Genomic DNA, 72,089 nt, shown 5'->3' with positions numbered 1-72,089 from the left:
AAGTGGATAGGTAGGCTTGAATTAGAATGGGAAAAACTTTGTGTGAAGCAGTTGGCTGTTTGTCCTGGACGTACCTGGGAAACTTCAGTAAATATTATGTAGAACAACATAATTATATATATTATGTAATTATAACACAGAACTCTTTTATAACAGAACTCTTATTCTGAAAACTTGCACATCACTTCATGATTGAGGACTAGAAATAGAAGAAAACTTCCTCAGCCTTATAATGGGAACCTTAGAAAAATATCATACATAATGGCAAAAGATGCAGAGCTTTCCCCCTAAGATCAGAAACGGAACAGGACATGTTCATTCTCACCACTTTTACTCAACAGAGTACTGGAGTTTCTGGCCACGGCAATTAGGTAAGAAGAAAAAATAAGAGATATCCAGAATGGAAAGAAAGAAATAAAATTTCTTTTCTCATTGCAGAAAACATGATCTCCTATAAAGAATATACTAAGCATCATCAACAACAACAAGCTGTTAGACCTCATAAATGAGTTCAGCATGATTGCAGGATATAAGATCAATGTACAAAAATCAACTGTATTGTTATTATTAGCAATGATTAAACCAAAAGTGAAATTAAGGAAACAATTTCATTTATAATGGCACCAAAAATATTAAAATGCTTAGGAATCTATTTTACAAAATAATATATTTAATAAATGCCATATGTGTATGCTAAAACCTGTATAACATCATTAAAAGAAATAAAAGAAATCCTATATAGAAAGCTCTCTCATGTTTTTAGATTGGAAGACTTAATATTGTTAACACCGCAATAATCTACCATCTGATCAAACAATTCAATGTAACTCCTCTCAAAATCTCAGCTGCAATTTTTGCAGAAACTGATAAACTCTTCCTAAAAGTCATATGAAAGTGCAAAGGACTCAGAATAACCATCTCAGAATAAAAATCTGGAAAAAAAAAAACAAATTTATAGGACTCACACTTCCCAATTTCGAAACTTTCTACAAGGTTACAGTAATCAAGACTGTAGTACTAGCATAATGACAAAACTGAGATCAATGGAATAGAATTAGAACCAGAAATGAACCCACCATTTCTGGGGAATTGATTTTTGATAAGGCTGCCAAAATAATGAAAAGGGAAAAAGCATAGTGTTCAATAGATATTGTGGAAACAACTGGATCTATATGCAGAAGAATGAAACTGTACTCCTAACACTATATACAAAATAAACTCGAAATGGATCATAAAACCTAAATGTTCAGGCTACTATTATTAAAGCCTTAGAAGAAAACATGGCAGTAAACTTACATGACCTTGGACTTGGCCCTGGTTTCCTAGATAAGACATTTTAAATAAAATCAACAAAATAAAAATATTAACTGAACATCATTAAAGCTAAAAATTTTGTGCTTCAAACAATACTATTAAGAAAGCAAAAAGACTACTCACAGAATAGGAGGAAATGGTTGCAAATCGTATGTGTGGCAATGATCTATTATCTAAAATATATCATCAATGCTTACAACTCAACAGAAAGACAAATACTACAATTAAACAGATAAGTTGAATAGACATTGCTCAAAAGAAGACTTAAAAATAGTCTAAAAGCACAAGAAAAGATGTTCATCATCTTTTAAAAAAAAATTTTTTAATGTTTTTTATTTATTTTTGAGACAGAGGCAGAGTATGAGAGGGGTAGGGGCAGAGAGAGAGAGAGAGATGCGGAATCTGAAGCAGGCTCCAGGCTCTGAGAGCCTGATGCAGGGCTCAAACCCACAAACGTGAGATCATGACCTAAGCTGAAGTTGGAGGTTTAACTGACTGAGCCACCCAGCCGCCCCATCCATCTTTAGTCATTAGGCAAATGTAAATCAAAACCATAATGAGATATTACTTCACCCACTAGGATAACTATGATCAAAAAGATGGACAATACCAAGTGTTGGTGAGAATGAGAGAAATTGGAACCCTCATATTTGCTATTGGGAAAGTAAAATAGTACAGCTGCTTTTGAAAACAGTCAAGCAGTTCCTCAAATGGTTAAATATAGACTAACCATCTGTCTTTGCAATTCCACACCCAAATACATATCCAAGAGAATGAAAAACATATGTTTTCATAAAAATTTAAACATGAATGTTCATAGCAGTGTATTCACAGTAGGCAAAAAATGGGAACAAGTCAGATGTCCGTAAATGATAAATATATCAACAAAATGTGGCATATTGATATATAGGGATATTGTTCAGCCATAAAATGGAATGATTTACTGATATATGCTGCAACGTGAATGAACTTTGAAAACACTATGCTAAGTGAAAGAAGCCAGACATGAAAAGCTACATATTGTGTAACTGGATTTATATGAAATACCCAGAATAGGAAGAATCCATAAAAACATAAAAAAGATGTTGACTGCCAAGAACTCTGGGGCTAGGAGAATAAGGAGTGACTGCTAACAGGTTCGAGATTTCTTTTCACCATGACAGTGAAAAGAATTGTTAGTGGTAATGGTACAATCTCGTAAATATATCCAAAGCCGTTGAATTATATACTTTAAAAGGGTTAATCTTATGGTAATAGAATCATATCTTAAATAAAAATCACATGCTACATAAATACCACAGGACTAAGATTCATTGTAAATGAATGATTTAAAGTATGCTGATGTATAGTTAAGTGTGCAGTAAATATGTGGTGATAAATGAACACCGTAATGGATTAATAATAGAAGTTATTAGACATTTCTATTAGAAAATTATAATACACTATGTATAAGAATTTGATTTAACCATCAAAAATAAACTATAAGATTAGAAAGCAGATTTTTTTTGAGAATGACAACCATTAGAGAAGCTTTACCCTGTTTCCTTGTGAAAAAGAGGGGCGCCTGGGTGGCTCAGTCGGTTAAGTGTCCGACTTGGGCTGAGGTCATGATCTCACAGTTCGTGGGTCCGAGCCTCGCATCAGGCTCTGTGCTGACAGCTCAGAGCCTGGAGCCTGCTTCAGATTCTGTCTCCCTCTCCCTCTGACCCTATCCTGCTCACGCTGCCTCTCTCTCTCTCTCTCAGAAATAAAACTTAAAAAAAAAAGAAAATTTAAAAAAAGTACCAATTTTTTTTCAGTAACTCCATGTAGAATTACAAAGTAATATATAAATATAGTGTTGTCAGAATTACTTGATAAGGGTTATTCAGAAAGGACATTGAGAATGTTCATTAGGGTTCTGTTTAGGAATTATGAGTTTGCAAAGGTCTTAGGTTAACATGGCATCTTAAAAGACATTAATCAACTGACTTGTAATGAAAGGCTGTAATCATGCTAATCCCAGAATTGTTCCCCAGCACATTCTGTACCTAAAATTGATGAAAAGACTTTTTGTTTTTCACCTTTCACTTAGGAGATATATTTTAAAAGACGGTTATATTTCATCTGAATTTATTTGGCTAAAAATAGTAATCAATTTTGTCTTCATTTAAGATGAATATAACAGAAAATGGAAGTTTGGTAAAGCTGCTCTTTAAACATTTCATTCCTAACCTTTTTAGTTCCTTTAAAAATGATCTTATCTCAGTTGTGTGGAGATATATAGATAGATAGATAGATAGATAGATAGATCTCATACATATATGAGATCTATCTATCTCATACATATATGTGCACATATTTATGAATTATCAAATATACTATTGTTTATGTTCAGGCAATTAAAAAGTAAATCATACCAGCTATCACATATTTCAAAGAGGATAGAGAACAAAATTTTAACTATAAATTGCATGTGACGGCTAAAAACAAAAGACATATTTTTAGGCTGTAATGCTGTTAGCTTAGTCAGAGAGCACTGTTATGGTGAAACTGACAATTCAGTTTCAGCAGTAAATATATGTCCTAATTAAGCTTAATATTCTTAATGGTGAAAAATGCATTTTCTTGTATACATAAAACAGTAATGAGATGCTCTAATCCTACTACTTCATAATAAATAAATGTCTCTGCTTCATTAAAAAAAATGAGAACAAGTAAGTGCACCTACTCTAACCTGACTTTGTGCATTTGCAGAATGGTTTTATAATCCGTACACCACATGCACCGTATTTATCTGCCAGATTTACATACATCTCCAACTTATTTTGCAGCTTTTATTGACAACATTCACTCCTTCTGTTAGAATGCTGCTTTTGTTAGATGACGTCTTCAAGATTCTATAATCATAATCATCTGACTTGCATAATAGATATTTTTTCCTACGCACTGTGCTTCCCTAAAAAGACAGAGAATATAGCAGTGCTGCCAAAAAAGAGTTGTGGAGCCCTACACACAAACCTAATTGGAAAGAGAGAGTGGCCACTTAAATACACATAGATACCCCTTAGGGGAGCCTTGTCAGACTGTCTTATTTTTCAGATCTGTGAACTGAGGTACAGGGAGGCACGCTCAAGATCACAGATGGTGCTCAGGTTCCTGATATCTAGCCCTTGCCCATTCTACTGTCATTTCTGTAACAACTCCTAAACATGATGAAGAAGGTACTGCAAAGTTCCTCTTCTTTTTCCTTGACAGTATGTATGCTGTTTTAATTGACTTTGTAGCAACACGAACATAACTCTAATGACAGAGGTATTTTTCTTACAGCCATAGCAACTTACATAAGAAAACTGTTCTCATCTCTGCACAAATACTTCTGGGCTCTGGCATCAAGCAAGCTTTATAGTCACATAATTGCCATCTCAATGTGGTCACAGCCTTGACCTCTGCTTTTCTTACTTATAATAGCATACCGACATTCTCTACTGCTATACATATTTCATATTTCTCATTCTCAAAAGCTGCCTAATAGTTTATTCTTTTGATGCATCATAATTTGTATTCCTATAGATGGACATTTAAGTTGCTTATATTTTACTATCTTTTTTTTTTAGTGTCACAGTGAATACATTATTGATATTTTCCCTCCAAATCTTATATTATTGCCTTAGGTTCTACACCCAGATATGAGATTAACCTGATGAATAATATCTATCATTTTAATTGTTCCTGATTCCTATTATCATATTGCTCCTCAAGTGGCTCTACCATTTAAAATGCTGCTACACAATGCTTTCAACAATAGCCAAATTATGAAAAGAGCCTAAATGTCCATCAAGTGATGAATGGATAAAGAAGATGTGGTTTTATATACAATGGAATACTACTTGGCAATGAGAAAGAATGAAACCCTGCCATTTGCAGCAACATGGATGGAAGTGGAAGGTATTATGCTAAGTAAAATAAGTCAGTCAGAGAAAGACAGATATTATATGTTTTCCCTCATATGCGGAACTTGAGAAACTTAACAGAAGACCATGGGGGAAGGGAAGGAAAAGGAAAAAAATAGTTACAAACATAGAGGGAGGGAGGCAAAACATAAGAGACTCTTAAATACAGAGAATAAACTGAGGATTGATGGGGGGAGGGTGGAGAGGAGAAAATGGGTGATGGGCATTGAGGAGGGCACTTGTTGAGATGAGCACTGGGTGTTTTATGTAAGCAATGAATCCTGGGAATCTACCCCAAAAACTAAGAGCACACTGTACAACTGTATGTTAGCCAATTTGACAATAAATTATATTAAAATAAAATAAAATAATAAAATGCTGCTACAAATACATAATGATATCTTTCATTACACTCTCAGCAATGATGGGTATTACTGTTAAAACTTCTTTTGAACAGTCCAAACACTATACTTTTCACTAATACATAATACTAGTATTATGTATAATATAAACTACACAGCTACATGCAAAAGAATAAAACTTGATGAATTTTGTACACCATACACAAAACTAAACTCAAAATGGATTAAACACCTAAATGTAAGACCCCAAATCATGAAATTCCTAAAATAAAATGTAGACAATAATCTCTTGAACATTGGCCTTAGCAACATTTTTCTGGATATGTCTCCTCTGACAGGAGAAACAAAAGCAAAAATGAATTACTGGGACTATATTAAAATAAAAAGCTTTTGCACAGTGACTCATCAACAAAACGAAAAGACAACCTACCATATGGGAGAGGATATTTTCGATGATGAGGTAATATTCAAAATATATACAGAACTCATACAACCCAAGACCAAAAACGCCCAAATAATCCAAGTAAAAAATGGGCAGAGGACCTGAATAGACATTTTTCCAAAGAAGATATAATAGATGGCCAACAGACATATGAAAAGATTCTAAACATCACTAAACACAAGGGAAATGCAAATCAAAACCATAAGGGGATATCACCTATAGCAGTCAAATGGCTAACATCAAAAAGACAAGAAATAGATCATGTTGTCAGGGGATGCCTGGGTGGCTCAGTCAGTTAAGCACCTGACTCTTGATTTCAGCTCAGGTCATGCTCTGACAGTTTATGGGATCAAGCCCCAAGTCAAGCTGTACGCTAAGAATGTGGAACCTGCCTGGGATTCTCTCTCTCCATTTCCCTCTGCCCCTCCTCCCACTCTCTCTTTCTCTCTCTTTCAAGATAAATGAATGATCTTTTTGTTTTTTAAAGTGCTGTCATGGATGTAGAGAAAAAGTTAACATTGATGTACTGTTGGTAGGAATGTAAATTAGTGCAGCCTCTATGGAAACAGTATGGAGGTTCCTCAAAAAATTAAAAATAGACATACCATATGATTCAGTAATTCCACTGCTGGGTATTTACCCAAAGACAACAAAACTACTAATTTGAAAAGATATACATCCTCTATGTTTATTGTAGCATTATTTATAATTGTCAAAATATGGAAGCAACCTAAGTATCCATCAACAGATAAACGGATAAAAAAGATATGGTAGACACACACACACACACACACACACACACACACAGAGGAATATTACTCAGCCATAAAAAATGAGATTTTGCCATTTATGAAAACATGGATGGACCTAGAAGTTATTATGGTAAATAAAATGTCAGATAGAGAAAGACAGATATTCTATGATTTCACTTATATGTGAAATCCAAAAAATAAAAACCCAACAAAAATAGTAACAAACTCATAAACAGAGGACAAACTGAGGGTTATCAGAGGGGAGGAAGGTAAACGGATGAATGAAATAGAGGAAAGATGGTAATTATCCTTAATTGTGGTGAGCATTTCATAACATATACAATTGTCAAATTTATACAACTGAAGCTAATAGAACATTGTATGTCAACTATGTTTCAATAAAAAATAATGCTCTTCAGTTAAGCAAATGAAAACAAATGAATACACAAATAAGAATAAAACATTTTTTAAAGTTTGAAGACTGGTTTGAAGACTGAGAATGAAAAAAATCTAGTATTTTTATTTACATTTCATTTTAGTTACATGTTGAAATAAGATATATTACTACTTTTTTTNATGGAAATCATTTTTTAAATGTTGCCAAATTCCTTTTTATTATTTATTTATTTTTTTAAATTTTAGAGACAACATGCACAAGCAAGGGAGGGGCGAAGGGAAAGAGAGAGAGAGACAAAAAATCCCAAGAAGACTCCATGCTCAGTGTGGAGCCTGATGCAAGGCTCAATCCCACAATCCCAGGACCATGGGATCATGATCTGAGCCAAAATCAAGAGTTGGATGTTCAATGGACTGAGCCACCCAGACACCCCACCAAATTCCTTTTCATAGGGGAAAATAAAAGGAGATCAATAACAATTGAAATGAAAAAAGAAAACCTTTTTAAAGATAGTTCAAATACTATATTTGATATTATTTTGTTTTTCATGTTTGCTAAATTATTAAGTATAGAAAAGTATTATTAAATATTAAAATAAATATTAAATACAGAAAAAATATTTTGTAATATTACATGTGAATAATATATTTTGTAATTATTATTATTTATATTATTGAATATATGAAAATAGTCTTTTTTCTATTTCTTATGTATTTATGGATTCATTTTGTCTTCAATAGCAATTGCCTTTTTCCTTACCCATTTATGTTGATATTATATTTATTGTAATATTATGTTTACCTTTCTTTAAAATTTCATTCACTATTAACTCAAACAACTGGTAAATGATCAGTGTGTATAAATGGCCCTATGCTAAGCTTTGGCACTTTACAACCCCTCTGTAAAAGAGCGTACCGTCTGGAGGAACATTGGATATGACAAATGTAAATTACCAAAGGGCAAGGGTATGCAAAAGATCTCCTTTGCTCCTTTTTAATTTCCATGTTGGACGAGTGAAGTCACACATGTACTAGAGAGGAAAGCTTCGGTTTGGCAGCTCTTTGCTGCTCTTAGGGGTCTTACCTTCCTAATGTAGACTAAATCCATTGTGAGTCGGAAGAAACCTGAAGTCTGTGTTCAAGCTCAGCCAAGGGTAGGTGGAGAGGCTTTGATACACTGGATCACATTCACAGATCCCCATCTGACTCAACCTCTTCAATGAAATCCTCGGGGATAGTATGCAACCAACAACCTTTCTACTGCAATCAACACACCCATCCTCTTTTCTTACTGCATTCTTCCTGTTGCCAAGATGGCTATTCACAGGCAATTCCTTTTTTTTTTTTTTTTAAATGTTTATTTATCTTTGAGAGAGGGACAGAGACAGAGACAGAGCACCAGTGGGAGAGGGGGAGAGAGAGGGGCAGACACAGCAGGTTCCAGGCTCTGAACTGTTAGTACAGAGCCCAACAAAGCTTGAACTCACAGTCAGCGAGATCATGACATTAGCCCAAGTCAGACACGTAACTGACTGAGCCACCTAGGCACTCCCTTTCTGAGTTATTTCTATGCTAGGGTGGAGTCGTAATCAGCTACTTTCACATTCTCTTTTTTCACAGGCCAGGACAAGGCAAGCAGATGAATAGCAGCTTAGACTGTGGCTGTGGAAATAGAAATCAAGTGTCTCCTTCCTCCCCGGTAAGAGGTTAATTTGATGTGACAATGTGTCTGCTTCCATTCATTTTTTTTAACAAAGTAAAAACTGGAAACATGTTTACAATAAGATCAAGTGTTTGGAAGACTTGAATCATATCTGGTAGCGTGGTCATCTGTCACATGAGAGCAAAGAGTAGATACTGCCTGAGGGGCATGGTCTAAACTAAAATTTAATCTCCTAAATTTGGATAACGAGGGAAAGTTCTTGGAAAGCAGAATGGAACAAAGCTTAATTATTAGTGTCAATCTCAAAAAAAAAAAAGTCAAGAAATGCCGTAACTACTGTATTTGGTAAGTTTTAAGAAATAAAGAAAATGGTGTAAATAATTATTTAAAATCCATAATGCATATACTTCAAAATTGGAAATACATATGAGAAGTGTAATAAGGAGAATAAATTGTACCCTCTAACCTCATTATTTTATGGTCTTTAATATTTTAAATAGTCTCTGAAGTAGATACTCTCATAAGCAGATGGGTAAAAAAATCTTTAATATTAGACTTCTGATAACTTTTGTTTTAGGAAAAACTTACAACAGCATTAAAAAGCACTTTGCAGAGATAAAGCTATCTAGAAGACAGTGTGCACGGAGGCACTTGAATATTATTTTTGAACACATAGATTGTGATTAGTAATCAAGGCAAGGCAAAGTTATTACTTTTGCATGGGTAGCCCTATCCCCGGCACATGAGCTAGATTTACACTAGAAGTAGGGGTGCCTGGGTGGGTCAGTCAGGTAAGGGTCCGACTTCAGCTCAGATCATGACCTCGTAGTCCCATGAGTTCGAGCCGGTATCGTTAGGCTCTGTGCTGTTGGCTCTGAGCCTGGAGTCTGCTTCCCATTCTGGGCCCCTTTTCTCTCTGCCCCTCCCCCACTCTCAAAAAATAAACGTTTAAAAAAATGACAGTGGAAATAGACCACTCTACATATCTAGTCATCAAGCACCTATTCATCTATTTGTTCTTACTTTGCAAACAGAATATTCTCCTTTATGCAGGTCTACAAACGGAACTTGAGGTGTTGGGAATAACCTGCAATCTTAACTGCAGACTTCCTTTGAGCTCTGACTTCATGCGGACTTGGGCTGGCAAGTGTGTTGGGAGAATGGACCGGATCCCAGGAGCAGACATCACCAGTCCCATTATTCTCAGCCTTCCTTAAAGACTGGTTTATACAGTAACATGAGCCGCAAGCAATCTGTTCTTCTCCAGCTGGAACAGTCACGCTGGGCTGGTCTAGTTAATAATTACTGGCTAAATATTTACAACGAGTCGCTTTTGTTTTAAAGCACAGTCAAGATATTTAGAATCTACGACGGATTTATTGCCAGCAGTGAACAAACTGAAATTCTTGATTTTAGGGAAAGAGAACCATATTTGGTGTAACGCTTTTATTCATGTTGATATGATATTAGAGCAGAAGCCCTGATGGGTGTGAAATACTGGGTTCTTCTCAACCCAAAGCTAACCAGAANCGCGAGATCATGACCTAAGCAAAAGTCGGACGCTTAACCGACTAAGCCACCCAGGCGCCCCCAACTACTAGCAGTTCTAATATGTGCTGAAGATTATAAAACTCGAACTAATTAATCAGCATGGAAAAGCAGCCTTGCGGGATTACCACCTAGTTTTTTCATCAGATTTCATGAGAGTGAACTTTCGTTCTTTTCAATCCTGCAGGGAAAAAAAAAAAAAAAGGGAAAACCGTGTCGAATGATGACCAGCTTTCTGGAATGTGCTTTGCAGAAAGAAGCACATGGTGAAGAGAATGTAGAGTATAAAGCATTTGAGTTATTTCAAAATAACCTGCCACACATCAGCCGGAGAGCAGTGTGTCTTTTGGCACAGTTCCGGACCCTACAGAGACGGGGCCCAATCCGGGGGCGCCTCACTACCTTCTCTGCACAGCCACCGTGCCTGTCTCTACAGACCCCCGGCACGCCCTTCTCCCCTAGGCTTCAAGTAGCCTTATGAGTCGTGCACACGCTCTAACTTCCTTCTCGGTCCACCCCAAGCGGTTGATTAAGTCACTCCGAGTTCATAGCCTGCCTGTGTGCGTGAGTGTGTAAAAATAAAACCTATATAGCGAAGTGCACGCAGCTGGATAGCTAGCGATGTGCTGTTTTCACTCTCTTCATCCTGTCTTTTGAGGGAAACAAGTTCTTTATTTCCATGTGCTCCACTTTGTAATCTTTCCCTTTAGCGTTTTTCAGGTGTGTTCTATTTCATGCACTTACTCTTACCCAAGGTGATGAAGGTATTATCTTATATCGTTTTCTGGACTCGGGATTGTTTTTCCTTTTGCAAACTGTTTTGTTCTTTCACAATTCCCCTACAATTATTTTTGTACCTGTGTCTTCATATTTGGTGGGAGGTAGAATTCTACATTCCAGTCTGAGAGAATAGCCAGCACAAAGGCTGAGATTTCAGGAACCTGAGTGTGACAAGGAGGCGGAGCCAGTGACCGAGGCGGGAGGGGTGGGGAAGGTGGTTGCAGGGGTAGATGCTGGGCAGGTTCTGGGGAGCCTCCAGCCCTCTGTAAGCGAAAGCCTCACTTTCTTCTAAGTGTCTAGGAAGCTATCGGAGAGATGGGAACAGGACACTGATGTAATACTATCTCTGTGTCTGTGTGTGTGAACATGTATGTGTTTTAATATTTATGTTGGGAGAGCACAAGCGGGGGAGGGGCAGGAAGAGGAGAACAGAGAATCTGAAGCGGGCTCTGTGCTGACCGGCTGACAGCAAGCCCGATGTGGGGCTCGAACTCATGAACTGCGAGATCATGACCTGTGCCAAAGTCGGATGCTCAACCGACTGAGTCACCCAACTGTCCCAAGATTTGTGTTTTTAAGAATCACTAGCTATTGTGAGAATTAATTGAGATACAAAAGTATATGCTAGTGGATCAGTTGGGGAGCCCCTGCATGTTGCCAGGTGTGATATGATGGAAAGTTGGACCAAGATCTTAATGGTGGAGGTGGGGAACCATGGACAGACTTGAGGTTTGTTTTGAAAATAAAGCCAACAAGATTTTTTGATGGATCAGATATGGGTCTAAGAGAGAAGAGAATATAAAATATGATTCCAAGGTGGTATTTACTGAGACATGAAAAATATTAGTTAAAATTTCACTGGCTCCATGAAACTCTGGTCCAGGTTGTAAATGTTACCAGAAGTAGCTCATACCATTGAGTTTGCACTTGATGGTGAAAAGTTACCTTATATTTGATAATGCCTTCTAGATTAATGTACGAGCTCTTCAATTCCCATATCTCGAAATGATTCTAACAAATAATCTCTAGATATTTACCTAGCATCTGCTTGAGTTTTAGGATCATTCATCTCCTTAATTGTCAGCTGAAGAACATGAGATATGATATTTACTAGATAATGAAGCTAGACCTTCAGCTAAGTCTTATGAATTCAGAATTCCTGCCTTCTTTTGTGTTTCCTCTACAACATCAATACCAACAGCGGAGCACAAAAACATTCATAAAATATTTGCTAGTGTGTTTATTTAATGGACCACACCTGCTATATCTAGGCAAGAAAGAGATTTTATCTATCCACCGATTACACCAAAAGGCTCAGACCTGGAATTATATTTCTTCTATCTAACAATTGTATCTGTTTTTAATCCAGTTTATCTAGAAATATTTAACTTTTAAGGCCTAAAGCCGTTTTCTAAGGAAAGTATATGGACACACCCTAGAATTATGCCCTGGCTAATTTTTCTTTATCTGCTTGAATTCTCCCTAATGAGTCAGTGTGAACTGAAGCATGAATGATTAAGAACAAAATGCTGTTTCTACCTGAACTTAAAAATTCAACAGAAAGAGCAACTCATCAGCAGCAATTAGTGTGGAGACCCAGATGGTCAGATGCGACCAACCATCAGCTGATTTTATTAATTTCTTAAGGAAATGTTTAACGTTGAGACGGAGTCTTCAGAAATGCACCTGATATATCTTGTTTTTCCAATAGGCTAATTTAATTAATTCCAACTGGGTTAATTTGAACACATTACCATTGTTTATCTAAAGAGAAAAAACAAGTACAATAAGTTCTAATGTAATGGAGTGAACAGTACAAGACTGAATCTTTAAAACAACATGAATTCAAGTAGCAAGAACTTACCATTTGAATACACCGAATATTCCCTCTCAGAGTAAGAATAACAAACTTATTACAACTGGCATTTATAACTGTCACAAAGCACCTGCGTACATCATTCTGATTTGACCTTTACACCCCCCTTAATAATACCAGTTTACATTCATCAGATCCTTGTGCCAGGCACGATACTCAATGTTTTGCACATAAAATCTTATTTTTTTTCCCAATAATCCGCAAGTTAGGTGAATTGATTAGGGTTTGCTGATGAGCAAGACAATGGACTTTGCCTAACTTGAACAAGATAAAATTGCTAAATTTAAAAATCTAAATGCTAAAATGGAAGCCTAGAACTAAGACAGTTTAGAGCACTGTTTTTTTTTTTTAATATATTTATGTACTTATTTTGACAAAGAGAAATAGTGCCTGTGCAAGCAGGGGTGGGATAGATAGAGAATCCTAAGCAGGCTTTGCACTGTCAGCACAGAGCCCAACATGGGGCTTGAAATCATGAACCCTGAGATCATGACCCGAGCTGAAATCAAGAGTGGACACTTAACCGACTAAGCCACCCAGGTGCCCCTGGAGCACTATTTTTTGAAATCAACCGGTTCCAATGTGTTTTTTCAGACTTGATGAGATGCAACCCGGGGTTCACATACTTATCAAAGTCTATTTGGCATGACTTAGATACTTAGATACTGTACTCATCTCCTTGTCCGGATGCTTAGTCTGGTTAACACTAATTTCTGAGCTTTGAAAGTAGAACTAAAGTAAATTCTTTTTCCTCCAACCCGTTTGGCATTTGCACAGAAAATGCAGCATATCAGATATGTTAGGAGAGAAAAACACAAGAGTCCATGCTCTCTTTCAGCTTTCTAGAATCAGCAGAGAGAAAAAGGGAAGAATCTCAGTTTACATACAGATAACAAATGAGTGGTCATGGCTCCTGAAGCCTGCAGGTTCCTGTGAAGCTGGACCAGCCTCAGCTACTCAAAATGAAACTAACTTCTGACAGTGGGCCCAGCAGGTTTGATGGTAAGGAGACAGCTGGGTGCCCATGATGTACCCATCCCATCTGCCCTGGAGAGGTGGCCATAGAACCACCTACTCTTCTGTGCATTTCAGTAGACAAAGGAAATAAAGATTCCAAGACATAACAAATATGGGAGAAAGCACCGGAAGAAGGAAAGCTACTGGAACGGGTAGGTGTTGGTCAGGNCTGGGTGCCCATGATGTACCCATCCCATCTGCCCTGGAGAGGTGGTCATAGAACCACCTACTCTTCTGTGCATTTCAGTAGACAAAGGAAATAACGATTCCAAGACATAACAAATATGGGAGAAAAGCACCGGAAGAAGGAAAGCTACTGGAACGGGTATGTGTTGGTCAGTCAGGGAGATGGTGAGCCTGCAGTCAGGGGCTGGTGACAGCTAGCAGCAGGAGAGAACAGAAAGATCAAATTAAGTTCTGATCTTTCTTTGTCCACTCACTGTGTACCCTTAGGATGACCACTGACGGTCCCCTGGCCTCAGAATCTTGTGGCAACTGCCTCGAGGTTTGTGTTCTCAGGAGAACCATCAGAGCAGCACTGCAGCCTGGCTGGGCTTAGGAGCTGATGAAAACACATAATATCTGCCAGCCTTGGTGTTTTACCTCATCCTCTCCTAACCCCCGGGGTTGGTAGGTTAGTCTTCTGGGTAATGGCCTCCTACCAATTCTACTTTCTCCTGAGCATATATGGATTGGATGCAGCTGGTCACATGATGGAAAATAAAAATAATTTCTTCTTAGGAAGGCTAAGGTGTGTCTTAGATTTTCCTCTTACAGACAGAGTAGCTGATATCCTTAGGACAATCTAAACTTACAGGCTGAAATAACAAGAAATTTGATAACTACTGTGAGTAAGAACAAAAAAAACTTGGAAAACGTATGCCCTCAATGGCAAATGCTATTATTAGTAGCCAATTGTGTACTCTTCACATGGAGCTTTGTTTCTGAATTCAAACTACTGCATTAAATGTTTATTTTTAATGTTTTATTTATTTCTGAGAGAGAGAGGGACAGCGTGAGCAGGGGAGGGACAGAGAGAGAGGGAGACACAGAATTTGAAATAAACTCCAGGCTCTGAGCTGTCAGCACAGAGCCCAATGCGGGGCTCGAACCCACGAACCATGAGATCATGACCTGAGCCAAAGTCAGATGCTTAGCCGACTGAGCCACCCAGGTGCCCCCCAAACTACAGCATTAAGACTGAACAGAAGTGAGTAAAATGTCCACCAGCCTGGCACATTGAAGGTTAGTAGGTGTAAATTGCTCCCCTATGTTTTACAGGCATGTACTTAGTAGGTGAAGAGCCAGATTTGTGTCTTTTTTTCCTCTAAACTGCTACATTTGGCACTATATTAGTTTCCTGGGGCTGAGTTATAAATTACCACAAATATGAGGGCCTAAAACAACAGTTTCTATCTCACAGTTCTGAAGGCCAGAACCTAAAATCATTTTCACTGGACTGAAAGCAAGGTGTTGGCAGGCTTTGTCCCTTCTGGAAGCTCTAAGGGAGAATCTGGTTCTTGCCTCTTTGGTCTTCAAGGAAAGGCAGATGACAGTCCTTGGCTTGTGCCTGAAGTGGTCCAGTCTCTAAGACCAGCATTATCACATCTTCTGCTCTGTCTTCACACGTCACCTCTGCATCAAACCTCCCTTTGTCTCTTCTTATAAGGACCCTTGAGTTACACTGAGCCACCAAGATAATCCAAGATAAACTACATCTCAGTATCCTTCATTTAATCACATCTACAAAGACCCTCTTATTTTGTCATATAATGTAACGTTCATAGGTTCCAGGGATTAGGATGTGGGATCCTTTTTTCATCCTGCACCACAAGTACCTGTGCTTATGCTAAGTAAGCACTCAGTAAATATTTGTTGAGTAAAGTTCCTCTCCACAGTGTTTTTGATGTCTCTCTCAGCCCCTATAATCTATACTATTGATAGTACTTTGTCCTACCCTTATATACTCCATAGATACATAGTATCTCCCCTTTGCTCCTAGTGATCATCTAACAAAAAATGTTTTAAGCAACATGGTGGAGAAGGAAACATGGACATGTTAGACCGGAACCAGATGTTGGTCTTAAAATTTTGAGTTGGGATGAAATGTAGCCAGCAACAAGGGGATAGTTTGTTTTCAAATATGTTATTTTACAAATCTACACACTTTTCAAGTCATTTTTTGAATCAGCAATTTCAAGTATAGGATTTCCATAACTTGAAAACGTGTGTCTACCATCAGGAGTATAAACTATGAGATTGATATGTCATGGATAACACCAGAATGGCCTGTAAGACTGTAGTTTTCATACTTGAACAAAGACTATGGCTATCAAAAAGCAATGCCCTTAGCAATGGAATATCTTAAATACATGAAACAGTAGCAGAGATGACTGGGTTTTTGGACAGAGGATGTATCGTAAGCCATGGATTGATACAGTCTTAATGACTGGGGCTGTAGGTGAGAACAAGCTTCTTGTTTCCATACACTTTAAGGAACCTGATATAGTTAAGGAACATGTCATAGTCATTTCGCAATACTGAAGACAATTAGAGTTGGTATTTGTCTTTTCACATAGAATTTACAAAGATAATGAACTTGTGGACAGAACCATGAGCAGTCAGGTGAATGTTGTACCCATGGCTCTCACCAGGAATAAATAAACTAGAATGCTAATTCTTAATTTATCATTATATGGTGAACATTCTGAATCAATCCATCTTGATTAAGAAATACTTATCAAGCATCTATCACATATCTGATAGTAAGAGAGATGCTAGACATATAATGGGGCAGCCAGATGGACCTACACCCTTTCTGCATTCCTCCATACTGACATAAGCATATCCTATAAAGCTTCAACAAATCACAAAAAGACAGCTGAATAAATAGACGGATTAGCAAAAATACATCACCACAAATAACAGCAACAAAAGCATATCACATTCTCCGCAATCTTAATGCCAAGTTAACACTAGGCCTGGTATTAACACTCATTTACTTAATTACTGATGAACATATATAGAGCATCTCATCTATTCCAGACTTTCTACTAATCACTAATGATATAAAAATTATTAACAAGAAGACCATAATGGACACTTGTTTCATTAACTAGCTAATTAGGCTCTAAGGACACTGAAATAAATAGAAATATTGAATCAAAAATATGATATGCCCCAATGTGGGGCTCGAACTCATGAACTGTGAGATCATGACCTGAACCCAAGTCAGAGGCTTAACTAACTGAGCCACTGAGGCACCCCTATCAAAAGAAAATTTTAAAGGGGCTTCAAATTAGTAATTTCTGCAACAGACTACCTAGTATAAGTCAAATGTAATTAAAATAACAGGAAAGGAAAGGAAAAGCAGGTGAAGCCACTCTGGAGAATGGGTGTGACTCACAAGAGAAACAGATTATGCAACACACATGACTCGCTTTCATTCCAAGTGACAGAGCAGAATCGACAAGCATTTGCAGCCTCCCCACTAAATGACACATTCATCAATATCCCATCTGTATGTTCAAGTAACCCAAGACCTCTACATTTAATTGTAAACTGTCTCATTTAGCCTGTTGATAGAATTACTCCAAACTCTAACCTTCCGGCACAGAATCTGTATAGGGAGAAGAGCAGCTCTCCTGGGTCCACCTGGTTTACCACGGTATATAAACTTAGTCACATGTCCTACTTGCTTGGGCATTTTGTTTCCTTTGGCAATATGGTCTCTTTCCAAATTACTCTGTGGCAGATGAGACAGGGTCAGAATTGCTAAAGGCATACAAGAGACAGGTGACCATGAGGAAGGAGCCCTAGGAAAAACCAAACAGAAAATCACAGTTGTCCGGAGCAAACTTGCCAATGTAGTTCAAAAATCCCCAAGGGCAAGGCTGGATTGCAGCACTTTGTTTAAAGTTCATAAGGAGCAGTGTGAGTCATCAAGTAAATGTCATCCTATGTTCTAATATTCCTTTTTGACAAAGACATGGAAATGTTTAATAAATGACTTGAAACTTGAAAGCTTTGTCATTTTAAAGGAGGTGCCAAGATTTACTCTCAAAAACTAACTTGGTTGAAACCCCTTTTGGTTTTTCTTTTTTTTTTTTTTTGGAAACTGGTATTGACCTTTCACCAAAAGATGCCCCACTAAGTGCTCTGAGTAAAGTTTACATCTATTAGAAGCTAAAATACCACTTGATGAATGCTACCATTGCCCCAGTCTCAAACATTATACTCAAAATACAAAAAAAAAAATTTAACGAATTTCTCATTCTAATATGATCATAATGGTAATAGAAATGATAGGAGGGAACACTTACTAAGTGCGCATAATGTGGAGCACCACTGATTTCCTCACAGAGGTCATCTGATTGAATTCTCCAACAATCCTAAGAAGTAGACATTATTATAATCTCCAAAATACTCGTGAGGAAATGGAGAGTTTCACTGGTTAGCCTCAGTCCTCTGACAAATGGCAGAGCTGAATTTAAATTCTGACCATTTGATTCTAGACTCCAGAGTGTGGACTCTGCTTTCAGATCTCTTTGTCATTAGGTCAGATGTGAGAATGTTCCTGAAAAAAAATTTTTTTCTTTTTCTGATTCTTCTGATTCTTCAGAATCTGAAGCAGGCTCCACGCTCTGAACTAGCTGTCAGCACAGAGCCTGATGTGGGGTTCGAACCCACAAACCCTGAGATCATGACCTGAGCCACTCAGGTGCCCCAAAATTTTGTTTTCTAAAAACATGGTTTTGTGCTCTCTCTTAAACCTAAATCTATTTTTCAAATGTATTTCTGTGGTTTCAAAGTGAAGTTGAACTTCTTGATAAAAACTACATAGGGAATCAAAAAAGCTACAAGAGAGAAATTAAAATTTTAAGGTATGAATTATATAACAGCAATCGGTCAACAATGTGTGGTTTCATCAATTTCATGACTACTGTTGCCAAACCTGTAAAATTCTATATACCTTATTTAATTGCCTCATTGAATGTAGGGTGTATTAAACTTGCCAATGGGTGGAATAAAGAGTCAAAATTAGGAAATGTATGAACTATAAGAAAAAAACAAAAATTTTCATACCAATTACAGCAAAAAATACTGTATTTATTATTTCAAGTGAATACGTTTGTGTAGCTATCAATACACATAGTCTCTGTACTATTTTACTAAAATATTTCAAAGTGAAGAGCTTATGTTTTGAGGTTCTGGCTCAAAAAGAAAGGTTCAGTTGTTATTAGATATCTATCTGCTTACAAAAACAGGTTAAGGCCTTGAGGGGCAGTTTAACCTCTTAGCTGCCCTGCGATCCAAATTCTTCTGCAATTTTGCTTAGCAAATTCATATGCAGAGAGATGTCAAAGATGTGTCCAATCCAGAGGAAATGATCACATATTCCCTAATTAGTGGACCTGAGAATTTATGTGAGTTCTAATTCAGAAAATATTTTGACCTCTTGATATAATTGAGTGCTCTGTGTTTATTCTGAATGTCAAAGCCCAAGTAGGAGAGGTCAGAGAAAGGACCCCAAATGATCTAAGCATTACGTGTTTATTTGACTGCTAAGGAAAATTTCAACAAACATAATAGCAGCAAATTGCACACTGATGATTCAGGCTCCTGTTTAGTTTGGTATTTTCAGGAAAATACAGTTACCTTAGCAACTAACATATCACACAGCACATGCTGTGACATGTAGAACGTCTCGAAGTCAAAAGCATGTCCCTCTGGAAGATCTCATACCAGGAAACAGGAAAAGAAATAAGCCTGCCTCTTTAGGTAATTAACTATTTATCTCCTTGACAGGTAGAAGATAATTTATATTTAAATCATGTTTTCTTTGTTACAATCCTATCAAAATGACAATATGTATGTCACCAAGATGAAGAAAAATACGTAAAGAAACTTACGTGGGTGCACAAAGTAAATTTTCAACCCAATCAACTTTTGAACATTCCATTGACTGACTGACAAACCTATGCGTCTGAATAATCTCAAGGGGAAAGTGTTATAGTTACAGGGAAGGTACTCTTAAAGGTTTAAATAATTAGTTATTATCAGTAAACACCAAGAAGGAGAAGTGTTTTTATCCTGATGGCAGGAACTCCAAAGTTGACGTAATTACAGTGTGAGAATTTAAAACTATGCCTCTACAAGTCTAAAACAACCTGTTTGAATGTGAAATATGCAATTAAAGCGATTGCTATCTGCATTGTCATAGAGCCCCAAGTCGTACTAATTCAAAGAAAAGTAAGTGGCATGATTTCTTTCAATCCTGTATGCATGCACAGTAGGAGAAACAGATATTCACCTCTTGCCTTCCAAGAGCTCAAATGTTTTGGTAACCAGATAGAAAAGTTGCCTGCTTCTGCAGAGTTGATGTTCTAGTTGAGAGAGACATACAGCAAAGGAGAAAAGAAATAACTGGGTAAATTACATTGTGCTGACTGCCATGAAGAATCTAGAACAGGCCTCCTCTTCGTTCACTTCTTTCTCTTCCCTTCCTGGACATGTCAATACTAAAGCTATTAGATAGGACAGAAGAGGAGGCCCAGGGGGAGGGGGGGTAGAGGAGGGTGGTGTAGCCCACCTGGTACAGATTATTAGAGCCTGAGCAGGGTGAAGACATCCACAGCAGTGGGGCAGGGTGGCCGACACTGGAGATTGACTACTACAGGGGATTCATCGTTTGAGCACATAGACTAAAAATGATAGAAGCCAGATTTCTAGCTGTTGGAAAAGGGAGTTATAAATTCAGAAACTGGGAAAACTGGAATAAATCCTAATCAGTTAGACTGACTGAAAAGGTTATAACTTTTAGTATATGTGCGGAAAAATAAGATATATGTTTACAGATTTTATATGTTTATATGTTTACTTATATAATATACTATATTTTACTGTAATAATATAGTATTATATATTGTTTTTCATGTATTTTTCTGAGAGGGCTCAAGCACCAAATTCCAATAGGAACTAGCATACCTAGGACTGAGAAATACTATTTTCTACTGAAAGGAAACAGGGCTCTTTGAAAAAATGATTCCAGGGTTAGGACAGGGAAAGTACAAATGAGTCCAGAACATCTTATCATGCCAGAAAGTCAGGAAACACTGAAACAATGATTGAAGTATGTCAAAAGGAAAAAGTCAGCCTGGAGAGGCTCCCACTCACCAAATTTGGGACAATTTCAGCATCAAAATAAATAATGATAGCAGTGGGTTAAAACATATTGAAAAAAATAGGGAACCATCTGTTTATATAGATATAAATAAATAAACGGAAAAAAATTGGAAGTCTGACAAGGAAACGACATCTACAGTTTCAAAGTACCTCCTCACAAAACGCTTACAAACTACAAAGGGAAGTGAGTAACTTTATAGCAGAGAAGCCTGGAAGACACCACCTCAATCAAAGGATCAAAGTCAACATCACTTGTAAAGAGCAGAATCAAACACTTTTGCCACCTGGGAGGAAGCAGTGAGAGGGATACAGCATCATCTCTGTGATAGTTTTGTTAGTGATGCACAGTTGAATCTAATCATAGGGAAATATCAGACAAATCGAATTGTGGAGCATTTTACAAGATAACTGGTCTGTAATATGGCCGTGAAAGTCAAGGAAAGACTGAGGGCTTCCAGTTTGAAGCAACCAAGGACACCCAAACAAAACATGTGATTTTGAACTGGATCCTTCCATTATAAAAGGTATTATTGGGACAAGGTGAAGAAAGCAAAACAATTAAATAGCAGCAGTATATTTATGTTAATTTTCTGACTTTGTTGGTTATATTGCCACCATATAGGAGAATGCCCATGTTTGTAGGAAATACCCACTAAGAGTAGAGAGTGACTGGGGCATCATGTCAGCATCTTAGTCTCAAGTGGTTTAAGGAAAAATGTCTTTGGATCATTCATCCACCTCTTCTCTGTTTGTGATTATTTAAAAAAAAAAAGGAATATGTAAAGAGGTAATATGGCAGATGGTGACGGCATATGAGCAACTCCTTTCAAATGTGTGTTGTCTGAAAAATATTCTCTGAAGAGGTGGCATTTCAAGCTCAGAACTGAAAATTCAGAGTTGGTCATTCAAAGATCTGCTTGAAGAGCATTCCAGGCTAAGGCAACAGCTGGTGTTGAGGCCCCAGGCATGAAGGAATTTAGTGAGTTCCAAGAATAGAAAAATAAAAGCATCTAGTAGAGCTGGAGCCTGGTGAATACAGAGGAGATGGAAGGTACATGGACAGGCTCTCAGGAAGCGCCCCGTGGGTATCGAGAAGTCTGGAACTTTATTTGAGGTGCCAAGGAAAACCATTGAAGGATTTTAGTGAGAATTTAATATGAGCTCATTCATATTTTTAAAAACCACTCAGTAGAGAAAGGAGACCAATGTTAACGTGAAGAGATAAATTAAGGGGCTATTTGTACTCGGAGTAAAACATGAAGAAAGGTGGTATATACTTTGGAAGTATAAGTGACTGGGTTTATCGCCATGGTCACTGAATGAGGATGTTGAGAAAAAGAGAAAATCAAGAGTAAAAAGAGCAGCTATTCCTTATTTAGAGCTGACTCTGTACCAGGAAGTTTTTAATCACTTCATGTACATTTATTTACTCATTTAACTCTCACAGCAATACAAGTACCAGTGTTAGCCCCATCTGGAGATACAGAGGTATGAAGATGANTTAAATATAGAGTGTATATATATATATATATAGTATATATTATATATAGAGTATATATAATTATACCTCAACTTTTTGAGGTATAATTTACACGTAATATACCACCTGTAAATGTACAATCCAATGTTTGACAAATGTATATAATTGTGTATCACCACGGAATATTTCAGCTAAATATTATTTCCACCTCTTAAGAGTTTCCACCGTGACCTTTTAATGTAATTTAAATTTTTAATTTTAATTAACATTAATCTGGTCTCTGTTGCTATCATTTATCTATTCTAGGATTTTATTTGAATGGAACCACCCAAGTATGCACTCTAGCTTCTACCCTTAGTTTAAATGTGTTCAAGTCACCACCATATAGTTACGTGGATCTGGAGTTTACTTTTCATTGCAGAATACTATTCCATTATAGACAGAGAACATAATTTACAACCCGTTCACTAGCTGATGAACATTTTGGCTTTTTCCAGTGTTTGGCTATTTTAATCAAAGATTCCAGGAACATCTGTGTATGAGCCTTCTTTAGAAATTTTATTTTGAATAAATAATCTAGGAATGGAATTGCTAGGTCATAGGTTTTATTTCATGAGGAAGTGGCAAACAGTTTTCCAAAGTGATTGTACCATTTGATATCCCCATTCAACAAGGTTTGAGAATGCCACTTGCCCAATGTTGCTTTGTCCACCTTTGGTATTATCAGTCTTTTTAAACTTTAGCCATTCTACCATGTGTGTAATTTGCATTTTTGTGATAACTAATAATATTCTTTGCAGATATAAATACATGTATAGTGAATGTTTTCTTCCTACCTATGTCTTGCCTTTTCATTTTCTAATGATCTTTTTTGAAGTTTTTAATTTTGCTAAAGTTCAATTCATATTGTTTTCTTTTATATAACTAGTGTTTTTGTCCTAAAAATTTTGCTTACTTCAAGGTTTCAAGCATGTTCTCCCACGTTTCCTCTTTAGAAGTTCTACAGTTTTAGCTTTTATTTAGATCTATGATATCTTTCTAGTTAATTCTGTGTATGGTATAAAGTAACAACTGAGATTATTTTCTTTGATATGGATATCCAGTTTGTCTAGCATCATTTCTGAAAAGACTATCTCCTCCCTGCTACATTGACATTCTTGTAAAAAATGAATTGGTCCTATTTGTGTGGGTCTATTTATAGACTCCATATTCTGTTCCATTGATTTCCATGTCTATCCTTACACTAATCGTATGCTGTCTTGCTTATTGCAGTTACACAATGAACCATGGACTCAGGCAATGACAATCTTCCACTTTGTTCTTGTCCTTATTTTTTAAACAGATTTTACTGTGTACCACAGTTTTGGATTTACAGAAACACTGTAAAGGTAGTACACAGAGTTCCCATATACTCTGCACCTAGTTTTCTATATTATTAATGCATATTTATATGCTATATCTGCCACATTTATCAAACTAACATTGATACACTATTATTAACTATTGGCTATCCTTTATTCTTTACCTAATATTTCCTACTTAATGTTTCTTTTCCCTAATGCTTGTTTTCTTTTTCCTGTCCCAAGATGCCACATTACAATTACTTGTCATGTCTCTTATATACCACTTGATTGGAACAGTTTCTTAGACTTTTCATTTTTAATGACCTTAGCGATTTCATGGAGTATTAATTAAACTTTTTGTACGATGCCCTTCTATTGGAATTTATCTGGATTTTCATTTTCTCATGATTATACTGGGATTATGAGTTTGGGGGAGGAAGATCACAGAGGTAAAGTGACATTTTCATCATGTTAGATCGAGGGCATATGGTATCAACACAATTTATCACCATTGATAATGACCTTAATCATCTGGTTGAGGTAATTTTTCTTAGATCCCAGCAGAGATCTCAGAAAGTTATTCTTTTCTCCTGTTTCCATACTGTACTCTTTGGAAGGAAGTCATTATACCCAGCCCACAGTTAAGGACTGGGGAGTTATGCTCCACCTCCTTGAAGACAAAGCATCTTACATAAATTATTTGGAATTGTTTTCCAAGAAAGCTTTGTCTTTTATCCCTCATTATTTATTTATTCATTTACTTATTTATATTAGTATGAACTTATAAATATTTATTTTATACTTTAGGTTATGATCCAGTACTACACGATTTATCTTCTTGCTCAATTTCTTCCAGCTTTGGCTATTGGGAGCTCTTTCTGTTGGTTCCCATGTCATGTTGACAAACACCCTTTAATGTAGAGTTGGTTTGTTTTTACTTTTTTGTTTTTGAGATTTTCTTTTTTTTTTTTTTTTGGCACTTTTTGCCTTTTGTCTCTATAAGATGCTCCAGGCTCATCTAGTGTATACTCTGTCCTGGCTCAAGGAATGGTAAGGAACGCCATTAGAAACCAGTATGTATGTATTTATTTGTTTGTTTGTTTGCTTATAACTTTTTAAATGTTTTCTTTTGAGAGAGAGAGAGAGAGAGAGAGAAAGAGAACGCACAAGTAGGGGAGGGGAAGAGAAAGAGAACAACGAGACACAGAATCTGAAGCAGACTCCAGGCTCCAACCTGTCAGCAAAGAGCCAGACTCAGGGCTCAAACTCATGAGCCATGAGATCATGACCTGAGCTGAGGTTGGATGCTTAACTGACTGAGCCACCCAGGTACCCCTAGGAACCAATATTTAGATACAGGGTGTGCTCTGCTCTTTATCAAAATTAGTGTGTGTGTGTGTGTGTGTGTGTGTGTGTGTGTGTGTGTATGTGTTTAAGATTCTTCGTATCTCTATAGAAAAACTCACTTGTATTTTGATTGGGATCAGGCCAAATTCCTCCTAGGTTTAGTTTGAACAATGGATAAATGATTGTACCTTTTACTCAAACTGGAAACTCTACAAGATAATTAGATGGGGATGGGGAAATAAAAAATTCTATTCTGGACATTTTAAATTTAAGATCCAAATGTTCTCATCAAGCCTCCATACATCCTCCCAGTGCTCAGGACCAGAAGATCATTAATGCTAGTTGTGAGATAACAAGGGCAACATGAGCATTAATTACTTAATTAGTTAATTAATTAAGCAGTGCCTTAAAATCTTGGCTGGCAACATCCAAATACATTAATTTAATCATTAATCATTTATGTACTTCTTGACATCAGGGATTATAAATTTGTAACTGCAGCTATTTCCACATGGCTGGATAGAATCTTGGAAGAGGGGACAGATGCTAGCATTTCTTAAGTGCCTATCACATTTTAGATATCATTCAGCCCTTTTGCATACATGTCAAGACTAACAACAACCTAAAAAGTGGCTATAAGTCCTCCTGCTTGGCAAATGTGAGGATTGAATTTTGAGAGTTTAGGTAATTTCTCAAAGTCACACAGCAGGAAAAGTGGTGCTGGGACCCAATTCATTACGCATTGAATTGGATTAAAAAATTGTCCATTATTTATTTGAAATTCAGACATAACTAGGCACCCTGCATTCTTATGTGCTAAATCTGGCTACCCTAATCTAGGACCATCTGGCTTCAAAGCCTGTGTTTTTTCCAGACCACAGTGTAAACACCATACATCAGGAGACACATGAGAAATCTGGGAAAAAATCCTCCCCTATATTCTGTACTCTAATTTACTGTAGTTCCATATATACATGAAAGTGGCCTAGAGTTCACACTGAGAAGGGTGTAATATAGGTCTGGAGATCAAAAGGGCATTTTTGGTTTTGGTTTTTGGTGTTTTGTTTTGTTTTGTTTTGGTAGACAGCTACATAAGCCTTTAATAAAATTAACCTTTTGCTTCAATCAACTGTCATCAAATTGGAAGTTTCTCCAACCCAATAATTCTATTACATGTTTAAACTGTTTTCTGGCACTTAAAAATTCAATCTAAAATATCTGGGGGCGGAAAACCACAACGCCTTGTTATATATGATGTTCCCAATCTCATGACTTTTCTGTCTACCTAACATGTCCCTGTTCTTGATTTCAGTATCTAAATGTAATCTTATTTCCTATATTGATATATTTATGTGCCTCTAAATGTTTATAAATAGGGAAAACAATATAAGTTTTGGAAATTGACATATTTTTATAACCTTGGAGTATGAGTGAGACTTTCTAAACAAGATAGCAAAATTAAAAAAAAAAAACTATAAGGGAGAAGATTGATAGATTTACTATACAATAATGTAACATTTCAGGATAATTAAAAACAGTAACAAAATTAAATCAAAAGCCAAACTGGTTAAAAATATATTCATATGATAGCCAATAGTTCATTGGCTAATGTATTCAACTATTCATTGACTACTGTATTCTTCTGTTTTACATTTTTAAGAATGCACAGAATTGCATGGTTTTTGCCAACATATTCAAAATTTTCTGTTTTTATTATTACTGCATTCCAAACATCCTATCAGGATTTATTTTTGTTATTGATTTACATCCTTTACTAGCTATTTCAGTAAATGTCATGGATGGCAAATTCTCTTGGTCTTTCTACATCTGCATTTCACTCTAACTCTGAGCTAACTGTGTAAAGATTTCAAGGTTCAAGCTAATTATTTCTTCAGATGGATTCATCCTTTTCTGAGATTTACTGATTTTTTTTCCCTTTAGCTCTGATCTTATGCAGTTTCACTAGATGTGGCTATAGATATGTGCGTACTGATGAAAAGGTTTTATTTTCTTAAATTACAGAAAATAGTAATAGTATGGTAACTTACATCTATATATTTACATGCAACTATTGAAACCACAACATGTAGAGGTCGGAATGTATGCACGCCAAAATGGACCCAAATCCAGAAGTCATGTCATTTTGAGTTGAGGGTGAAGAGCAACCACGTACAGAAGCACATGTAGGGTAATGAAGCATGTGGAAGAGAGGTGGGGGCTCGGAAAGCATTTTTTTTCAGTCTCCTGGCTTGGACTCTGGACTTTTAAAGAACTCTTTTTATAGAGGAATGTCCATTTCAGTGGCAGCAGCTCAGTGGCCTGGGGCACACCTGGAGCCTGTTTCAGAGAAGGCAAGTGTAGCTGAGCCAGAAAGAGAAGCCACAGCGAGTTGCATGGAATTACCACGTGCTGGAAAGATCACAGGAGACAAAGGCGCCGTCTTTGCTCTCCTGTACCTCTGTCCTTGTTTCACGTGTCCGAGGGCCAGAGATTGCACAATGACTTGGGTGAGGCTGGGGCACGGTGGGAGCTCTGGGCCGGGATGGTCCCGCTGGCTCTCATCTGAGGCAGCTGCTCACTTCCTCCATCCCCAGGTTGCAAGACTTATCCAAGTTTCAGCCATCTGGGGGGAACATCGTGCTTATAGTTTTGGTTCAGCTTCCTGGTGGTCAAGGAGGTGACCAGGAGGTGACCAGGAGGAGGGAAGTATCCTGGGGAAGGGAGAACAACTTTCACTGGAGAAAGGTAGGCATTTGCACAGCGCCATGTTAACCCAGCTGAGACTAATGGGGTTGAAGAGGATATGGTCTGAAGAGAGAAGGTGTACACATGAGCTGAATGTCCTCTGTGGGGATGCCACAGTTACTAAGGGGAGACTATGGCAAGGATAATATTTTAATACGCTAAACCATCGTGTTTTTAGTCACTAGCAAAACCTAGCTCTTGCTCTTCCCACAGCCCCAGTGATAAAAAGGCAGGCTTAGGTGACGATATGAGAGTTGCTTTTATAAGCCATAGAGTAGGGAGAACGAGGGTGTCAGGTAAATTGAGTTTCGCTAACGCAGGAAGGAGGAAAGCTCTCCGTGTGTGTGGAGAAGATAAATTGGGAAGGATGGAATGGGAAAGGAAGGGCAGGAGTAGAGGAAGAAAGGCAGGAAATCAGGTTCAAATGCCTGTTCCCTCAAAATACAGCTGAGGAGAATTTCCAAAGCAGAGATGCATGTGTCATCTTGCCTTTGGGACTTTGGCACAGGAAGGCCCCTAGTGTCCCCTGGACTACAGCAAAAAACAAAAATTGTGAGCGCTGAGGTAGAGAAAGGGCTGAGTTCAGGCCCTGGTTTTCTGTGGATGTGTGGAGCTTCCAGAAGGTACCTTGGTTGTCACATGCCCATGCAGGGTGAAGTAAAAATGCCAAGAGGGCGAGAGACCAAAGGAGGCAAACCCAGACAAGAAACCAGCAGGAGCCGGGACCCTGTGACTGAATCAAGGGCGTTGATAGTGGATGTCAGCGGCTTGGAAGCCTGAAGGGAGAAGTAAAATTAGGGACGGGTCTAGAGAGGCTGTACTAAGCACATGTTTCTGATACCTGGGTTCTTCCTGACCTGAAAGAGACTACTTCTCTCAGGGCTGGCCAATATCTAGAGATACTAAAAGGCTTGACTGGCCTGCAAGGGTGTCTTTCATATACACACCAACCAGCACAAAATCTAGCCCCCCTGTCATCTCCCTTATGGAGCCCTCACATCCAGGCCACTATCTCCTGCCCTAATCACCCGGGGGCCAGGTGCCAAACACCAAGGGACACACCTTGTACCCAGAGCCTGTTGAAATTACCCAAACCAGCCAATTCTAAGCCTGCTCACCTGCCCACTCCTTCTTGTGGAAACCACACAGCCTCTTGCCCACACTCCTCTCATGCTCCCTCTGCCCTGTGGCTGAGTCGGCAGGTGGGGCTCACCATTTCCTCTTGGGAATGGCAACAAACTGTCTTTTCAATGACAATGGTCTCCTGGTCTGTTGGCCTCACTATGCCCAAATCATAATAAACTTACATTTTTAAAACAGCAGCAATACCTAAAACCAGTGGAATAAGACAGCACGTCCTCAGGTCGGTCCGCCCCAGACCCCCTCTTCCCAGCTAACATCTTCCTCATTCTGCATTCTGAAAACATCTGCGGAGGGGTAGGGGAGACTCCTTGAAAATCTTCATTTCACTGGAAATGTTTAACTTCCCCTGACCCACAACAAACTCATAATGCTGGTTAGCAAGCATAAGGGTTTAACAGAAACGGGAAGTCAGTTGGAAAACATATGATAGTCTTGCATAGTTGAGTCGAATTTTCCACCTTAGGTTAGGATTCTGGTCTTTAATAATTTTTAAGAGAAATAAATTCTGTCCCCTGGGATTAACATACAGCTCTAAAATAATGCATATCCACTGCAGATAATTTGGAATATTTATAATTCAAGCCTAAGAGAAACACTGGACTTACTTTCCCATTGTTTTTGGAATGTGTCTCTGCATGTATTCATTCAGTGAACACATGTTGTGTATAAACACTCTAGCATGTTTTTCATTAAACAATATTTAAATTCATTAAACAATTTCAGACCATTAAGTGGTCTTACTATTCATTGCCTCATTTATTGAATCAGCCCCCTGTTGTTACTTACTTAAATTGTTCCTACAATTTCCTATTCTAAGTATTACTCTGATAGATATCAAATACATTAAATATTGGGTGCATCTTTAGATTTCCAATTAGATAGATTAATAGATAAATAAATTAATAGAAATTGAGGTAAATTAAAAGAAATCAAGCAGAACTCCAGTTTCAAGGCTTTGTACTAATTTGTATACCTACCACCAACAGTGTTTGAGAATTTCCATTTCTCGGGGCACCTGGGTGGCTCAGCCGGTTAAGCGTCCCACTTCGGCTCAGGTCATGATCACATCGGGCTCTATGCTGACAGCTAGCTCAGAGCCTGGAGCCTACTTCAGATTCTGTGTCTCCCTCTCTCTCTGCCTCTCCCCTGCTCACGCTGTCTCTCTCTCTCAGAAATACATAAAACATTAAAAAAATTTTTTTTGAAGAGAATTTCCATTTCTCTCTTCTCTAAAAACATAAGATTTGTTTTTTTAGTGTTTGTAAAATCTTTGTCAACAGAAAAAAAATCAAATCTTGTGGGGGTTTTTTAAATCTCTTTTGTTCTATAACCAACGGGGACAAAACTTTCTCACCCACCTCTAGGCTAATCTTTTATTTAAGTTGTGTATTCAGGTACTTGCTTATCTTTCTCAGGATATTTATACCTCTCTCCTACTGATTTCCGAAAGTTCCCTCTCTTACAAGGATTATTAGCCTTGTCATATGTGTCTGGCTTGGCATCACCTAATTTTGTGTTTAAAGTTTTCTTTCATTATTTTATAAACAAATATGATATATATTTAAAGATGAAAACTGTGATGAGCTTATCCCTAGCAAATCTGCCTTTAATTTCAACTATTCAGAGAACGTTGAGAATATGTCCTTACTGGCAGGGAGTAATGATTGTAGTAAATTAAAGAAACAAGTTTAAACAAATATATGCTTACTCAAACTCTACCAGCAGCTGCCCTTCTCTCAGCCTACAGCCTTCACATGAGCTCCAGGGAATCTCAATGGCTTAAAATGCCCTGGTCTGTGAGCAGACAGTAAATACAATGATAACTGACAAGGTCTAGGGATTTATAGTTATCCCATTCTTCACAAGGAGAATCTCATTAAACCGTAGAAGCTTGTGAATTTTATTTCATTTTACAAATGCAGAAATGAGCTTGGTGACTTGCCCAGTGACATTTGGGTAGTGAGTGGGAAGACACGACCCGTATACACATGTCGTTCTTTCCTCACCTTGAATTCCATGCTTTGTTTCTACAGGACTACTTTCCCATTGTTAAAAGCCTGCTTAAATATAGGCTGTAGGTTGAGCATAGTAATGAGAAGTTAAAAGTATCATCTCTGGGATAATATGTAAAGTGAAATTTGAACCCGGATTGGGCTCTTATCAGTTTAATGTTATTGCCAAGCCATATGCTGGAAATTAAAAGTAACCTGAAAGAGGCAAAAAAAAAAAAAAAAGTATATATATACACACACACACACATATATATACACATACATACACACACATATAAATATATATACACACACACACAAACATACACACACATATATACCAGGCTATGATTCTTTAGAATGCCTTTGGGACCAGAATGAGGAGATCACTGGCATATCGGCATGTGCTCACCCATAAGGGAGTGGGAAGCAAAACACATTAAAAGCAATGGGCCCAAGTATATGGTTGTTAAATGTGTACCTTATTCCAGGCTGAGGGAAGATCTCTCGAGTTGTCACCTCCAGCACACACCCAGTTCTGCTCTGTGTCTTAATCCAACATTAGATTCCTTCATAACACGTACCCCTTCTCATCTAGTGTGCATTGATTTGGCACTTATCTATCATCCGTGTCCATAAACCAAAATGTAAGTTCCATGAGAGTTAGGACTTTGTTTTAATCATTACATTATAGTCAGCTCCTAAAACAGTACCCATAACCCCCTGGGCATCAAATGTTTGTGCAGATGTCCTAGGGAAGGTCTGAGCAACCCTGGAGTTTTCAGGTAGATCACAAGAGGCCTCAGGCCCTTTTCTAACGTCTGTAGAAGAATATCCGCAAAGCCGCTTCTCTTCGCCATATTCCCAATCCTGGCCAACCTCAGAGAACTCAGTATCTTCGCAATTTGGAAATTTTTTTGAAGGTTAATATTTAAATGATACTACATTAATGTGACTGTAAAGGACAACTGACCTTGTTATATTATAAAATATATTTCCTTTTTACTGTTATTTTTCAATTACATATTGACTCTATAATATACTCTGAACAGCTAAAGGAGAACTGATTCACACAGACCATATAGGATGGAGTTCCTTTTGAGTAACTGAGGCCTCAAATGTCAGTAACTTACAGAAGAGATGGGCTTATTTCTCTTACATAAAAGCCTGAAGGCAAGCAGTCTAGTAGTTGTACAGGGTTCAATTCCATAAAATGCTTAAATTCCTGGACTCCGTTGTGTTTTTCTACTACTTATATGGCCTCCAATTTCAAGGTCACCTCATGGAGGAAAATAGCTACTTTAGCTCCAGCAATTCTGTAGCATTCCAGCCCGTAGAAAGACAAAGGGGTCAAAGGACAAAGGATGCATGATGATTGCCTATTAATGAAGATTCAAGTCTTCATTAAGATGTGACACTTCCACTTATACTCCATTGTTCAAACCTAAGTGACGTGACCTCATCTTGCTTGAAGGGAGACAAGACATGTAGTCTTTATTCCATGTGGTCACGTATCCATCTAAAAATCTGGGACTCTCTGACCACATAAAAAGGAAAAATGAATATAAAGGACAACTAGTCATTTTTACTGAGGCATTTAATTGAGTGTTTTTCTATTCAAGACAGTCATCCTAGGAGACTAAGTACTTTCTCCAATAATGCGGTCATTGCCACCATTTTTGAACTGCCTCAGAGCCTACAACAAGTCTTTATACAGATCTTCAGATGCATCAAATACTCTATGTTATGGCTTCAAACTTCTAAGTCCAGTGCATCCATTAAAACAATTTTCAAAAGGATGGTATTATACAAATTCCCCACTGCCAGCACCATCTACTCCCCTCCATTACCACCATCACTCTCAGCAGTACTTAGTACATTGGTACCAGTAAAGAATGCAAACTTAGAGTATTCATGTAATTTCATTTAATGTACCTCAACTTGTAACCTTCAGACTTATAACCATTTGTCTGAATAATATGTTCTAACAGCTGATGGTATATCATTTAAAGTCTCCCATTATACCTGGTATTCTTTTTCTCCTAGGATGAAGAGAAACCTATCTCCAAAATTTACATGAAGATGTCCTTAGGTTAGGATCTTAGAGCAGAAAAACTACTTGGACTGATTTAAAAATGCCATGTGACATTGCTTCCACCAATTAGCTAGAGGTAAAGTGCTAATTATTCGTTTACTTTATTATGAGGCAGCTCAAAACATTAAATTTCATTCTTACAGAAATTTAGAATTAGGGAATATTATAAGTATCAGCTATATTTTACACTTTCTAGAATTTAACATCAAATTCCTTTTGTTTTGGAATCATTATCAATTTTTCCAAGTCAGGAAAGTGGTTCTTTGTTAGCCTTTCAGAACTCAACTAAACGTTGGGCGCTGTGGCATCTTTCTTGGGCAGTGGTTTCCCTCCATGCCACTGTAGTGTAACGTGCCTGCCTATGGGCCCCTCACCAAACATAAGTTCCTTGAAGGTGGAAACCATGACATAATCACCGACTGTGTTGTCAGCAACATCCCCGAAACTTAGCAGGCATGTAACAAATCTTACATTGTTTTTAGAACATCCTACCTGCCTTTCCAAAGGCATATTATATATGCCCTTACAAATGTTCTCCAGCCACATTTTGCTGGGAGTCACTTGCTAAGTGCCCATTGTGAGACGTGCTGGGATACGACTCTCCCACCAATATCATACAAACCATAGTTGTTGGAGAAGAAAAAGGGATGAGGAAAGAAAGAAAAATGGAGGAAGGAGGAACTGTAGGAGAGACAGACCATACTCAAAGTTGATTAAAGATAGTAATTAAATATTAAAAGTGATTTTTTGGACCACAAATAAATTTTATCGTTTTCTAGATTAGTGTGACCATGTAAAAGATATGGGAGGATTAAGAAAAAAAGATGAGTGTGATATGACTGGAATATCGGAATAATGGTATGTAAATTAGAAATTCGAGAAATTCTGTTAAGCAACATACTGCTAATAGGTCCAAAGGGGAAATATATGATCTTTTCAAGTAGGCCCAAATCTTGTCTTATTTGACAAGATTCAAAATCAGTTTTTCATAAACATCATTGATAGGATAAACATACTTTAAAAATAATAATAGTTATTATTGTATAGTACCTTTCTCAACCCAAGAGTCAGCATCAGTCAACATCAATAAGCTTAATGGCAAAGCACTGGAAGAGCATTACAATGAAAGGCACAAACAAGAGGAGAATACCCACTAATACCTCCATTATGTATATACATTATGTACACCATTCTAGAAATAATACCAAAAGCACATCTACACAAGAAAGAAATGAGGTATAAACACTGAACAAGTGGAGAAAATTCCTAATATTTGGAGACATCAAAACTGCATACACCCTATAGGTAGATCCTGTTAATTTCCCATTTTACACATGAGGAAACTAAGACACAGAATGGATAAGTACTTGTCCAAGATCCACGCCTACTTTGTGGCAGAGACGGAACCTGAATTCAGGCAATCAGTTTCCAGATTTTATACTTTAATCATTGCACTCTATTATAGAGTATGGGGGTAAACCCATTTCTGTCCCCATTTCCTCCAAATACACACACACACACACACACACACACACACAATTTTAGAAAAATATACAAGAGGAAAATGACATTGGATGCTTTGATAAGAGTGGTAGGGGTGGGAGTAAGAGGGAAGGTTTGTTTTTATATTTTATAGATTATTGTACTGCATGAGTTTTCTAACTACATGGATATTTTATTTCTGTTTTCATATAAACAGAAACACGAGAAAAGCATGTGAAAAGGCCCTGAAGCAGAAAAGAGTATTCTTTGAGAAACAAAAATTTTCATGATTGATGCACAGAGATGGATCCAGAAGAGAAATAATGATGAGCTTGGAGAGGAAAGCTAGTCTGTGTAGGCCATTTGAAATGTATTTTGGAACTTGTCCTAGAGGTAATGGGAATTCATTTAGAGCTTTAAGCATAGGAATAACATAATTGGATCAATGTTTTTTAAAAGATCATTAGATCAACAGAGTGAATAAGAGATTGGAGAGAAGTGAAAGTGACTTGTGAAGAGCACTGGGTGTTAAATGTAAGTGATGAATCACTAAATTCTACTCCTGAAACCAATATTACACTATATGTTAACTAACTAGAATTTAAGTAGATTTTTTTTTTTTTTAAGAAGCAAGGGACTGTTTACAAGTGAATTAGAGTAGTGCAGAAAGATGCTGATAGGGACGTATGTGACAGTGGCAGTAGAGAAAGAAGTGGATAGATTGCAAAGGTAGCAAGTAGGCAAGATCAATGGGACTTGGTGATTGACTGGATGGGGAGAGACAGAGAAGAAATAATGACTCTCAGTGCTTTGACTTACATATTTTGTGTGCAATGGTGCCATTCACTGATAGGGAGGAAGAAATTATGGGGAGTGTGGAATTTGGAATATGCTGAGTCAGAGATAGTAGTTAGAACTCCAAGTAAAGACGTGGAACAGGCAAACAGATATACGGCAACGGAGCTCAGATGAGAGGTGTCTGTTGGGTACAACGACCACGTGGGAGGAAACAAGGACATGTAGGGAGAAAGTGACACTTGAGCAGAGGCTCTGAGATAAAGACCAGCTCTCTGAAAGGACTCAGCAAATAATTGTTGAATGAACCAATGGAGCAGCCAAGGAGATAAAGAAAGTGTACCATGAAAAAAGGGAAGAAAAGTCAGATATACATCATAAAAGAAAGGGGAAAAACAGTGGTCAATTCAGTCAAATAAGTTTAAGAAATTTCATGAATATAGACTGATAAAGATTTATTTTTGAACAAATTACAACATTTACATTTTGTTTATAGAGATATATAATATTGAATACCTTTTACAAGTATTGCATTGTGTAAAGGAAAATATGATGCTCTGGGGATAATGTAAATTACAGAATCAAAGAAAAATCCCATTTGGTCAATGTTCTCTGAAAATATAGAATAACCTGTGATTGTGGCAGTCTTCCACTTATTCAAAAAATTCAAATAATCAGAATATCCAATTTCTAAAACAAACCATTTAATAAAAGGATTTTTAATTGGGTGTCAAATATAATAGATGTAATTAAGAAACAGTAACACAATTTTAAGTAGAAAAATGTGATTTATAAATGTATTAGAGTAGAATCTGCCAGGTATTTCAGAAATAATCATATAATTGAGTTTGTGGTATTTTCATCCTTAATTTTGTNTTTTTTTTTTTTTTTTTTTTTAGCACGGGGAACACCACGGTAATTCAACTCAAGGTTCCTGCTTTCAGGAAGCTTGTATTATTGTGAGGAGGTTAATGATAAATACATAATCATTTGCTTGCAATAACACAAATAGGCAACAAGGTATGAGGGATTTCAGTACCTGTCAGAGAGATATCCAGGAGGAAACATAGGAATTGAGCTTTTAGTGCTGAGTAGGAGTCGGGCAGATGAAGTATAAAAACAGGCATAGTAGGCAGAAGGAAGGTAATTTGATCAGAGAGGCAAAGGAAAGATGTATTGCATTGAGCAAAAACAAACGTTGTTTGGTAATATTACAGAATGATGTTTAGAACCGGAAGTAAAAATATGTGACACTGAATTACCAAATATGGCTCTAGAAGTCATGAAGGCTATAAGGAGAAACTTGGACTTCAACCTGGAGGAGAATGGAAGCTTTGTAGGCTTTGCTATAGGTAGGTAAGAGTTATACCACGCATGAGCACATGCACACACACCCACACACACTTGTTTACTTGTTTACTTTGTTACTTATATAAAATCAGGACTCTGTATTGAAAATGGATTTGGACACCACAGGACTTGGAGTCAGACAGATAAGGAAAGGGCTCATAACAGTAATTTAGGAGAATAATTCAGAAGATGAACGAGAGAAATGGAAGGGTAGAGAGGAAGGAAGAGATTTGTAGTGGACATTTATCATTTTTTGTTTGTGCACCACCCCTTTCTCTGATTCTTCTGATAAAAGGCAGGTTCTTCATTTGGAGAAAGAATCTCACCCCTGGAGCCATGCCCTCTCATCACCAATAATGGCTATTCCACGGATGGATCAGATCTGTTAACTCCTCTCACCCTCTTACCCAATGCCTCCACCACAGTAACTGGTCCAGGAAGTGGAAATATAGTCCAAACTGGACCAATAAAAATCACTTCCAGGTTTAGAGTTAGGAGGGAAAGTGCCATTTTCTCTCCACATGAAGCTGTGAGCCCCGGGTTACCAGAAAGGATGTAGCCAACACACAAAGAGAAGCAGAGATCAGTGTAGGGGTGGTACAAGGGAGAGACTGAGAGATTTAGAAAGACACCTGGTACCATGAATTCCCTTGCTGCCCAGCTATATTTCGACCAGTCAACGTCACACAAGTCCATTCAAGCACCCTTAGCTTTGTGAAAGTTTGGGTTACACCACTTTGCTTTAGTGAGAGATCTACATTAGTACCTATTTTCTCTGAGAGAAATCCAAAAAGGAGTTTCGTTTTTATGAAAAAAGGCAAAAGGTGAAAATAGCACTCAGCATTTGTTTTGCAGATGCTGTTCTAGGGATCACACGCACCCTGAGGAGCAGTGGCAACAGTGGCCCCGCCCAGCTCTTTCCCTGGGAAATATCCTCAGCATCTTATCATCAAGCTGCCGTAGCTTTCAATTGTGTCTGTGAGCATCTATTTAATTTTGAGCTGTGTTTCACCTCTATTTAATTTTGTGCATCCATCAGCAACATGTAACCTAAGGTATCCAAAAAGGCTAAGAGAGGTTATATTTTGGGTCTGGGAATGCTCAAAAAATTTCCATATAAATTAATGGTAACTGCTTCTTTACTTCATTACATTTTGGCTTAGGAAAGGTTTCATAGGAAAGCTGTACTTTTGGCTGTGGAGTAAATCTGTACAGTTTTCCTTTTGTCCAAGGGAAATTTAAGTTGGATTTCTGTCATGTGCAACTCAACGTGATACCATTAATACAAAATTCAGGTAATATTAGAAAATAAAACAGGAAAGGCAAGAAAACAAGAACAATACTAACATTCTAGTTAGCAATGGGTAGAACATAGTACTGTTAACTGAGACAGAGTGCAGAGTATACGGGAAGATGAGCAGGTTTTGAGAAAAAGATGATGAGTCAAGCTTTACACATGTGAAGTTTAAGATGCCTATTGGCCACTCAGGAGGGCATTCCACAGATATAAGCATATCTAAATAAATGTGGATAGAACTGCATCCAGCTTTGGAAATTTACAGGCTGGAGAATTATCCCATCAAGATGAGAGATGGACAGTTCAAAAATGATGCTATTAGACAAGGAAAATGTGCAGAGTAAGAAAAATAGTGGTATATAAATAAAAATCTGGAGAATGTCAACTGCAAAGGGTCCAAAGTGAAAGAACACATTAAACAGAAAGAGAAATACCATAAGATTACAAAACAAACAAGGATGCCCCGTAATATAGAAACTAAGTGGTAGAAAATATGTAGGAAGAAGTTGCTAACTCTTGAAAGCTACAAAGAGGTCTAATGTCAGAAAAGTCTCCATGGCAACTGGAAGGGCTATTAGTGCTCTTACAGAGAACTGGTAATAGAAGAGTGTGAAGAAAAACACACTTCCAGTGGGCTGTGATAAACACATGAGCTGAGGAAGTTAGCTACAATCAGCACAGTTCTCAAGTTTTCGTAAACAGAGGACAAAACATTGGACCACAGTGGAGGGGTATACAGGCAAGGTTTCACCAGGTCAGGAAAGACACAAACGGGGAAACTACACACATACACGTGTAGTACATGAATCACACATATATGTGAATTGTATATGAATTGTACACATGTATATATAAATAACTACATACGCATGTATATTCTGAACCCCTAGGTTTAAATCCCATTTTCTGAGGAGAATTTATATAACTTCTCTATGCCTCTTTTATTCTTTCTGTAATATGAGAATAAATAGGATAATAAATAGAAATTGTTCAATGGAATCATTGTGAGGGTTAAATGCATTAACAGGTGGAAAGAACACAGAGCACACCCGGGATACGGTCAGCACTCAGGAAATATTAGCTACCATCACGGTAAAGGTAATCCATCTTAGCCTTCATATTTACTTGGAAATATCTTCCTTCTAGGTCGCTCAAGTGTGTAGGTACAGAAGGATGCCAGAACTCACAGAAATACATCACTACTTCAATTTCTTAATAATGGACAGAACTCTTAATGCCAAAAATACTTCGGACTGGCTGACAAGGCATTAGCATTGATTTTCGGGCTTTCCCTGTCAGTCTTCTTCCTTGTAAGTGGTTTCTTTCCTTCTCAACTCCAGACCATGAGGTGTCCTTATTATCTACTTAGGCTGACTCCAGAAGTGCTACTTTTCAGTGTCACAGAGAGCATGACATAATCACAGGGGGGCAGGGTATATATTAATAAACCATGATGATACCATCATGATATATGCTATATATCATATATCGATCAGTCATTATCGGTGACACCTGCCCAGGACTTATTTCTGCAAAACATCTATGCTCAGTCCTCATAAATGTTGAGACACATTCCATAGACCATGTAGCAATTTTTTAAAATATGAAGAATGATTAAGGATGAAATAGTTATCATATGATGTAATAAAAATCAGAATTCAAAAGTTCATCGACAATACAATTTCAACTCTAAAAATGTATATAGATGTATATTTATATTGTGCTTAAAAAGCACAAAAAAACCTGGAAGAAATAACACTGGCATTCTTTACAGAGCTAGAACAAACAATCCTAAAATTTGTACAGAAACACAAAAGACCCTGAATAGCCAAAGTAATGTTGAAAAAGAAAACCAGAGCTCAAGTCATCATAATCCTGGACTTTAACCCATACTACAAAGCTGTAATCATCAAGACAGTATGGTACTATCGTAAAAACAGACACATGGATCAATGGAATAGAGAACCCAGAAATGGACCCACAAATATTTGGCCAACTCATTTTTGACAAAGCAGGAAAGAGTATCCAATGGGAAAAAAAAGACAGTGTTTTTAGCAAATAGGGCTAGGAAAACTGGATAGAGACATGCAGAATAATTAAACCGGCCACTTTATTACACAGTACATAAAAATAAATTCAAAATGGATGAAAGACCTAAATGTGAGACAGGAAACCATCAAGATCCTAGAGGAGAAAACAGGCAGCAAGCTCTTTGACCTCGACTGCAGCAACTTCTTACTTGATATTTCTCCAGAGGCAAGGGAAATAAAAGCAAAAATGAACTATTGGGACTTCATCGAGATAAAAAGCTTCTGTACAGTGAAGGAAACAATCAACAAAACTAAAAGGCAATCAACAGAATGAAAGAAGATATTTGCAAATGATAAATTGGACAAAGTTTTAGTATCCAAAATCTATAAACTTGTCAAACTCAACACCCAAAAAACAAATGGTCCAGTGAAGAAATGGACAGAAGACATGAACAGACACTTTTCCAACGAAGACATCCAGATGACTAACACACACATAAAAAGATGCTCAAAATCACTCATCAATTTTTCTTCTCAATTTGTGTCTTTTAATTGTCTAGAAGAATAAATACCTTCCTTTGAGATAATTCTCCCCCTAGAAATTGTTTTTTTACTGAAAAAGAATATGGAAGGGAGGGGAGGGGAGGGGAGAGGAGGGAAAGGGGAGNAAAAGCAAAAATGAACTATTGGGACTTCATCGAGATAAAAAGCTTCTGTACAGTGAAGGAAACAATCAACAAAACTAAAAGGCAATCAACAGAATGAAAGAAGATATTTGCAAATGATAAATTGGACAAAGTTTTAGTATCCAAAATCTATAAACTTGTCAAACTCAACACCCAAAAAACAAATGGTCCAGTGAAGAAATGGATAGAAGACATGAACAGACACTTTTCCAAGGAAGACATCCAGATGACTAACACACACATCAAAAGATGNGGGGGAAGGGGAGGGGAGGGAGGAAGGGGAGGGGAGGGGAAGGGAAGACTGAGAAGGATAAATAGTTTGCCATGAGGCATAGATGTCTTGGCATACTTTGTTTAACTTTCTCTTCTTCTCTCTCTCCCTTCCTTTCTTCTTTCATTTACTTATCCATTCATTCATTAAACACATATTTGTAGAGCACCTAGGTGCTAGGGATGCAATGAGCAGACCAGGAGATGAAAAAATTGTGAAAACAGGGCTAGAATTGTGTGCAGAGAAGACAAAGGGAAATTTTAGACAAGAGGTTCTGCCTGAGGAGTCTGAGAGGCCCTCCAGGGATCCCCATGCCGGAAGGAAGGCGAGGAGGAAGAAAAAGAAGCTCATAGGGTTCAGAAAGGGGACATTTTCAGGGCACTTTTTTTTAAGTTTATTTATTTGAGAGGGAGAATACAGTGGATGAGGGGCAGCAAGAGAGAGTTGGAGCAGGGGAGAATGATTCCCAAGTAGTCTTCACACTGTCAGTGCAGAGCCTGCCGCAGGGCTTGAACACACAAATTGTGATATCATGACCTGAGCTGAAATCAAAAGTTGGACTCTCAACCAGCTGAGCCACCCAGGTCTGCCAGGACACTCTTTGCTCCCTTCCCCCCCTCCCATTTTGTTCTAGGATCCTGCATCCAAAGCCAGTTACCCTCTCAATGCTGACTTTCATTTTTAGTCAATTTTTTGAGATGTAATTTTACTTAGAAATGATGAATTTCATCCATTTTAATGTACAGTTAGATGAGCTTCAACAAACTATATACCCATGTAACCAACTCCTCTATCAGATTATTTCCATCAACCCAGAAAATTCACTCATGCCATTGGCAGGCTGTTCCCAACCCCCTGTATACTCAATGATCTAATTTCAATCACTCTAGATTATTTTGCGATGCCTACTTTTAACCAACTCCTGAGTGGATGCCTATCCACAGTGACTCTTAATATCTCACTGCCCTAACTTTGCCCAGCTTTTTGGCTATTCAGGAAAGGCACAGTCACCCCAATCAGTGGTACCTCTTCTGGAATTGAAGCCAGTCACTTTTCACAAGTAGCTACAGAACCAATTATCCCATAGGTGGAGATTTCTTGGGGGATGAACCTAGCTCTGAAGCCCTAGCTTCTGGGAATATGGCTGACCTGGGTAACAAGACCTCCCTTTGGTTTCTAGGAATAATAGTCACAAATAAAAACTTCCATGTGTTTTGAAATTCTGTTGGATCCTGAGACGGAGGTCATTTACCTGTCTTGTAAGAACTTCAGTGAGGACAGTTGCAAGCATTTGTTTTCATGCTATTTTAGACTTCAGAAATTTGTTATACTCTGTCCTGGAGTAGCACGGATTCACTGTCAAGAAGTAGCATTCACAGTGCGAGCACCCTTTATATATTTGTAATTGTTATAGAAAAAAACATCTGCTATTAAAAACAAAAGCAACTTGTGCTTTTGTGGGATAACAGGCAGATGTGTGCATTAACCTATGGAGCCATAATAGTAGAGATATCAGATATTCTTACCATAAGGCCCTCTGCTTTAAATATTTAGAATTCAAGCCAAAGCAATCTTGACAAAGAGGAGCAAAACTGGAGGTATCATAATTCCAGATTTCAAGATTTACTATAAAGCTGTAGTAATCAAAACAGTATAATACTGGCACAAAACTAGATACATAGATCAACAGAATAAAATAGAGACTCCAGAAATAAACCTACAAATATATGGCCAATTAATCTACGAGAAAGCAGGCAAGAATATACAGTGGACAAAAGATAGTCTCTTCAATAAACAGAGCTGGAAAAACTGGAAAGCCACATGTCAAAGATGTAAACGGACTACTTTCTANGAGTATGAGCCAGGGACGGGCTCCATGCTCTGAGCTGTCAGCACAGAGCCCTGACGTAGGTCTTGAACCCATGAACCATCAGTTCATGACCTAAGCCGAAGTCAGATGCTTAACCAACGGAACCATCCAGGTGCCCCTGTTCCCATTTTGTTTTTAAAAACCACCCACCGTTTCATTAGTGATCATCTTTTCTAAATCTGTCTGAAATCTGNTTTCAGATCTCAACCCTCTGTATAGTCATAAAAATCCTAGAAGAGAACACAGGCAATAATTTCTCTGACATTGGTCATAGCAACATTGTACTAGATATGTGTCCTCAGGCAAGGGAAACAAAAGCAAAAATAAACTACTGGGACTCCATCAAAACAAAAAACTTCTGCACAGCAAAAGAAACCATCAATAAAACAAAACAAACCCTACAGAATAGATGTTTGCATATTATACATCCAATAAGGGGTTCCTTTCAAAAATCTATAAAGAACTTCTATAAATCAACACCAAAAAAAGAAATTATTTGATTAAAAATGGGCAGAGGACCTGAATAGACATATTTCCAAGTAAGATGTACAGATAGATGGCCAAGAGATACCTAAAAAGATGCTTATATCAGGGAAATGCAGTTGGTAACTACACTTGCGGTGAACATAGCATAGTATATAAATTTGTCGAATCTGACATGGACTAAGTTGTACCCCTGAAACTAATGTAACATTATGTGTCAACTATACTCAAATCTTAAAATTTTTTTAAATTTAATAAAAATAAAATACTTAGGATTCATAGAATTGCCTTCTCTAATATTTCCCTTACGTTCCCATAGGCGAGATATCTATGTGTATTCTGAAACAAAGATGGGAAAAATTATTTGAAATTCACCAGATTATATTACTCCTTTTCAGCATCCAAACCTACTACTCTTCTTACAGAATTAATACGTATAAGGAATACAAAGTAAAAAGAAAAAGAAACCTGGTTTATTCAATTAGAAATGCTGATAACAAAATTTTACCAGCTCCAGAAAGCAGTTCTTCCTCTTACTATGTTTTCTTTCTACACATTTAAAAAGAGTTGCTTTCTATGAATCTATAAAGGTGTATGTTCTGGCGAGAGGGAGGAAGTTGTTTGTTTTGTGAGGTTTATCTTTTGGGTTTTGTTTGTGTTTGTTTGTTTGTTTTTCTAACTGGAAGTTTTACCGTGGAAACTGCAATGGGCCTCTATGCTTCAAAGTATTTACAGCTCCAGGAATTCTTAAATCCCATCCAATCTTTGTGAACCTGTTTTCTGATAACAAAATCAGAATGGGCAGAAAGGTAGGTTGTTAGTAATCCTTTAACAAATCTCCAAAACAAGGCCCTCAGTATCCATCATAACCACAGAAAACCACCTTTTTTGTCTTTAAGAACATTATAGGTACAATCTGGGAGAAAAAAAAAAAAAGACAAAAGAGAGAGGGAGAGAGTGAGATGCAATGAAATAAATCCCTAGTCCTTGGAATCCTCCTTAACTAGTCTCAGAATCTATCAGCTACTATAGCTTTGGTTTTTCAGGCAGGAAGCAGCATTCTCAGATAATCTCATTAAAGTCCTTAGACTTTCTCTTTGGGTTTTTTATTCTATTCCCCCCCCCCCCCCCATGTAATTCTCTTCACTCTTTACTTATGATCATGATTAACATGGAATTGTCAATGTGCTCTGATTAATGACCGGAGTCAGCCATTCAACAACAGTGTATTTCAGAGGGTATAAGCTAACAGCACAATGTAGCAATTCTCTTAGAGGTGTTTACAGGATATGGGAGAATTAACCCTTATTTTAGATTTTACTACGTGCTGGACAAGATGTTGAAGAAAAACCTGGAGACAAACAATTACAGAGTGATTTGATAAGCGTCATAATGAAGATACGTGGAAAGGGTTAGCAAGAAAACGGAGGGTTGCATAACTTTGCCTCCTTTGCCCCTCTAGATAATGCGATATTTAAGCTAGGCTATTTAAGGTTTTCACTGTACCTCACTGCTGGTAATAGAAACCAATCTGAGCTATCTTAACAAACAATGTGTGTTTTATTAAACAAATTAACAACTGAAGTATCCTGGGAAGAGTAGTGTGCAAGGGGCAAAGTAGCATAGCTGAACTGCGTGGGTTTACATCTCAACTCTGCTGCTTGTTTGCTGTGAGACCCTGAGCAGGTCACATAGTCTGTCTCTGTTTCATGGCATTGAAGTGACAGTCTGTGTATAAAATGCTCATAATAGTGCCTGGCATGTGGCTCTCAGGGCCTGAGAAACTGATGTCAGAACTGGGAAGATCACCGGTGGCTTCCTCCCTCCTCACTGCCACGCTCTGGCCTTCAGCCTCTTGCTCTGGTCTCTTTCTCAGGCTTGGATCACAGGGACTTGGAAAAACAGGTTGAGAAAAAACAAAATGTAAAGGGCTTAGTATACAACACTAACACATTTGAACTTCCCGCCAGTTAATGAGCCAGAAGTTTTTTGAAGCACTGAGGTAACATGCTTATTTATAGTTATGATGTTTAAGAAAGATCACATAATGGCATAGAGACTGGGGAGAAAGATGGATGAGATCCTGTTTCATCCTTCAGATTTCTATTTACTATTTATATGTATTTTTCTTGTTACCCACCTATGATGAGTGGAGCTATATCTATATTTGTAATCTATCCATAGAGATAGGCAAGGAGAAAGAGAGAAGGGACATGATGTTGTGTTAGGGAAGACTAGAGGACCCTTTGAGGGGAGATGTATTAGCTTGCGATGGCCGCCATAAAAAATACCACAAACTAAGTGGCTTAAAAAACAGAACTTTAGTTTTGCACAGTTCTGGAGGCTGGAAGTCCAAGGTTTCTTTTCTCCCGAGGTGTCTCTCTTTTGGCTCTCAGATGGCTACTTTCTTGCTGTGTCCTCACAGAGCCTTTCCTCGGTGCATCACATCACTGTGTCTCTGTGTGGCTCCTAAAATCCTCTTTTTATAAGGACACAGTCAGATTGGATTAGGGCCCACCCTAATGGCCTCATTTTAATTTGATTACCTCTTTAAAGGCCTTCCAAATATAATAGAATTCTGAGGCACTGGGGATTAGGGCTTTGACATATAAATTTGGTGGTGGTAGAGCCACAATGCAGTCCATAACAGAAAGTAAAATACTTTTGTTAGGAAGACAAGAATCCACAGTGACAGTAGTAGCAGAAAGCCATGGATTACAGATGATTTTTCTCCTATAGAATTAGAAGGTGTTAAAGACTGATTTGATGTGGAAGGAGAGATATAGGAAAAAGTAAGACTATCTGTAGGTGTTCTACCTTGGCTAGATGGACATACAGCAGTATGCATAAATTAAACATATTTAGTACAAGATGCAGATTTGGGAGTAAATTAGGGCAATCATTGGATAATTCATTCAACAAATACTTAGCATGTTTTTACTACATACCGAGCACTTTTAGAGAAACAAATGCCCTAAGCTCATCAAGTTTACAGTCAATGGCTCTCAGAATATGCAACCTTTGAGGTACCTGTTAGATACTGACAAATATAGAAAAGTGGAGATGTTGGGAAAGCAGGTGAATGTACAAATATGGAACCCAAGGGTTGGGCTGGCACTGTGGTTAAGAATGGAGAAGACAGAGTAAATAGATTACTAAAGCTGTGAACCTGAGTGTGTTCACCCATGAACTACAAAGGTTGAGAAATAGTCTCTGAATCAGGCAAATGTGATGGGTTATAAAGAAGGGGAAGGGCCAGTAAAGAGATGAGGTAAACAGATCAAGCAGTGAAGCAGAAGGAAAAGCAAAGAATGACTTCAGTCTTGACTATATCCAGTTGAGACTGCCTACAGAATTTTCATATATATATATGAATATATATATATATATATAAACACACCTTCAAATTAGCATTATGGAACAGTAATTTTAAAATACATAGTTTACACGAGTATATGAGTGGCTCTTTTGGCTGAGCATCCAACTCCTGATTTTGGCTCAGGTCATGATCTCACAGTTAGTTCACGAGTTGGAGCTCCAGATGGGCTCTGTGCACACAGCGTGGAGCCTGCTTGGGAGTCTCTGTCTCCCTCTCTCTCTGTCCCTCCCCTCTATCTCTCTCTCTCAAATAAACATTTAAAAATAATAAAAATAAAATAAAAATAGTTTACATATTCAGGTCATAACAAACAATAACTCCATATAACTGTGCCAAATGTAGAAGCTCTAAGGAAAGGACTTTAATGCGTTACCTACACCAATCTATAATCAACAGGGAACAGCCCAAACTCTCAGTCTGTTCTCTTGTGCAGACCTTACTTTGCCTCTGGCAATCTTGTTTAAAATACTTATTTGCTTAGCATAGACTGTGCAAAGGTAAACTGGAGCTGACTGGCTGTCACCAGCATCAACTTTCAACATCTTGTACAATATTGACAGATACTTGCTCACCGAATTGTGTCTGCCCATCTAAATTTCCCTTGGCTCCTGTTATTCTCACTAAGTCCCCAGGCTGCAATAAGATTTTCTCTTTCTTTCATGTTTCAAGGCTTTAATTACTCCTTCAGACATCCCTTCTCAGTTTGGTAGTGTAAAAACAGACTTCAGGGAAAGGTTTTCTGGAATTCAACAAATGGATTGCATCAGTGTTTTCCTGTTCTTTTAAGAATCAGGGCAGAATTATGTCTTTGTCATGTAGTCCACGTGAGTTTGGGCCAAAGAGCACGCTAGCAGTGATTCCTCAGGGCGTATGTTAAGTGGTCCTTCGTCATCAGTCAGAGATGATGCCGATTACCTTGGGGAACACAAAAATGAAATCTTCTTGGTTCCTCTGATAAGACCCTCATTTCCTTTCAGACATTCTCATTTCGCCATTAGCACATTCCTGCTGCTGGGATAGTGTAGCATAATGTGTCTTTGCCAGTTTTCTCTCAAGTCTGGCCAGTCCAGATCATTATTCCCAATTTGTATGTATGTACGTATGTACGTATGTATGTATATACGTATTTACTTATTTATAAATAAAAGATGTTACTTTCTTTAATGTTTGTTTATTTTTGAGAAAGAGACAGACAGACAGAGTATGAGCCAGGGAAGGGCTCCATGCTCTGAGCTGTCAGCACAGAGCCCTGACGTAGGTCTTGAACCCATGAACCATCAGTTCATGACCTAAGCCGAAGTCAGATGCTTAACCAACGGAACCATCCAGGTGCCCCTGTTCCCATTTTGTTTTTAAAAACCACCCACCGTTTCATTAGTGATCATCTTTTCTAAATCTGTCTGAAATCTGGCTTTCCCTAAAGCATACACACAAGTGATTTTTTAAAAAAAACAAATACATAAATATAATTTTAGCTCCCTTTTGTACTCCCTCTTCATAATAAGGCTATTAAACATTCTCCAGTTCCTAATACAGCCAAAATTAGAGGGGGACTCAGATTTTTGAACCTTATTCTAAATGAGTGCCATATTATAAATTAAATGCAGTAAAAGTCGACTTGACCTTGTTCAGGTACATGAAGGAGAAAAGCCAAAACTCTGCCATTTCCTCTCAGGTCCCCACTTCTTACCTCACTCTTCCTTCTATTTCTTTCTCTCAAGCTTCTCTCCTCAACTGGTGCACTGAGAAAAGACAGTCTTTACCCATGATGTGGACCCTAGTCCAAAAAACATACAATAGTCCCAGGCTCTCTCAAAGTGGTGACATGAGCAGAAAAGAAGAAAACCACGGGTCAATTAGGAAGGTCTCCCCTGGGTGTCAGAGGAAGACGGCATCTGGCCGATCCTATCACCAAGGACAAGCAGACTCTCACATCTTCAGGGCCATAAATGAGCAAAACCAAACAAAAATGGGCGTGGCCCAATGCAGAGAACACACCCATGGAGATGGAGCTGACACTACTCACGTCCAGCCAAAGGTTGCCATCCATGGGATCAGTGCTGTCAGAGCTCCTGACCATTACTCTTATTTCCAAGAGTTGGATCTTCTAGTTACTATTTTTTTGAGATAATGGGAAAGACTGTTGTTTTTTCTACTGTGTGTACAATAACTCGAGTTTATAAGTTAATTATTTTTTCCTTGACACTGTTAGACTTAGAGGACACCAAGTTAAAACCTCTTCTTTAACAAGAAAACAGTATTCTAGATGTCTACCAAAGTCACACGATGATGAGCAGGCAGAACCCAGACCAAAATATAAATTTCGTGCTTTCTGAATACTCTCCAGCTGTTATGATGATTTCCCAATTAATCAAATTTGGAAATGGAAATATAGAAAGGTAACAAATTCTTCAATTAAGAAATAATAAAAGGAAGATATTAATATTCTCCCCCGCTTCATTATGTTGACATGCTTTTCAGTTTCTTTCATTTTGCGTCTTTTTTGGAAAAAAAAGAGAAAAAGAAAACAGAGAGAAAGAAGAAGAGAGCTTCCTGGAGAGAAAATCAAATCTGTTTTGAAGGCTTGTCTATGTGCCAAACAGCTTCCTTAGGACTTAAAAAAGATATACTTAATAGAGAAAGTATAGATTTTTAAAATTTTTAAAAATCTTTTCATTTATTTCTGAGAGAGAGAAAGAGAGAGAGAGAGAGACAGCATGAGCAGGGGAGGGGCAGAGAGAGAGGGAGACACAGAATCCCAAGCAGGCTCCAGGCTCTGAGCTAGCTGTCAGCACAGAGCCGGACGCGGGGCTCGAAGCCAGGAACCAAGAGATCATGACCTGAACCGAAGTCAGACACTTAATCGACTGAGCCACCCAGGCACCCCAAGAAAGTATATCTCTTAATCCTACTTAAGAAATTAGAGAGTACAATAGGTAAATAGTAAACGAAATGAGATTAAAAAAAAAAAGCATAATTAATGTAAAACCTCCTTCACATAAGTTAACAAATAAATAACTAAAAGAATTGTGTGTGAATTGAATTCCTTAAACATGGTGTAAGGTAAACTTGGGATCTGGGACAATGCTAAGTTTGCACAAGATTATCTGAAGGCTACCTCTGATAGTGGGAGTAAGACTTCAAATCCCTAACCCGTGCACCTCCAGTGGGGTCTTGAAAGCATGAGTCATACAGGAGTAAGATATTTGTAATGCATGTTTGAATGGGGGCTCTGCTACGATCAGGGTAAGAGAGACTGAGTGGACACGTCTCACTAAAAGCTAAGCCCTGCTGTGTTCATGTGAGCACACTGAGGAAAAGTAGAGTGTCTTGCCTGCCCAGAACTGGGTATATCTAGTGCTTTCCTTTTACTCATTCTTTCCTTCATTCATTCATTATATTCAGCAGTTCCAATCATAGAAGGACAGAGCAATGAACAAGCCACAGGAGATCCCTGCCGTGATGAAGTTTATATTCCATCAAGAGGGGACAGACAATAAATAAGAAAAAAAATAATAGTGAATGATGCAGTTTCAAACAATACCAAGCACTAAGGAGAAAAATAAAGCTGAGTACTATAGTAGATAGTGATGAGCGTGATAGAAGGGAACTATTTTTAGATATTTCCATCAGAATGAGTGTAACAGAGGAGTGAAGATAGGAGAAAGGAGTGAGTGCAAAGGCTCTGAGGTCCAAATGAGTTTGAAAATTTCAAGAGACAGAAAGAGGGTCTACAGGCTGGAAGAAATGGAACAAATCCGAGAGGTCACGTTTTCCATCAAGGGGGCTTCTCATTTTATTCTAAATAGCACAGGAAGCCACTGGGGAGTTTTCAGTAGGGAAATGGGCTGTCTCTTGGCGAAGACTGACAGAATTGCAGAGCCTCCATGGGAGAAGAGAACACGAGAACATCACTTCTCTGCATCCTGTAACGAAAGAGGAAATGCAGAAAAAAGAAGGGTGTCCAAGCTCGATATGCATGTAACACAGAGGCCCAGACACCTGCAAAGGAAGTCTCTGACTCGGGCAGCTTTGTGCCAAGAAAGTGATTTTGGCTGACTGAATTAACACTGGCCAGAATTGGAAGAATGTCCCAATCTTGCTTGTAAAAACCCATTAAACATCCAATCTGCTTCATCAGAATATGGGCTTTAAGACAACCAACAGAGCCAGTTCTGACTTGAATAGAGACCGTCTTCTCCAAAGGCAGCAGTGTTCGCTGGGGAGACTGGCAGGGCTTTGCACTCGCCTGTTCATCTTACCTGCCAGCCTTTGGTTCGCATTTGTTTTTTAACACGACCTCTTTAGTGTCTGTGTGCATTGCTCGTGGCGGTGTAAACTGGCACAACCTGGCTGTCCGCATCAGGAATGCTAAAAATGCGCACTCACTCCGACCCAACAATTTTACTTCTATGAATTTATCTTGAGAAAATGATCAGAGATACAGTGATGAGATAAACAAACGGAGAAAGCGTTAATGTCCAACAAGAGTGCATGGATCAGTTACATTAGGGCACCTGTGCAGCCATTCAATGTCATATTCAAGAAAAAGACTTCATGACAGAAAAAAAAAAATCTGCAACATAATTTTAAGTAACAGAGACTACAAAATACCAATGCAGGATAGGAATCTGACTTATTAAGCATCTGCTTTAATATGTACACGTTTAATTACATTGATATCAAAATTAAGTGTTAATAGTGGTTCTTTCTCCACAGACTATATTTTTTAATTGATTCTCTGTTTTCTGAAGTTTTTATAATGCACATAATTATTTTTGTAATTTAAAACAACTCTCTCAAAATGTACTAATACCTCCTTTGAAAGCTTTGTGTCCAAAATGCTTACCTGTAATGTTCTAAGTCTTGTCTTCTAACCTGATTGGTGGGGGTTAGGGAAGCTACCCTGGTCAACAGAAGCCTGGAAGACATGAAATGTTGGGCGACATAAGAGAACGAAAACAGGTCATTACACTCCCCAACTTTGTAATTCCACATATTCTATATATTGGTTTTTTTTTTCTTAGTTTTGGACTTAAGTTTTCCAAGTTTGGTGCATTTGGTAATGACAGTCTCCTTTTCCTCCCAGAAATGCATGCTGTCCATCTGGCCCATGCTTTATCTCCAGTGCTTACTAGGAACAAGGTAAGTATTTGCGAATAAAGTTGAAAGCGTGAATGAATCTAAGCCCTATTAATAGGGAATCAGAGAGAAACATGGCATAAGGCATTGGTCAATATGAGTATATTCAGGTCAGTTTTCAGTAACAATGAAAGTACAATGTCTAGGAGGGCTGAATTAAGCTGTTTACAAGGGTATATTATCCTACAGATGTGCCTGGAAAATTCCCTTTTGCTTCAGCAGTATTTTAGGAGCTACTAATTTCTCATATGAATAGCTTCAGACAGTGATTTCTTTTCCACAACAAGCAGGAAGATTAAGACCTATGGGGAAAAAAATTGAAATTCATAGGCTAGCACTGCTGTCAACTGAAGGCATAGAATGAAAGGTTGTGGGGGGACTTCAGAGGCAAGAAAGAGAAGTAAAATAAATGAGTCTATGCAAATTACACACATTCTAAAATTATTTTTCTGTGCTATTTAACTCAAAAATTATAAATGCAGGGAGCATGTCATAAAGCCCTATGCTATTTTCTATAATCCAAATAAGTATCAAGGATCTTGAATATGTTCATCTCTCCGATGCAGTGTAGATGCAAACTAATGACAAATAATAAATGCAGACCAAGATTTTTATACAAACAAGGTTGATCCATGGATTCAAAGAAGAAATTCCATTTTATACATAAATCACAGGGAGATAGAGCTGAAAGAGACCTTGGCCATATTAGTCAGAGTTTTTCCAGGGAAACGGAACCAGTGGGGGTGGGGGGAGTGGGGGAAGAGAAAAACTCTTTTAAGGAATTAATTCCTGCAGTTGTGGAGGCTGACAAGTCCAAAACCTGCTGCAGGCTGGAGTTGATGCTGTAGTTCAAATCAGAAGGCAGCTATAGTCACAATGCTCTCTTTTGGGGTTGGGGGTGGAATCCATCTTTTTATGTTAGGGCCTTTAGCTGATTGGATGAGGCCCCTTCATACTATAGAAGATTATCTGCTTTGCTCAGAGTCTACTGATTTAAATGATAATCTCATCTAAAAAATACCTTCAAACCAACATCCAAAAGTGTTTGACCAAATATCTAGATGCTCTGGACTAGCCAAGCGGATACAAACCCATATGAACCCATATGGGTTCTGTGCACATGAACCCATATGCACATTTGGAAGGACTCTCAGAGAAGTGAACTTCCCAAACTTTTGACAAATAGACCATTGTAATCTTTCCTTAGTGCTGATATAATCTTTTCCCCAAGTCTGCAAAATGCCCTTGACAGTCATTTCTAGAGCTAGAAGATATCAGACAATACCTTTTATTCTTTTAAGGATAGCATGACTTGTTCCAAAAGTACGTAAATCATCTTTCAGGGATATGGATTATCTAATTCACTTGGCACCCCAGATGGTCTTAGTACCACGATTTCCATACTGTAAGACTCCAATACCTACTTGCTCAATTAAACTAAGCCTGGCTCTTAATGAGCTCAATCAGAAATGTGCCATGTCACATCACCTACTTCTCTGATTTTTGTTTTACCTTTCTAAAAAAAAAAAACCACATGATTTACTAATAATCTCTAATATAATGTAAGTGGTGGCTATGCTAAGTAAATAAGAGTTTAGAGGAGAGAAATGGCAAGAAAGGCTCTTCTTGAGTCTGCCTCTTGAAAGGGAGACTTGGAGAATAGGACACAGGAAGTCAGGAGTGTGGAGAACTGCAATGGAAGGGAACTGCATGAAATGAAAGAGGTGGAAACATCCGAAGCAAACTCGATACACTGCACATCGTGCACAGAGCTGTTGAGGGAAGCTATGTGGCCATGTACACAGTGAACTTGAAGACAACATAAATAGTTTGCACTTTAAAGGGACTGGAGCATTATAGTTCTGTACTGAGAAGTAACATAATTAAAGTGGTATTTTACATAGAGAGAAAAAACTATTCTGGTTATATGACTGTAACCTCTCTAAATTAATCTACTTTATCTTTTCCTTCTGTCTCCCATTCCCCTGTTTTTTAAATGACAGACAGAATAATCCAATTCCGTGTATAAATTATACAATACTAACCTGAAAATCCATGCACTACCAAAAAATAATTTAGAAGTAATTTTGTCATAAAAATTATTTCAATGCAGTTGTCACAACTAATACCTGTTATTACATTTATACACAATGACTTGTCAGAGGAAAATTTTAAACAGGAAAATGTGGGCTGCAGAGAACCCCATTAAAATGAAACATAAATCTAAGGTGAATGGAAGAACACATATCAAAATTAAGAGAAAAGAGACACAGTCTGTACCCAGATGTCATATTAAATGCTCCAAGTTAGAAGTAAGGATTGGTGGCTTGCTACTTATTTATCTCCAGCAGTAGAGAACTGACTGGTTCACGATATCTGATTGTGGTTGGTATTTGGAAAAAACAGAGTACTGTTGTGGCAATAACAAGTGTTGCTTTGGAGGCTGAGCTCTGTCTCTGCTACAATCTACTTGGCGACTGAGCAAATATTCTCATCTTTAGGCCCTAGTTTCTTTAACCCTAAACAGGCCTAACTGTGTCATAGAATCGATATGCTGAGCATTCTGGGTCAAAGTGCCTACTTAGCACTTTACCCCATACATAACAGGGCTCCTCAGGGACACAGTGCACCTTCCCACCACCTCTCCTACTCTGGTCTTCAACAACTTCAGTTGTAAAGTTGTAGACACCACCACCAACCTCACAGCACTTCTGCAAAGAAGGGAGGGAGCTAACCTACTCTAAGTAACATGCATGAGACTCTCATTTATACCAGGTCCTTTCACACATTATATAATAAAAGTTGTTAGACAGAATTTTTCTTGTTTCACCCTACAGTTTTACCCATAAAAGAACAGAGCCTATTTTTTTGTGTGTGTGTCTGCTTAGAATCAGATGTGTCCACCCTTTTCCTTCACAGGATTAAAAAATGAGCAGNTAAAAAAAAAAAAATGAGCAGAATGCCATGATTATGGTGTCTGACAAGAGTTCTTATTCATGAGAGCACAGAAAACCATTCATCTTAGTTAATAAGATACAGTAATAACAATTTGGTTATCGAGTGCTTATTCTCTGCCAGGCAGTATTTAAAGTATTAATTCATTTAACATATTAACATGTATTTACTCATTTAATGTGCAGTATAAGTTGATGAGACCCATACATGTGTTAATTACTATCATTTTATGGGTAGGAAAAATGAGAATTTATGAAACATGGTTGAGGTCACTCTGCCTGCAGAGGTGGAATTAAGAGACATATAATCTGGGGTGCATGGATGACTCAGTCAGTTGAGTGTCCAACTTGATTTTGGCTCAGGTCATGTACCCAGGGTCATAGGATCAAGCCCTGAATCAGGCTCCACTCTCTCTCCCTCTGCCCTTTTCCTCCACTCGCACTCTCATTCTCTACAGAGGGAAGGGAAGGGAAGGGAAGGGAAGGGAAGGGAAGGAAAAAGGAAAGGAAAGGAAAAAGAAGAGAAGAGGAGAGGAGAGGAGAGGAGAGGAGAAGAGAAGAGAAGAGAAGAGAAGAGAAGAGAAGAGAAGAGAAGAGAAGAGCCCATGCATTTTCTGGGACATGGAACAAAAAGCAAATACTATCCAAAATTGTGATCTACACTCTTCTGTCTTAAAAAAAAAAAAAAAAAAATGAAAGCAAGTAAACTATTGGACTTCTACTATATTTAAAATGTCTACAGTTTCAGAAGAGCAAATTACACATCATGCATTGAGAAAAATGAAAAATCTAGTGTATCGTCCTTAATCAGAAATGTTTTGGCTTGTTTTCAACTGAATTTTATTTAAAAATTACTTCATAAAGAATCTCAGTAATATAGACATAAATAAGCTTTTCAGCACTGCTCGTAGTAAAACTTTTGCCCTCATAATCAACAGCTATGTTAAAGCTAGGGGTATCTCTGGTATGTAACTAGGGATTGATGTTACAGTTCTGTGATATATTTTCCCCTTATCATTTTCTGAACAGATTTCTTGAGATCTGATTTATATACCATAACATCATGTGTTTCTTGTGTGCTCTTCAATGGCTTTAATATACTTAGTGACTTATGCAACTATCACCACAGTCTTCCTGTCACACCAAGAAAACACCTTATGTCCATTTAGAGTTATTATTGTATCTTTGCCTTCCTCTCTAGCCCTAGGCAACTATTTTTAATTTAGTTTCTATGTCTGTAGATTTGCTTGTTCCAGACATTTTGACATTTCATATAAATGAAACCATACAATGCGCTCATTCTTTTGTGCTGAACTTCTTCAACTTCGCATGTTTCTGAGGGGGCTCTGTGGTGCAGTATGCATCAGGACTTTGTTCCTTTTCATTGCTGAATAATATTCCATTGTTTAAATACACCACGTTAGTTTATCTATTTATCAGTTGTTTGATATTTTAGTTGTTTTCACATTTTGATTACTGTGGCCTCAGATACATTTTCTAGTCAAAGTAAAACAAAAAATAAAGCAATCGAAGCATTAAATCTAATTCAAAAAACCACTGATAGAATCTTATTCTAGAAGACCTAGATCCTAGTCTCAAGAAACTCCCGTAAAGAAAATAAATTTTGTATGACAATTTGATCAGTTAATTATATTTTAAAGTGGTAATACTTCATATATATTATCATTCAGTACCAACTACTTTATTTAACACATTTAATCTTCACAAAAACCCTCTGAGGTAAGCACCATTATTCTTTAGTTTTATAAATGGGGAAACTGAGGCATGGAGCAGTTAAATTATCTGCCCTTTATATAGCTAGTTTTTGGCAGAGCTGGTATGTGAATGAGGCAATGTTGATTCAGAACCTGCATTCTTTTTTTTGTTTCATGTTTTTTTTAATGTGCATTTATTTTGGAGAGGGAGAGGGAGACAGAGCATGAGCTGGGGAGGGACAGAGAGAAAGGGAGACAAAGAATCTGAAGCAGGCTCCAGGCTCTGTGCTGACGGCTGAGAGTCTGATGCAGGACTTGAACTCAACAACTTCAAGATCATTACCTGAGCTGAAGTCGGATGCTTACCCGTCTCAGCCACCCAGGCGCCCCTCAGAACCTGCGTTCTCGTGCCACATAGTCCTGCCTTTCAACTCACTGCAACATTTCAGCTAATTTTATTTATTCCCATAAATAGATCACCAAAATTAGTCATCAAGATTCGCTGGTTCTTTTATATCAGAAAGGTAAATCCGTTTTTGACCTTTGACAGATCCCTCATACAGAAGCAGCCTGAAGATTATAAATGCCTTTACAAATACATGACATTATTAAAATATTAATTTGATTTGATGAAAATGTATATTTAGAAGCATATGCATATGCTACAGTACATACATGCATTCCCAAAAAGCTTGTGATATGCTACGTTGCACTTAAAGTTAGAGAGCTTATGGGACCAGAGTAGAATTAACACAGACCCCTGAAAACGTATGCCACTTTACGGCCACGGCACTCACAGCAACAGCAACAGCAACAACAATGAAAACCCTACTGAAAAACAACTTATCGGGTTTTTTTTTTAATGTTAAAATCAAAATAAATCCTATAGTAATTATGGGACTTTATCTGAAAATGCAGATGAAGGTAGACTGATGGAAGGAGGTAAAAGAAAGTCTGTTGAATTAGGAGACAGACAAGCCCATCAGAAATGACCGGTGGAGAGCAGAAGGCTTTCACATACTACAGCACAAGTAGACATGGATGGGTCTGGATCAACTCCTTGGTCGTTGTTTCTTTTGCACACGATCAGCCTTAAGAGCAGTTGGCGTGAGGGACGCCTGGGTGGCTCAGTCGGTTAAGCGTCCGACTTCAGCTCAGGTCATGATCTCACGGTTCGTGGGTTCGAGCCCCACGTCAGGGTCTGTGCTGACAGCTAGCTCAGGGCCTGGAGCCTGCTTCAGATTCTGTGTCTCCCTCTCTCTGACCCTCCCCAGCTCACGCTGTATGTGTGTGTCTCTCTCTCAAGGAAAAAAAAAAAAAAAAAGAGCAGATGGGGTGAATGGACACCATGCACAATACTGCATCTTTTCAAGGCTTACTAACCAGCTTTGTCAGCATACTATGCATCCTGCCACAGCAGCTGGCAGCGCAGAACAGAAAGATGCTGGAGGGGAATCACATAAGAACCTTCTGGTCTTCCAAGTTGCACTGACATCACATCCCTCTATACTAATCCCATTTGAACGTATTCACATTAAAGACCATGTGCCAGCGCAGAAGAAACTATATCTGGAATGGATTACAATGAAAAAGAACACAAATAGCTTTGCCACTAGAATTATTGCTTAATTTAGGTTCCTTCCTCCTTTCTGCTAAACACACTTGAAAGTTGAAAATGCATATTTTATTCAGGGCAAAATACTTTACTAAATTAAGTCCCACTACAGTTAGTAGCCTATGGGTCACTGCATAGAAAGTACTGCTTTCTGTCCCAAGCAAAGGTGTCTGAGAAGTCATTCACACATTTCTGCTTGCAATGTTAACATGAGAGCAAATTTTCTTCCCTTTCTTCACCAGCGGCATGAATACAAAACCAAAGATAATATGGGCTATTATAGTCTTTTGTTCCCAATAGTCCTATTTTAGGACAGAGGTATTCTCTAAAGTCCAGTATCATTTAATTTTTATAATGTTTATTTATTTTTGAGAGACAGAAACAGGGCGTGAGAGAGCAGAGAGAGAGGCAGGCACAGAATCAGAAGCAGGCTCCAGGCTCTGAGCTGTCAGCACAGAGCCTGACATCGGCCTCAAACCCAAGGACCAAGAGATCATGATCTGAGCCAAAGTCGGACGCTTAACCGACTGAGCCACCCACACGCCCCAAGTCCTGTATCATTTAAAACAAAACAAAAATAGGTAGAAAATGGCACTTTCCCTCATCATATTCAGGAGAAGGTTTTTTTTTTTTTTTTGTCCAATTCACAAGAAATTCAGGTGATTATAACCTACTTCTACAGTCCAAGTTGATGTTACTCTCTATGATGTTTTTAGAATAGTAGATTAACTTTCTGCAAAGGCCAGGACTGAAGAAAATGATTTTTCGGTAGTGTTGCGGGCCCTAATGAGGAGTTGAGCCCTGGTTGTAACTTTGTTCCTTCGGTTGCTCAAGACTTGATTTACTACTCAACTGAGTAAAAGTCCCTGCTTGTTTTCCTGCTCTGAACAAAGGCTGATTTTCATAAGAAAAGAGGGAATGCTTTCCCTTAGGCATTGGGACTAGCTCCTTCCAGAGAAGTTGGCTGTTGCATTGCCTTTTGTCATCTTTCATCACAGAAGTGTTTGCAAAAGGCAGCAGAAACTGCGCCTGTCACACCGGTCTCTGCTTTCATGAAACCAGTGATGGGAAACCACCTGTAAAGAATTTTAGCAACAAATGTTTGCTGGCACACAAAGCTGAATTTACAGCAATTAGAGATGTGCACATTTTCATAGAAGAGTCTAGGCACAGTCCGTCCTGATCTGGTCTTCCAAGACCGGAGTGTTCATTGTGGGTCCTGGCTTCCCTGNTTACAGATGATAAAATCTAACACTGAAAACCGAGAGCTGCCGAAGGCAGCTCCAAGCAGCTTCGGTTTGAATGATGTTATCAATGGTTACAAGAGTAACAGAGAACTCCAGGGCCTGGCTGAGTCTTGGCTTGTAAAATGTCTTTCAGTTCCATCTCTAATAGATTTTTTATGTAGAAAGTAGCTTGGGATCCATTCGTATGTTCCTAAATGCCAGGAATTTTACTAAGAGGGAGCAGATTTTCAGACACTGAAGATGTGGTAATAAAATGGAGACATGCAAAATTTTATTTGTTGAAAATCATATGTGTGTGTGTATATATATATATGATATATATATATATGATTGCATATGTATATATACAAATCATATATATTTATATATATGCAACAAATTCCAGGTGTGCTCTGGACAACTCTTAAGCTCTTATTTGCAAGCATTTGAAATGCAAGAGAATCCTTTACCCCTCCTAATAAAGCTGTGTCTTATGATTTCTGGATCACTTTGCACAGCTTGGCTGCACAAAACAGGTTAATTCCTGCATAGAGGGCAGCTGAAAGGAGGGAGGTGATGAGACAGAGCTTTCCCGGGAGTGCCTGCGTTCTTCTTTTCTGAGGGTCTGTACCTGGAAGCCTTGAGAAATACAGAGGACATGGGAGAGAATGAGAACATGCATCCTAGGGCTCTGAATTCATTTCCAGAGTTCCCTCCTACTGACCTGACTCCCAGCAAGTGACCTGACATTTTGCATCAGGACCAACAGCAGACAGCCAGCTGCTAGGGGCCTGGCTATGGGGCAGCTACACGGAGAAAAGGCTAAAAAACAAACTTTGAGAAATCTTTAAAATAGAATTTTCCAGAACACATAGGTTTTCTCAGAAAAATAAAATACTAATAAGTTAATATTCAAATATACTAATTCAAGAGTGGTACTAAGATATGTAAGATTATATAACATTTGCATCTAAGTAAGTACCAAGAAGGATAATAATGAGGAAAACAGGAAATGAGGAAAAACATCTTTTCTTGATGTAGTTCTGACCTAGAGTAGGGCTCAGCCCAGATGGTTACCATATGCATACACGGGAGATTAATTAGAATACAAAGTATTAAGAAAAAGAATGCCCTATTTTAAAAATGTTTTGTTTTAAAGTAATACAAAAGTAAAGCATTACTAAAGTAATTAAACATGACTGAGTATTTAGAAGGCTCTTAAATTCCACCTAATTTTTCTCAGCTCTGATATGATTCTTGCATTTTTCCTCTTCCTTTGGGTCTGAATATGGAAACACATGATAAAAATTATAATATCATCCTTCAAAATATTGTGATAAAATAAAAGTTTGAAAATAAGAGTTTTGGGGAGCACCTGGGTGGCTCAATCAGTTAAGGGTCCAACTGTTGATTTTGACTCTGGTCAGGATCTCTAGGTTCATGAATTGGAGCCCCATCTCCAGCTCTGTGCTGGCAGTGGAAAGCTTGCTTGGGATTCTCTCTCTCCCCTCTCTCTCTGTGCCCCTTCCCCATGTGTGTATATGCATGCTCTCTCTCTCTCTCTCAAAATAAATAAACTTAAAAAAAATAACAGTTTTTAAAAGTCTTTTTGGGTTGGACATTTTACTTGAGGCCAAGTGCATAGAAAATTTATCTGTCAATGATCAAAGGCATTATCATATCCCAAATCCCCAAGGTGCATTAGCCAACTAATAGTGTTTCCAGATAGAAAAATGGAAAGGAAAATGCTGAGCCTGACAGAGAGAAAAGAGCCTAATAGGCTTGTGTACATACATTAGCCTTATGACTCACGATGGATTTGCGGACACCACTGCCAAGTCTATCTCAGAGGGTCCGTCATTAACACTCACTATGATCCCTACTCCCTTTTTCCCCTTCAAATTCTCTTACAAGCTTTCCAAGTAGATGCTTTAACTTAACATTTCTTCAAGGAGGAGAGAATATAAGCAAGTTCAAGGGAAGCCAATCTAATGTTTCATTTTCTTGGCTGATTTCAATAAATACTAAGTTCCAGATTTTGTTTTATTTATGGGGTCTATCTCTCTATTAACAGAAAATGAATTAATACAGAGTCATTCAAGGGCTAAAAGGAGAATAATGAAGAGCAGAGTGCATCTTGTCTCCTTAATTAACAACAAATTACTTTCAAATTGTTTTAAGTTTTTATGTTTTTTTTAAACACCTAAGTGAGGTAACACCAGGCTAAAATGTATTGAACACACAAAAATGAAACAACTCGTAGTAAATTAATTTCATTTAGTTATCAAAATTACTAAAAAAAAAAATTACTTTACCCCCTCTTGCTTCCTACCCTCTATTAACATGAGAATCAGAGATATGACCAGAAAGGAGTTCTTTTTCCCTACATCAATAGAAAACTAGTACTTCTATTACCCTCATCAAGTCCAGAAAGAAAACAAACTATGATCTCCAAATTTAAGATTTGCATGGTGGTTTCTCATTTTTTTCATATTTTCTGGAAGAGTCTATAAAAACATCACTTACAAGAATTGTTTAAACATGCTTTCTACAAATAATCCAGTGAAGAAATGGGCAGAAGACATGAACAGACACTTCTCCAAAGAGGACATCCAGATGGCCTACAGACACATGAAACAATGCTTAACGTCAATCATCATCAGGGAAATATAAATCAAAACCACACTGAGATAACACCTCAAGCCAGTCAGAGTAGCTAAAATGAACAGATCAGGAGACCATAGATGCTGGCGAGGATGTGGAGAAACGGGCACCCTCCTACACTGTTGGTGGGAATGTAAACTGGTACAGCCCCTCTGGAAAACAGTGTGGACGTTCCTCAAAAAATTAAGAATAGGACTCCCTATGACCCAGTAATAGCACTGCTAGGAATTTACCCAAGGGATACAGGAGTACTGATGCATAGGGGCACATGTACCCCAATGTTCATAGCAGCGCTCCCAACAATAGCCAAAACATGGAAGAGCCTAAGTGTCCACCAACTGACAAATGGATCAAGAAGATGTGGTTTATCTATACAATGGAATACCACATGGCAATGAGAAAGAATGAAATCTGGCCATGTGTAGCAACATGGATGGAACTCGAGGGTGTCATGCTAAGTGAAATAAGTCAGGCAGAGAAGGACAGATACCATATGTTTTCACTCATATGTGGAACAGAAAAACTTAACAGCGCACCATAGGGGAGGGGAAGGGGAAAAAATAGTTAAGGAGAGGGAGGGAGACAAACCATAAGACTCTTAAACCCTGAGAACAAACTGAGGGCTGATGGGGGTGGGGGAGAGGGGAAAAGGGGGGATGGGCATGGAGGAGGGCACTTGTTGGGATGAGCACTGGGTGTTATATGGAAACCAACTTGACAATAAACTATATTTAAAAAAATCTTTTGAACATTAAAAAAAATAAGCATGCTTTCTACTATAATGTTTCCTGGTGTGGGGTAGATCATTTGCATTGCCTCTAAACAAAGCACAGACTAAAACGTTATCAGTAATCTAAAATATAGAAAGAAAGTCAGAAATTCCTACAGATTACTCTTTCTTTATAACTTATCTAGACACTAATGCTAGTTCAGAAAAGCTGGAAGGGAAGTCTATTTAAAATGGCTTCAACTAGAATGAAAACTTAGTATTTAATAATTTATCTAGCATTTTCAAGGTTGAGATAGAGAGAGAGTTTTTCACTATGTCTTGTGCATGCTCACCTTGCACTTCAGATAGAAGCTGAGCTAAGATGTTCCATCATCACCCCCATTCTTCCCACAGAAGCCCTCAGAACTGGTTCTCCATTTGCAGTACCAGTTCAGGATCCAACCAGGCTCAGTTATTTAAATGTACTTAGACTGGGGGTCCTGGGTAGATCAGTTGGTTAAGCGCCTGATTTCGGCTCAGGTCATGATCTCACAGTCCTCAGGTTCAAGTCCCGCATCCGAGCTGACAGCTCAGAGCCTGGAGCCTGCTTCAGATTCAGTGTCTTCCTCTCTCTCTGCCCCTCCCCCACTCACACTTTGTCTCTCTCTCTCTCCCCAAAATAAATAAACATTAAAAAGTTTTTAAATAAATAAATAACTACATCTAGACCACATCCTTCCTTCTCCTTTTTCACTTTAGCTATTTTTACTATCACTACCATTTCCCTTCCACACTCACCCACTTTCCTACCTCTACTGCTAACATGACCCAGTATTTTAGGATCCCGAGTCTTCCTGGAGAAACCACACCACCATGCAGTCACTGTTCCAGATGCCCAGTGACAGCTGGCCTGCGGCCCTCTCTGGTCAACTATTTATATATTCATAATGAGTAGTCTCTGGCATTCCTCACAATGGCAAATCAAAACCATACACACACTGGTCGTCCTTCATTTACCCTGCTGTCCCTGCATCCTAGCCTCTTTCTCGAACAGCACACTTCTCGCCTATGTCACAAAGAAATCGAAGCTTCCCAGGTGTTTTCCCTTCTGACGTCTAGGCTCCTACATCTGTCTCTCCTTTACATGGTCTTTTCTACTTGTCTAAGGTCTCTTGGCAGAGGGGGGAGGGGAGGAGTATCAGCATCTCCTCCATCCCCGGTGTTTTCAATGCTTTTCTTCTGTATCCTCATATTCTGTCTACATTTACAAGACCATTACCTGGTTTCTGTCTCCACTCTACTAAAATTTTTCAGCAATGACTGCCAGTGATAACTTCGCATTGCTCCACACAAATTCATTTTAATTATATTGGCATCCTTATACTAGTTGACATAGTTGATCATTCTATTCTTCCTAGAATTCTCTCCCTTCTTCCCTCTGTGACCACATTCAGTAATGGTTCTCCTCTTGTATTTCAGACCTTTCCCTTTCAATCCTCTTCCCTGATTCTCTCTTATTCATCTCCTAAATGCCCATGATATTGGGGGGAGGTGAAGCTGCCAAACCAGTAGAGTCAGAAAGTAGAACTTCAGAGCCCAGCAACACAGACAGGCCCCATGTTGCATGATGGCTAAACCCAGTGGCTTCACAGTTAAGCAAAAAACAGTTCAAATCTCTGCTCTTTCAGTTACTAGATGGGTGCTTTGGGAGAGGTTATTTAGTCTCTTTGAATACTGGTTTTCTCATGTATAGAATAATACTTTCCAGAGACGGTTGCTATGAGGAATAACTCTGATGATTACTGCAAAGTGTCTATAAATATGGCTTTCCAATAAATGGCATCTATTATTATTTTATTGGTTTTATGGTTCCTCAAATATTTATCTCTGTTTTCAGAGTGAAGCAGGAGACAAAACAGTGATATGGGGAACCATGTAGGGCAGCATTATATAGGAAAGCAAGAGAAGCATTCTTGCTACAATCCAATCGAACCAATTTAACACTTATCTGAGCTATTCACCTAGCCTAATTCTCCATTAAGTTTAAGAGGCTTCCATCCCTTCCAGAGCAACAATGACTTGAATGCTTCACTAGCCCTGTTAGAGTTCTTCACAGTATCCCCAGCCCTGACCCCTGCTGCCACTGCCTCAACTTAACCTCAAATCTTTATGGCCCAATGATCCCAGATTTGCAGAGTGGAAAGCATATTACCGCATCATCCTATTCTCTTTAGGACTATCTTTGAATACCAAAGACAGAAGTATTTAATAAAAATCTATTGAGCAAATCAACATTTTTAAATCTGTGGCAAATGTCTCTGCCTATAAGCTTGTAATTCAAAGAAAGAATGGGGAATCTAACAACTGTTGAAAGTTCTTGCTAAAGGATTATTTTAAAAGGTAATATCATGATTGTCATGCAAATATAAAGCAAATGCATGTAAAAGATTTTATCTAACTTATTAATTACTGAGGGAATCAACAAGATGTCCCAACCTAGTCAAAGAAGAAACCTTAGTATACATATAGAGGTCCTCTCTGTATCTATATATAGGAATATGCAAATGAATAATCAGATAGATGTGAAACTGTCACTATCCACCTGGAAATAACTAATTAAGTTCTACCATACACAATACATCTGCATTTCTACAGATAAAATTCTCTGTATTAAAGGAGCCATGAAAGTTTAAGGACTGTGAAGGGAGAAGTAACCCGAACAGAACACTCAGTTATTTTTCTTTGCTTATTTCCAAGTTTTTCAATTTTTTTTTCTGACAGTGTATCTCTTGAAGCTAGGAAGGATTCCAATCGCACAGTTTCCTCTGCTTTGATACTATACACAGAAAGATAAGTTCTAGGCGACCAAGGAGACAGATTTAGCATGTGTTAAGGGCTTCTAAAATAATATGTAGCAGTCAGAGTCTGAACAGGTTAGAGAACTCCTGATCTCTACTCCCATAGTCAATGGTTTGGACACTATGTGTTTCCATTAACGTACGTGTAATGCGGCATTTAGATTTGTTCTATTCTACAATCTTAGAGGAGACAGCCGTAATTATATAAACAGGAAAAATAAGATTCACTACTTTAGATATAACAAGAATAAGGACTGTTCTGACTTACATTTCCCTCTCCTTCTTCCCCTCTTCATCACCCTTCTGAATCACATTATAAAGCTTGAGACAGGACCTCACTGGGAAAGAGAGGGGTGGAAGCTGGTGCGATGTACACTGAGCTTGCTAGAGCATCATCGTGGCATTTCCACAAGGAGTTCACAACGGAATCTTTGTCAAACCTCTCTCTGCTTTGACCCTGATGCTGAACATGAGGTCAGGGCACATGCCCCACAGTTCATCCAGCTGGAGCTCTAGAACAGGATGGTGATGTCAGTTTTGGCACTCTGCTTAAGGACAACAAAGCCTGCACCTACTGAATTACAAGAAGATACATCACAGCCGCCAGCTCTGTGTTTACAAAGACCTCAGCAATAAACACACATACTCTTTAGTAAAAGAAAACCACAGTCACTCTCATCATCGTGAAGATTAAAAAAATCATAGGTAATTTAGAAAATACAGTAAATATAACATAAGACCTCCCTCCCTTTTCTAATTGGTTAATATCACAAAAAGCATATGGAAAGGCCATTTGCCCTTATTTTCCATAAACTACAGCCTTTTGTCACTTGTAGCTATAAGTTATCAACATCAGTTTTTACACCGGCCTTTGGGAAATTTTACAACCCCCATTTTAATCATAATATAGACAAGAACAAAGAATTTCATTCTACAAGTAATTTGGGTCAGGCGTTTTCAAAATTCCCACAGCTCTCCTAACACGTCAGAAGAGGCTGCATTTTTTCTCCAAGCACAACACTGATATCTGATTTCACCATCATCCCTAAATAACAATAGCAGTCAGTAAACAGAACTGTTTCCATTCTCTTTATAAATAGCTTTCAGTTATAATCTGCTCCTTCTAAGAGACTGGACGCTCCATCTGTTTTATAATCATACCCATTAGGCATGACTCTTAAAGTTCATGTGTTTAGGTGTTTCACTGGAAAACACACTCAAGGTGAAAGGAGAAGGAAGGACTGTAAGAGAGACCACAGCCTGGCAGGTCAAACTCATTTGAACATCTGAAAGCCAGTCCTTCCTCTTTTTCATGGAAAAAAAAAAAAATCCTGTCATTGGTTTGAGACTGTTGTCCTTTATTATCTGTTTCTTAAAGAAACATTTATCTTAAATGTTTATCTTAAAGATAAATGTGTAGGGGCACCTGGGTGGTTCAGTTGGTGAGGTGTCTGACTCTTGGTTTTTGGCTCAGGTCACGATCTCACAATTCTTGAGCTCCAGCCCCATCTTTGGCTTTGAGCTGGCAGCGCGGGGCCTGCTGGAGATTCCCTCTCTTTCCTTCTCTCTCTGCCCCTCCCTCATTCGCACTCTCTCTGTCTCTCAAAATAAACTTTTAAAAAAGATAAATCTGTAAATATTTAAATGAAAAATAAATCAGAAATACTTACTAATATACTGTTTCCCTGAACACACATACACAGAAAGCCTGAGAGAAAAAGGAGCTTGCATACTGTTACTGAATTTCTATGGGAAATAAAAAAAAAAAAACTGCTGGGGAAGATAGATGTACAGCTATTGGCAAATAAAGCGGAACCATTTTGCTTTTAATCATTACAGAACTGACTCAAAACCTACAATCAGTTTCAGTTCCATAAAAAAAGGAACTTTGAAATTTTTCTCACTAATTCTTTGCATTTCATAATAATGGATAACACATGGTAAGCATTTAATACATGCCAGACATTGAGCTGAGTCTTTTACATGCTTTAATTATTTCTAACACTTAACAGCGATTTATGAGGCAAAAAATTATTAGTATCAGTATTTTGTTTTCATAGATGAGGAAATTAAGGATTTGAGAGGTCAAAACTTGCCCAAAAGTCACAGTCATGGGCATTCATGGCAAGTATTATCTTTCCTACATTTTGCCCCAATGACTTAAAAAACTCAGTAGTTATGGGATGGAGATTCCCAGAGACATGTAACTAGACCAGGAAATGCATCTTAGGCTCTGTGAAAACATTTCCAGCCCTTTACATGTGTCCGTAGGGTTCCAATATGCACTGCGACGTAACACGTCTTTCTGTGAGGTTTTATCATACTGTCTTCAACCCTAAAATTCTAATAAATTTTGCCTGCAAATTTTCTGGGCCCTTCTTGTGTCCTTCTCTATTTCTCTAACTACACTACAATTTCAAATACCGTCCTTTTCTTATCATTTGTCATTTACTGACACAAAATTCTTTGGATATCCTTTTGGATACCCTGGTTCAACAAGTTAATGCCACAACATAAGTGATAAGGCTCCAGGGAATGTGTTGAGCAGAGGAACTCATTTGTCAAAACACTTTATACTTGTTGCTGAGGCAATATCTTAATTGTTTAAAATTGTAAGTAAGATAATCATCTCAAATACAAAAATAGNCCCAGCTTTGGCCTCTGTGCTGACAGCTCAGAGCCTGGAGCCTGCTTCAGTATCTGTCTCCTTTTCTCTCTGCCTCTCCTTTGCTCACACACACACATTCTCTCCCTCTCTTAAAAATAAATAAACATTAAAAAAATTTTAAAACATAAACTTATTTTCAAGCTATGTGGACTGTAAGAAGGGGCGAGTGGGTCCATAAAGTATCCTCCAGACTGAGAAGGCATTTTAAGACAAAAAAGAGAGACACAGCACTCCATGTGATTTACACAGTTTTTTCACGGTAACTTACTTTCATGGGCGGGCAGACAGATGATGGAGGCAGCATATGGCTACCTTCCAGCCCAATCCAGACCTTAATCCCGAACTTTTGTGGAGCAAGGGGTAGGGTGGTGGGGTCACAGGGTAGTTATCTGACGTGGTGCCATCTGGGTGCCAGAGAATCTCCACTTGTTAACTGAGACAGGGCCTTCTGTGCACCAGGCATCTTTCGGAAGATCAGCACAAGCCTTCCAACATGCCAGGGAGGGCCCACATTCACCTCCACAGGCCCTGGCACATGTAGGCCAGCAGGAGGTCATCACATGGGCATAAACAAGATGGAGGGCCAAAGATGGAGTCCATATTGTCAGCACTCCTGCAGGGGACCTTCTCTTAAACCGCAAGAGGTACAGACTGAAACATGATCATTAACATCTTAATTATCCCGACTTGTTCCCTGAGTAGGTACCTACCATCAGGACAAAAACAGAATATAGGCTTCTCACATAAGGAAGGCAAGACCTTCCCCAATTCCACTGACCCACTGTTAGATTACACGTATTTCCTAAACCAACAGACATGCACACACACACACAAACACACTTCTCCATGAGGTCCTTCATTATTTTTACTCTTCTGTTATTCAGTACCCCTTCTTCAGGACTCATTATTTTGTTCTCTTTGAAGGCTGAGCTCCTGGCTTCTTTAGTCAGAAAGATAACCTCCTGCTCTTAAGAAGCACAGCATTTAGAAGGTGAAGTGACTAAGAACATCTAAATATAACCCAACGTGCATAATAGCATTCTTGAAGTAGCGTAGGAACCGAGCCGGTGAGATTCAGGAGACCTAATGCAGACTGAGAAGATATCATTCGGCTCCTCTGACTCTGGGCCCTGCCTGGACCACAGCAACAGCACAGCCAGTTCCCTCCTAGGGTCAGCTACATAATGCATGGGGCCCAATGCAACATGAAAATGCACCTTTAAAGGTACTAAAATATAAAGCATGGTTGTTTCTTCCATGGTCTCTCTCTCGACTTACCATGGTGTTTTAGATTTGCTTTTTAACATCATATTTCCCAGGGCCCAATGCTGACCCTCACAGGGGCCCAGCCCCCCCAGCCAACCCCCCTGAGGGCATACACATTCACTTCCCCCATCAGCTGCTGGGTCCCTCCTCCCACCCGCCACAGACCCTATGCCACTGGGAATATGTAAGGAGCTGTGCCCCAGCCAGGGGCAGGGAAGTCAAGCTAGGTGTCTCCCCTTCTTCCTCAGCCTCCTCACCAACCTACAGTGGATAAATGACCTTCAAGGGACTCCAACCTCCACAATGAGACCCGCCTGGCACCTGGATTGGGGGTGAGCAAGAAGCTCACCACATCTGATGTCTGCTGAACATGTCATGCTGCTTCCAACTCAGAGCAGTGACCCTGGCTGCCCTGTACGGCTCCAAAATGCACTGAGGCATTTGCCCCTGACCTCCCCACCTCCATGCCCTTACCCGGGTCATGGAAATGAGGAAGCCAGGAGGAGGTGTAGGGATGCAATGCCAGAAGGGGGCAGAATAGGCTGAGTGTTTCCCACGAGGTCAGAGGCCAGGGAAGCAGGTGGCTGGGAACCCCAGGAGGCAGGGGGGTGGCAGGAGACGGATGCGCATGAGCAGAGGCAGCAAGCTCACTGCATATAAGCCATTGTTCAAGTTATCATTATCTTTTTCTATCAGGGCAGCAACCCCACAGCCTTCAATCCCTATTACAAAGCCTTCTGAGTATGCGGTGCTGGGCCCCATGTGCCTGCACTGGCCTGATGCCCCCACGGCTGGTCCTGCTGCTTACCACCAGCCTCCCACTCGGTCATCCTATTGTTATTACATGGTGCTCTAAGAAAGAAACTTATTGTGCATCCTTTTTAATGTTCTTGAACAGGCCATGTCCTCGGCTGGCTTCCAAATTCGGCCTCACCTTCTACTGCAGCCACATCTCTTCCTGCCGCTCTCTGCCCCATGGGGCTCTCTGCTCTCACTGCTCAGCCCCCTCAGCACGCTGGTGATTCCATCCTCCTGCATTACGGTTTCCCTCCCTGGAAAGTCTCTAGCCCCTATTCCACTCCTTCCGTCTCCTGGCTGTAGATGAAGGCTGTATCTTTGCCACCCTTCCAGATCAGCTCCGCTCACCTAGCATCAACCCTCTTCCTCCTGTTCCCCTGAGCTTTGGCACGGCTTCCGGAGCATCCTTCCAGGGCTCAAAGCCCAGGAAACTAGAAGGCAATGCCAATTCACATATTTGACCCTGTGCCTGGGTGGCTCGGTTGAGTGTCTGAGTCTTGATACCCGCTCGCGTTGTGATCTGACGGTTGGTGAGTCCCGGCCCCGCGATGGGCTCTTCGCTGACAGCACGGAGCCTGGGTGGGATTCTCTCTCTCACTCTCTCTGCCCCTCCTTCACTCGCATGCTTTCTTTCTCTCAAAATAAGTAAATAAACATTAAAAAACATATATTTGATCCTGAGTTAAAGTCCACCCCAACTTTCTTGGTATCCTTTTTCCATAGAGGGAGTAGGGGTGTTGGGGGAACAGAGAAGGCAACAGATACCTGAATTTTCCCCAAGACTGTGACCTGCCATCATGAGAGACGGCAGGGACTACTCACTAGAAACGCACGAGTTGTTGGCCAGACAGGCTGCAGCCCAGTAGAGTGTGGGCATCCAGCGCGGCAGAAGCCACTTGGTGGTGTGCTTTCTCCCCCAGAGTTCAACACTTAGGATAGTGGATTGGTTTAAGATCAGGGCTAGGTAGATGGGCTAGGTGTAATGTAGGAAAGGACACGAAGTAGAAGGGAAATGGCAATGCTAGCAAAAGTGGCTAAAGTGAAGGAGTAGAAGGAGGAGGCGGGATGTAGTCTGGCTTGGTTGGTTGGTTAGTTGGTTGGTTGATCTATTTATTTTGATAGAGAAAGAGCGAGTGAGCATGGGATGGCCAAAGAGAGAGAGAGAGAGAGAGAGAAAGAATCCCAAGCAGGTTCTGCACTGTGACTGAGCCACCCGGGCATCCAGTCTGGCTATGTTGAAACAATTGAGGTTGGTTGGGGTCCTGAGTTGGTAAAATAAGAGGAGAACCAAGTTATGAGGCTGCTGTAGGATAAAGAACAGGTGTATAAAAAGAAAGGGGAGGGGCGCCTGGGTGGCTTNGTGTGAGAGAAAACTCGAAGAAACCTCACTCTGAATTGTTCTATTGAGGAGCATAAATGA

The 72,089-nt window shown here is 38.6% G+C and overlaps 2 long non-coding RNA genes across 4 annotated transcripts; one reads left to right on the top strand and one right to left on the bottom strand.

Moving 5' to 3' along the window:
- Positions 1-27,993: 27,993 nt before the first annotated feature.
- On the top strand, positions 27,994-40,922 carry LOC144219999 (uncharacterized). 2 transcript variants are annotated; one of them, XR_013331581.1, is made up of 6 exons: positions 27,994-28,182; positions 33,363-33,487; positions 35,111-35,286; positions 36,906-37,040; positions 37,894-38,016; positions 39,482-40,916. It is a non-coding gene; the product is annotated as an uncharacterized LOC144219999 (long non-coding RNA). The 2 variants fall into 2 exon arrangements; XR_013331580.1 differs by having other exon boundaries at positions 37,894-40,922.
- Positions 40,923-46,010: 5,088 nt separating this feature from the next.
- LOC144220000 (uncharacterized) lies at positions 46,011-66,339 on the bottom strand. Of its 2 annotated transcripts, none has more exons than XR_013331582.1 (3): positions 66,206-66,339; positions 51,904-51,975; positions 46,011-47,969 (listed from the first exon to the last, which is right to left on the bottom strand). It is a non-coding gene; the product is annotated as an uncharacterized LOC144220000 (long non-coding RNA). The 2 variants fall into 2 exon arrangements; XR_013331583.1 differs by lacking the exon at positions 46,011-47,969 and adding an exon at positions 50,872-50,980.
- Positions 66,340-72,089: the final 5,750 nt, after the last annotated feature.

Source organism: Crocuta crocuta, unplaced genomic scaffold, assembly GCF_008692635.1.
Source record: "Crocuta crocuta isolate KB4526 unplaced genomic scaffold, BGI_CrCroc_1.0 scaffold19, whole genome shotgun sequence".
NCBI lineage: Eukaryota > Metazoa > Chordata > Mammalia > Carnivora > Hyaenidae > Crocuta > Crocuta crocuta.
The sequence above is the reverse complement of the archived record's forward strand: the minus strand, read 5'-3'. Positions and strand labels throughout refer to the sequence as shown.